Genomic DNA, 68,714 nt, shown 5'->3' on the forward strand with positions numbered 1-68,714 from the left:
ATCACGTTTCCCTGGATACCAGAAAAAAAACATTCAAGCTCTTTGCTGAAGCTGTATTTAGGGCCAGTCTTGTTAAAGCGTGGACTTTACTAGGTGCTCAAAGCCTTGTTTAAGGCCCTTCTCCACTGCAGGCCCTTGGGGCACCGTGATGTCCCTTGGCCACTGGTGGCACCTCAGGGTCACTTGAGAGGTCTCCTTCCTCCCAAGAGCAATCTGAACCTCTCCTAACCGCCTTTCCTTCTACAGTCCTTCATCTAGAATTTTATAGGAACAATTTTTGAGCAAACAAATAAATCCTCTTGGATCTCGTCAAACCACAGTAAATCACAACATTCCACCTTTGGGGTAGCTGCTATGTAGATTTATAACCAGGGTATATTTTTAGAACTAGAAAGAACCTTAGGGCTTTTCTGGTTTTGTTTGTTTGCTTAAAAGAATAATACTTATGATGTTTGCTTAAAAGAAACCTTACTTAGAAATCCAGCACATAAAACAAGGGAGAGTAGAGCTGTGCTAGATGGGGGTGTAATGGGTCCCCACATGTTCTAGCTTCTCCCTCTCCACAGTCCCAGAGCCCCCAGAGACACGGCAGAAACACTCTCCCACAGAGACCTCTGAAAACCGCCTGATTTGCTAGATGAAGATTGCCCAAGAGCTTCGTTTTGTGTACTTCCTCCTGTCTTTTGGAGGTCTGATCTCTGCTCTCATAAACTTGAAGCTGTTATTTACTTGCTCCCAACCTGCCTGGAGGGAGAGGTGCTGGCCCCCTGGTATCACAGTCTTAACACTTCACTGTGGTGAATGTCACGAGGCTAGTTTTGGTGGATAAGAGTCATGGAAACTATTCCAAGAGCCAGCATACAAGGGCTAAGTTTTCTTTTATTATAGCATTACACTCTTAAAAATATTGAAACAAAAATAGAGACTTGTGAAAATGTTCTCCTTTCCAGTGACTGCGGTGAGAAAGCATTCAAGTCTGCAAAGACACAAAACAATTCTCATTCTCCCTTCAGCTTTTGACGGGCAAAATCCAGTTGAATTGCCCTTTGTATCAATAGTCTGTGTCCCCAGAGAAATCTAAGCCCATTTCCATTACTTTAATGAAAGTGGAGGGAGGCTTGGTACCAGGCTGATAGCAGTGATCATGTTTTGGAAAAGTCCATGTTTGAGAACACATAGTTTTCTTTACTGGCCCACAGGACAATTTAGGACAGATAGAAGATAATCAGGAAGCTTGATGTAGGCAACTTAATTTAGTTTAGGCTTCTGATTTAAAAATAAAACCCCATGTTTAATGGTGAGGGAAGTGGAGGGGAGTAAATAGAAGGCTCCTTTGTGTTTTATTCATGGTAATTAAATTTTGCCATCACAATAGACCACACCCTTCTGCAGAGGCAATGGAATATAGAGGAAAATATGGGAGCTTTCAAGTCTTTCATTTTTTTTTGTCATTAATCTATACTTTTCCCCCATTCCCTCCCTCCTCTCCTTCTCTTCTTCCCTCCCTTCCTCCCTTCCTCCCTTCCTTAGTAGTTTTTGTCTCCCTAAAATGTGTTTGGTGTTGCTAGCTGCTGGGGTCACAACGCTAAATTACACAATATGGTGCTTTGGGAGCATTCCTATTCCATCTTTGCCATTTACTGACTAAATGACCTTTGCCAAATCACTTAATATAGCTGAGCCTCAGTTTCCTCTTTTATAAAGTGGGAGAAATAGTAGCTCCACACAGAGTAGCAACAATTAAATAATTAAATGAGTTACCCCCACAGAGTGCCTGGCACAGAGCAGGGGCTTAAAAAATGGGAACCTGTTATAGATTCCCATCCTTATAGTCATTATAATCTGATTCAGGTTCGTCTTTCCACATTTTATGAGGACTTCTCTGAGGGTTTTGGCATCTGGCTCTTAATTTCATTCTGCCTCAGTCAGCAATTCATAGGCCAGCAACAGCTCCATCCCAGAGATTCTGAATTCTCAAAACCCCTTCCATGCTCCAGCTTCTGCCCTTCAAACTCTCTCTCCAAGTTCACTCTCTAAATGGGATTTTCAATTCTTTTGACATCCCTGGTTTTTGGATCTCATCTCAGCTTCCCAGACTGTCAACTTTCCACACTCCATCCCGTCCCTTCTGCCCGCAGCTTCATTTCCTTCCACATTCTTTCTGCACACCACAGCCAAGCTCATTGCTGCAGGCTCACCAGGAGATTACTTATTGCATTGCTTGGTAATCTATCACTTAATCAGCCCAATTACAGATTTTTTTTCCTTCTCATACCTTTGGTTTACCTGTTGCTGCTGTAGAAAAGCATTCACCCATGCCAACACTCATCTCCTTTGGTTTACATTTCCAATCTCACTGTCCTCTCAATACTGCCCAGGGATTCTTTTACAAACCGGCTCTACAGAACTGCCCTAGCATAAAACCTTTATTGTTCTCCTTAAGCCCTCATCTCAGTGCTGTTGTCCTGAAATCACCACCCCCACCACTATCTAAAAGTTGTTTGTATATCCTTTCTTAACTGCCCAGGTGTCCGAGAAGAACATGTACTCTTATTCTTCTTGAAGACTCAACCTGGGCTCTTGATCCTTTCCCCTCCCAACTAGCCTGTCTGAACCAATCATTTCTTTTCTCATCTGTCTCTCTCTCTTCATTGGCTCTTCATTAACCTTCAGACATGTTCAAGTCAAGTCTTAGGAAGTCTCCCCTGCCCCACTCTCTCCTCTGGACACCACTGTCTTTCTCTCTCTTCTTCTTCAGTGCCAGATGTCTCAGTAGTGTTGTTTATCTTCATTACTTTTACTTTCTAACCCACCACTTAAACTATCACTAAAATTGGGTTTGGCCTCCACCACTGTGCTCTCTTGGGGTCACCAGGGTTCTTCTAAATAGTGAAGCCAATGGTTTCTTTAAGTTCTCATCCTTCTTGGCCTCTCTGGATCTTGACATCGTTGACATAGTCCCTCTTGACATGTTCTCTGACTTTGGTCAATCTTATAATCATTTCTTTAGTTTTCCTCCAAAATCTCTGAAGATTCTGTTTCTGCTAATGGTTCCTTTTCTGCCCATTCTTTAAATGTTGGTGATGTTCTACAAGTTTTCATATTCAGCTCTTTTCCTCTTCTTTTTCTTTATTTTCTCTGTGGATGATCTCACCCAGACACATGACTTTAACTGTGATATATAAGTTGATTTTTAAATCTGTAACTCAATTTCCAAATCCTTCTCCTAAACTCTACTCTCTATGGTAATATTAATAGCTAACTGGATAGGTTGTACACCCTTCGAATTCAGTGGAGCTTACCTGACCCTCCATAATTTGATCACCCAATCCCTGCCACTTTTCAGCTCATTGTTAGATGCTTTCAGTAATTTCCATGGTGCAAAAATCAGGATCTTTATAGAATTCTCTTTCTTTCCCTCTCTTCTCCATTACAAGTAACTAGTAATTTTCAAAAATCGCTAGCTAATATTACAAGCAATTTCTTACCCCTTGACGTTTCAAAAGTTCAAATTGAACTCAGAGTTTAAATTATAAAGGTGAGAAAAGTCTTAATCTCCAGGTTCACTCTGAGTTGAAGAGACAAAACAAAGAAATAGCCTGAAGATGTGAGAAACCTGGCACCTAGTCAGAATTTGCCTTATGTTTCATCATATGGAACAGGAAAGGAAATTTCTAGTGTATTTTAAATAAATTTAAATATCCTTGGAATACAGTTTTGCAGGTAAGTCTAAAGCTATTTATTAACAATGTCTAATTGCCCTATTTTTTTGTTTGTTTATTTGTTTTAAAGCAAAAAACAAAACAAAACTGACCTGGGCTTCTTGGTCAGCAGGGGGAGCACTGCCACTTTGCTCTGGGAATCTTTTCACCAGGGTAACTGCTATCTTTAATATGGACCACATCCTAGCAACGAGGAGGAAATAAACAATGATACGATCGATACATTTGCTCCCTTGTGGTTGCAATTTTTAAAAATAGCTTTTTTTTTTTTGCTTTTAGAATTCAATGGTGTTTGCTTAGGAAGGTGTCGTCTTTTGTCTTTTCATCTTCTCTGTCCTGCCTTTCAGTCACTTTCTAATTAGAGAGGTGTTTATTAAGGGGACAGGGTCGAAAATGGGTCATGGAGGCAAGTGTTAACAGCACTGAGTCAGTATTTAGGCTATGTCTGTGTGACACAGAAACAGACACCCTGGTTTGCTCATTTTATTTAAATTGGCCAACACGGTGAAATAAATCAGTCAAACCAGTTTTCTGTCGAAAATGACCTTTTGCTTAAGTGAACTGATTCAAGGATATCAGTGGGACATTGTGTCCTTCTCAGACTGAGCTGGAGGGAAGCCTATCAAGCAAGGGTGGCAGCATTGTGAAAAGAGTCAGGAGACCAGGCTCTCATCTGGATTCTGCTCTGTGACTGTGGACAAAACATTTAACTTAACTCTTTGTACCTCGATTTCTTCTTTTATTAACTTCACACACTATTATGAAGGGGAAATGATGTGATAGGTTTGAACATACCTTGAAAGACCAGGAAATATCTGTATAATAATTTACACAAAGATCTAGTTTGACACATATGTATCTGCATGTAGGTTATAGATGCATACATAGTGCATATATACCCTATGTGCACATATATATGTATGTGTGTATGTATATATAGATAGATATATATAGATACAGGTAGATGTGTCTGTATAAGATACACATGTATATATATGAATGTATATAGATTTGTACATGTATGTATATATGTAAGTATGAAGTCTATACACATACAAGAGATAAGGAGGTAAGGACAGTTCTTTCTGAAAATATTCTACTGTTTGTAGTAATTATTCCACTCACTGAGAACAATAATAGCTTACAGGCTGAATAAAGAATCTAGGTCTTTACTGATAATCATTTACTTACTAAAATTCTTACTTGGTGATGAGAAATTTGTATCTCTTATTTCCCATGCACATTTTATAAGGAAAAAATTACAGATGATGCTTTAACTAAAGCTGATAATATACATTTATTCTTATTTAATAATATACCTGATGTGTGCTTAGTCATTCAGTTGTGTCCGATTCTTTGTGACCCCATGGACTGTAGCCCACTAGGCCCCTCTGTCCATGGGGATTCTCCAGGCAAGAATACTGGAGTGGGTTGCCATGGCCTCAAAATAAACCTAATAAGACTTAATAAAACACTTTGCCACTTTTGTTCACTTCCCCCTTGTCTTATTTGTACCCTGAATGGAAGCACAGAATCAAAATATTTTTGTAGGCATTTTGAGAGAAATAATGATTAAAAAATATACATGATTCCTAATAAAGAGAAATCTAGTTCAGTATGATGAAAAGTGTGCATTTTATCCACTTAGCTTCTAAAATGGCTGATTTTTTTCAGTAAATCTTTCTTTTTTTCCAAATGACAACAAATAATTTAACAAGTAACATTAGGATTGTTAAATAGTGAATTTTAAGAAAGCAAATGAATAGCTTTCAGTTTTAGCAATATATTCCTCTGTTTTAAATGCAATTGGAACTAATTTGATCTGTGGCTAGTTAACTCAGTGATTCAAACTGAAGTGCTAATGAAGTCAAAGAATAAATTTAATTCCTATGAGGTTAGATTTATGTATTACTATTACATAAACAGACACACACACATCCTTAATCCTAACTAGTCATTTGTCCTACAAATAGTTATTACTGTCCAGAACTGAGACCAGACAATGAAATATCATCTACATAACTCAAAACTATCGTTATCAATAAGAGGAAAGTGACTAAATTCCCTTACCCTACTTCTAAATGTTTTTGGTATAATCTTGGGACAGTTCATTCACAATTATATTTTGTGTTTATGTAGTGTTAGGAAGGGCTTCTCTGGTAGCTTAGCTGGTAAAGAATCCTCCTGCAGTGCAGGGGACCCTGGTTCAATTCCTGGGTCAGGAAGATCCCCTTGGAGAAGGGATAGGCTACCCACTCCATTATTCTTCGTGGCTCAGACAGTAAAGAATCTGCCTACAATGCAGGAGACCTGGGTTAAATCCCTGGATTTTGAAGATCCCCTGGAGGAGGGCATGGCAACCCACTCCAGTATTCTTGCCTGGGGAATCCCTATGGACAGAGGAGCATGGCATGCTAGTCCATGGGGTTGCAAAGAGTCGGACACGACCAAGTGATTAAGCACAGCATAGTGCTTAGGAAAGGTTATAGATTGAAGAATTTCAGGTATTTTAATTGAACCTTGTAGGAAAACTGATATCATCTCAGATAAAAAGCTGAAATGCAATGAAAAATTTCCTGGACTGGGAACCAGACATACTGTATTTGAATCCCACCTCTTCCACTGAGCACTAAGACAAGTCATTTAACATTTTCTAGCCTCAATTTTCTCATGTAAGAAGGGAGAGAACTATATTCCAACTTTATTGCAGGGATTAAATAAGATAATGTATGTAAAATACTTAGCATAACACTAGGCACAGAATAAGTACTCAGTAAATAGTAGCCATTTTTATCCTACCAATCATTATTATAACTCCTACTGAAGAGGTATTATAAGAATTAAATGAATTATTTCCTGAATTGAAAATATTTTATATATCATTAAGCATTCAATTTATGTAAAATATTATATCTCACTAGGAGAAAATGATGCTAAGAAAACTGAGATGATTTCTTTGTTCATGAGTTAAAAATTCATGGCACATTACTGTGTATTATTCACAAAATATTGAGATAGGGATCACACAGTCTCATATGAGATTTTCTCTTCTGGGTAAGATATAGTACACCATGGCAAGCCAACGCTCCTCCGAGTACAACAACTAGGTTAACCTGGATAAATGACAAAAATTGTATTTTAAAGGCAACTAGTTGCTATGGAAGCAGTAAGGATTAGATAAACTAAAATTTCAGAGAGTAGAGTACTTTCCCAAGTGAGTTGACACTGTCTGTTATTCATTCCCAAAGACACTTGCTGATTCTGAGTGTGGTCAAGGGATTTGTTTAGGCAGAAAACCTCTGCTGGGGCAAAGAAAAACCAATGAAGTTCTTAGCAAGGATAATGCAATGATGAAAAATAGGAAAAAGAAGACTCAAACATATGGCAGAGTTCCCCCATAACGTGGTTGCTGAATTCAGGTACTGCACAGCAGGCGACAAAGCCAGGGGAAAAAATTTCAAAAGACAAAGTGAAACCTACCTCCTTTAGTCTTGAAATGCTTAGGAAACAAAAGCCCTCTGAGGAAGACTTTGCCTCCAGTATATCCTCAAGATATTTACTTACAGTGCTGTGGGACAGGAGGCTGAAGAGCTGGGCTAGAATTTCTGAAGGGCAGACCTAGATCTCTTGTAGTCTTCCAGGGCTAAGGAGCTGAAGACGCTTAGGCTCACAATCACAAGCCCAGGAGAGCCATATGCTCAAAACAGGGTCAGATACAAGGTAGAGCAAGTCTTTGTAAAACTACAGTCAGGCCCAATGCACATCATATTCTCATGTAATAAAAGTGACCAACTCCTTATCCTCTTAGCCTAACAGAGGAAAGGGTGAGCTCTGTTTGGTAGAAGGGAACATTTGGAATCTTTATGACATCTTTATGCTTAATGTTTGGCATATAATATAAAAATTAAAAAAATGGACATTCAATGAGGCAATAAAATGTGGCTAATAATCATGAGAAAAGGCAGATCATAGAAGTGGACCCACTGACGATCTAGATATTGAAATCAGCAGTCAAGAACATAAAATAATTCAGAGCATAACGGGGGGCCAACAAAGGCACCATCAATGCAGAATGACAATCATGTATGACTGATCTATGGTTTATGGGGGAGTATCCTCAATCAAGAACATTTATCCTGTTTCTCTCCACCTTATGAAGGTGGTGGTGAGATAAAAGGAAGAATGATATTTGGACTGTGTAACCAGACAGGGGCCTCATGTCCTGGATTGTGAGCGAGAAGAAACCTAAATTAGCAAATACAAAATCCAAAAGAAGAGTCAAAGGTTACCAGCAAAAAGTTCAGGAAACAATAACTGAAGTATTAAGGTGAGAACTGAGGACTTACCTTGATCCAACATGCAACTGAAGCAGCACACAGGAGCCAGGCTGGAGGCTGGCTTTGAGAGATACTAAAGAAGCAGAATCAAGAGGAGATGGTGGTTGTTTGGATGAGTGAATGAAAGAAAGGGAAGAATCTATAGTGTCTCCAAATTTGGGTTATTGATGAGTGGTTCTTAGACAGGGAAAACCCAGGGAAGAGGAGGTCCAAAGAGCAAGACTTGAATATGGGACATTTTAAGTGCCATCCAGGTGGAGATGGTCACTCACTTTGGTTTACACAGTCACATGCATATAATGGACACAAGTAAGAGCTTTGCAGAAATATAGATGAAGGTGTCATCAAAGAAAGAGTGGGAGAGATTGCCCAGAGAGGATGTTTCCAGTGAGACGATATCCAGAGATAGAACCCTAAGAAATACTGACATTGAGGATTCAGATGGGAAAGGTAAAGTTGAAAGGGGACCTGGTAGGACAGAGGTAGGAAGAAAATATAGTAAAAGAGTATCACAGGGGCCTGGAGAAAAGCTTGGCTTAAGAAGTGGGGTGCAGTCAACTGTGCAAATGCAAGTATGTAGAAGATAAGATTGAAACTTAATAAAAATAAAGCATTGGAAAATGGCAAAGAATGTCTTAGAGAAGTGGCCACAAGATTCAGAACTATTCTTAAAAGCTTGATTATGAAGGAAAGGAAAGGCATAGTTCAGTGCTCGGAGAGGTTGGGGTACAGTTAAGACCTAGGCAGGCTTTCTTATTTTGTTTTGTTTAGGAGAGACTTGAACATGCTTATATGTTGGAGAGAAAGATCTAGTAGAGATCAAGGAGCTGGAAGTAATTAATGGCATCAGTTCCTGGAAGAAATGGCAAGATTTTATTTGATTTAAAAATAGGTGTCTAATGTCTGTATATATATTTATATATCAGTAAGACTACATAGATAAAAGTCAATTCTCTGGGTGGGATTTTAGCATAGTAATATTGAATATACCTAATATCCATTTAAAGTTTTTTTATTGGTGTATATTTGATTTACAATGTTGTGTTACCTTCAAGCGTACAGCAAAATGAATCAGTTATACACATACATATATCTACTCTTTTCTTTTTAGATTCTTTCCTCATAGAGGCCATTACAGAGTATTGAGTAGAGTTCCCTATGATATACAGTAGATTCTTAAGTGTCTATTTTATCTATAGTAGTATGTATATGTCTCAATTCCCTAGTTTATCCCTCTCCCCCCACCCCTTATCCCCTGGGAGTGTAAGTTTGTTTTCTAATACAGCTGTGACTCTACTTCTGTTTTGTAAATAAGTTCATTTTTTTTTAAATTGCCAATTTAAAAAAATTCCACATATAAGCTATATCATGTGATATTTGTCTGTGTCTGACATTTCACTCAGTATGACAGTCTCTAGGTCCATGTACGTTGCTGTAAATGGCATTATTTTGTTCTTTTTTTGGCTGAGTAATTTTCCATTGTATATATGTACCACATCTTTATCCATTCCTCATTGATGGACATTTAGGTTGCTTCCATGTCCTGGCTTTTATACTAGTGCTGCAATGAACATTGGGGTACTTGTGTCTTTTAAATTATGGTTTTCTCTGGGTATATGCCTAGGAATGGAATTGCTGGGTCATATGGTAGTTCTACTTTTAGTTTTTTAAGGAAACTTCATACTGTTCTCCATAGTAGCTGTACCAATTTACATTCCCACCAACAGTGTAGGAGAGTTCCCTTTTCTCCAAACCCTCTCCAGCATTTATTGTTCATAGATTTTTTTATGATGGCCATTCTGACCATGTGAAGTGATACCTCGTAGTAGCTTTTATTTGTATTTCTCTAATAATTAAGTGATAAGCATCTTTTCATGTGCTTTTTGGCCATCTGTATGTCTTCTTTGGAAAAAAGTCTATTTTTTGATTGTGTTATTTTTTTAAATGTATATATTGAGCTGCATAAGCTGTTTGTATATTGTAGAGATTAATCCCTTGTTGATTGCTTTGTTTGCAGTATTTTCTCCCATTCTGAGGGTTATCTTTTTGTTTCATTTATGGTTTTCTTTGCTGTGTAAAAGCTTTTAAGCTTAATTAGATCCCATTTGCTTATTTTTGTTTTTATTTTCATTACTCTAGGAGGTGGATCAAAAATTCTTGGGGCAATTTATGTCAAAGAATGTTTTGCCTATGTTTTCCTCTAAGAGTTTTATAGTGTCCAGCCTTATATTTAGGTCTTTAATCCATTTTGAATTTATTTTTGTGTGTGGTGTTAGGGAGTGTTCTCATTTCATTCTTTTATATGTAGCTGTCCTGTTTTCCCAGCATCATTTATTGAAGAGACTGTCTTTTCTCCATTGTATATTCTTGCCTCCTTTTTCACAGATTAGATGACCATAGGTACATGGGTTTATCTCTGGACTCTCTATCCTGTTCCATTGGTCTATATTTCTGTTTTTTTCCCCTGTACCTACTGTTTTGATTACTGTAGCTTTGTAGTATAGTCTGAAGTCAGGGTGCCTTATTCCTCCAGCTCTGTTTTTCTTTCTTAAGATTGCTTTGGCTATTTGAGGCCTTTTGTGTTTGCATACAAATTATAAATTTATTCTAATTCTGTGAAAAGTTCTTTAATAATTTGATAGGGATTACACTGAAATTTGTAGATTGCCTCAAATCTGTAGTCATTTCCCCAATATCAATTCTTCCAATCCAAGAATATGGTATACCTCTCCGTCTGTTTGTGTCATCTTTGATTTCTTTCATCAGTATCTTACAGTTTTCTGAGTACAGGTCTTTTGCCTCCTTAGGTAGGTTTATTTCTAAGTATTTTATTCTTTTTTTGGGGATTATACTTAATATTTTAAGTGGAAGTGCTTAACAGCCAACATGGTATAACATGAACTTAAATGCCAACTTTAAAACTTCATTTTGGAAAGTGATTTTTCCCAAATGCTCTACTTTGCCTTCTTAAACAAAATGTTCTGAATATAATTTGACCTTATCTTGATGACTTGCTTTGAACATCAATCATTGTCCAATGCTACAATGCTGCCATGACCTCAGGAATATTTGAGGTCCTCAGGGCTCTTAGCCCAATGCTAAATGGCTCCAGACAGCTGTGAATTTGCAGTTCTTCTGTCCTCCACCCTGTCATTAGTCAATTCTCTGCTGTTTTCAGTGCGTCCTGACTCCCTGATTCTCATATATTGCCCTCACTTTGTACATACTTGCTGAGTGAGGGCCCAAGAGCAGCTCCAGCCATACAGCGTGCAGACACAGATGTGGCAAACAGCTTGTTCAGCCACTCAGGTGCCCTTATGCAGAGCCCTGGCCCAAAGGGATTCAGGCTTTCCTGTCTTCAGGTCTCTTCCCTGGGTTCGGGTGAGAGCTGAGGGTGCAGAAGTCTGACTTATTGGATATAGAGATACAACTGGCAAGCCTCCAGCTTGGCTTAGCCTCTCCTTGGTCACTAGGCACTCTTCCATCTTGAAGGTGTGTACACCTGAGTCATCAGGAAGCCCTGATTAAACCCTCATTTGCATATGGTACTGCTCTAAATGAGTCATGAAATCTCACTAGTGTTATGTTCTTGTTTTTCTGTCAATGAGGCCAGATTATTTTGTCTCTGATAAAAGTGGCTGGAGTTTAACAGTTTCCTTTTCTGTTCTTTAGGAACCATGTATCCCAGAGACAGATTACCTCATAGTTAGAATCTTTGTTTAATATTCCTGGTAGGAGGTATACTTCTCTCTCTTGGACTGAGTAGCCCACCTACACACACAGATATCCACAGATGCAGAGGCAGAAGCTAGGTAGTAATTGCTGCTGCTTTCTCTGCAACTGGATCTGTACACTGACATCTATGTTAACTGCTGGGATGATTTTGATTTTAATTCTTCCAGCACTTTTTCTATTCCCAAATTCTCACATAGATAAGAGAGTTGGTTCTTAGGGGTTCAGAATTATAAAGGAAACCAGAATATTACTCCAAAATATGCCACTGTTGCAGAAGGATTATTTTAAGCTAAAGGCACTTGAAAAACAGCAAGTGTAAGAAGGGTGCTGTGATCTCCCCTTTTCTTCCTAAAAGCAGGAGATACAACTTCCATGTGAAAGATGTCCTCTCTGTACCAAGAGGAAAGAAACATTCTGATCACCTGAAGTGAGGAGTTGAAGCTAAGAGAATTCTGTACAAACAGACCTGGTTAAAATGATTCCTTTCTTTCATTAGCCTCCCTGTTTATTTTAGTTACTTTTCTACAATTGCCTCTAGTTGTTTAACCCAGTGTAAAAGCATTTAGGTTTTGCCACTTCTTTGGGTCTTCATTTCCTTGTGAAGGCCCCTGTAAACTTAGAAATTTTCTTATGTAAAACTTATATTACATAAAACTTGTATTATTTTTCCCCTGTTAACTCTCTTGTATCAGTTTAATTCTTAGTCCTGGCTGGAAACTCTAAGGGGGTAGAGGTAAAGTTTTGCCTGCCTTACAATTAGCTCTGGAAAATGATAGCTTTGCCTCTGGAAGAAGTGGTCAGCGTTTTCTGTTGTCCTCTCTTTTAAACTGTCTAGTAAATCTCTAGAAGTAGAGGGTTGTATGGGTGTACACCAGGCATAAACCTACAGGTGGACTCACATTTTCACAGGCAGATGTGATGTAGTCAGGGGCATTGGCAGGAGCTGACAGTGGGCATCTTAGCATTCAGTTACCATGACATTACTAATGGCAGGTGTTGCCATCCAGCTTTTATGCAGTGCCTATTAGGTGTACAGTGATTGCTGAATCATCAATAATGAGATCCTGGAGGCTGTAAAAGTCAGGATAGCTTCCCCTGTTTCCCTTTTTCCAAAGCAATTTTTTCACTTCAGTGTTACGTAATGTGCTTTGTGGTTATGGTGGTAAAATCTACTTCCAAGAAAGAGAATAAAAAATTGAAATTGATAGAAAGCTGTTACATTTGATAAAAATGATACCTTTTTTGTATAAACAAACATGTATATTCATAGATACATAGAAAAATCATTTGAAAAAATGTACATAAGGGTATTAACAATAGTTTTGTATGGGTAATGACAGAAGTACTTTGAAAAGCATGAATTGGCTTTATAGAGGTAAATTTGCATACAATAAATCACATCCAGGTTGAGTATACAGTTTGATGAATTTTGACAGTATATAAGAATTCGTAACCATCACCACCACAAAAAGTTTCTCTATGTCCCCTTTAATCAATTCTATCTCCCCAACCCTCCAGGCCCAGGCAAACACTGATCTGCTTTTTTTCAAATGACTTTGAATTATTTTTCTTTTGCTTGTCTGTATAATACTTTTCGGTGAACATGTATCTTTTTTTAATAAAAAAAGCTATTTTAAAATTTAAAAATTATGTTAAAAACAGGAAAGGAATACAAAAAATTAGTCTATGAAATAGTTATTTCAAATTGATTCATATATTTCTCTCCCATAAAATATGCACCAAAGAGTAGGATTTTCATTTTCCTGTTTTGCCCCTGACTCTGAAGGACCTCCCCATCCATCTCCCAACCCACAATCCAGTCATGTAGCTGACCCAGAGTCACTCAGCCCAAACCTGCCCAAAGTTGGGAGCTCCCCACCCCTTTCAGATTCAATAGTATCTAGGGCTTATCACAATCTTCTCACCCAAAATGGAAAAAAGAGAGATAGCCCCCTTTTCCGAAGTTTGTAGATACATGACATTGATATAATTTATTGTACAGGACAACCATTCAAATTATTCTTCTTCCTTCAATTCTCTTTGAAATACCTTCTGACCACAGTGATAATTAAATATAGTGGAAGCTTAACACAGTCCAAACATGTTAAAAAGATTGCCTTCCATGGATAGCACTTCTGCCAAACCACTGGAAACATTCTGAGACTAAAGGACATGAAGAAATTGTGGTGAATGAAATAGACAGGATCTTGGGATTAGGTAAGGATGCTGCAGACCTTGAAAGCTGGTAGCTTCTCTACCTAAAAAGGTTATGAAGCAGATCTGAGATTAGCTGTTGGGGTATGCAAACTAATTCCATTAAAGGCAAAACAAATCTTCAAATATTTGTTGAAGACCTGCCTGCCTAATATCCAGATACAAAATCCTCTTTGTACCATGTACACTTTGAGTGATGTAGCCCAGTAGCACTGATCAAAACAATTTTATTTAGTTCACATTGCCCTAGAGGAGTAAGGATACAATAAACACTGATGCTTATCTTGTAGAAGAACTTTACATATATTATTTTTCTTAATTGTCTCCATTTCACAGATGAGAAAGTCAAGGCTTTGAAGACTTAAGTAGATTGGCTGAGGCTGCATGGAAAGCAGCAGAATTGGAAGTTAAACCTTCAAAGCCCTGATCTCGTGAAGGGCCTCATGCCTGTTTGCTCTGCAAATATGGCTCCAGCGTCCTTTAGTCTACTTATTAATCTTGTATTGAAAGCACTTGCAAAACATTCTCATGGATATTTGCAAGGCCCATGCCTGCACCTTTCTCTTCTCTGAGAATATTTCTTATATTCATTTCCTCTTGACTCTTCAAATGTGAGATAAAGTAAAAAATTACTGGCTTATATTTATTCATCTGTTTGTTACTGAGAAAACATTATCACCATGGAGAAAGAGAACAATTCAAATAAATGGCATTCTCAGTTCTTTTACTGTATTTACACCTGTGTCTGTTAGACCAATTTCTTCATGGGATTAAGTAGTTGTTAAGAGTGTGGTATAGACAGAGCAGTTGATTTTCCCTCAATCTCTGAATTATTAAGATTAATTAATGTAGTTAACCTTTATTGTTGTTCTGATAGTCTTAAAAGGAAGGTGGGGAAATTTTTTATGTGCTAAGAACTAAGTATTTTACAAAGATTATCTTATTCCTTTTATTAACATTCTTGTTTTTCAGTTTAAGAAGGTAGCTTAGAAAGGTTAAATAATTTGTAGAAGGTCATACAACTGATAGTTGCTCAAGTTCAACAGAGCCAGCTTTCAAACCCAGGCTGTGTGATTCCAGAGCTGTTACCCTGTGTTGTCATTCAGTCAATAAGTCATGTCTGACTTTGCACGCCCATGGATGGCAGCACGCCAAGTTCCTCTGTCCTCTACTATCTCCTGGAGTCTGTTACACTGTGCTACACCTCTTCCCAAATTGAACTGGGCTGTTTTAGGGTGGCATACTGAATTCATTCACATAACAAATACATTTGACATTTCTTTGGCAAAAAAATGTGGGGGAAAGACAGCAACAAAAATCAAGCAATATTAGAAATAAATGAATCAAATGGAGAGAGAAGAAGAAGAAAGGCCAGTTAACAAGGGAAAAGAAGTGAAAGGGGGTGGGGGTCAATTGGGATCTTGGTCTCTAACCAGCGCTGCCTGAAGTAGGGAGCTGTGTTGATGCTTTTAAGGAGATCTGGCAGAGAGTTACATGGCATGAACCAATTCCTATAGAGTGATGAGTTATTTTAATTGTTTGGCTGCTGTGTGGCTTCTAAAAGTCTTTAGTAAAGAGAAGTGTCAGGAAGACTGGGATGAATGAGATGAAAGGGATGGGCTTTTAAAGTGATTAATTGGAAAGCAGTGTATTCATTGTATAAGTGCTGGCAAGATGGATAAGAAATAATTCTGATTCCTTAATGGTGCTGCCTCACAGAGGCCCAGTCACATGAGGTTGTAACAACTGTTCTGAATGGAGCATGGTTCTAATAAGGTCACAGTCATATAAGTCATAGGGACAGTTTACAATAGAGGACATCGTTTTCACCTGACCAGGCTCACCCAGCCACCTGCAGGATACTGGTGACAATGGATTCTGAGTGAGAGAATATGTGCAAATTCATTGCCATTGTTACACAAAGGATTCTAGATATCTTGCCAGTGTTCAGTAATAGAATCTTTATATAGTACATAAGCAAATATTTATTGAGCACCTACTATATTTTGGGTTCCACTATGGAAATAACTATAGTTATTATTAATTTAGGCATGAAATCCTGATAGCTTTTTTTCCCATTTATTTTTATTAGTTGGAGGCTAATTATTTTACAATATTGTAGTGGTTTTTGCCGTACATTGACATGAATCAGCCATGGATTTACATGTGTTCCCCATCCTGATCTCCCCTCCCGCCTCCCTCTCCATCCCATCCCTCTGGGTCTTCCCAGTGCACCAGCCCTGAGCACGTGTCTCATGCATCCAACCTGGGCTGGTGGTCTGTTTCACCCTTGATAGTATACTTGTTTCAATGCTGTTCTCTCAAAACATCCCACCCTCGCCTTCTCCCACAGAGTCTAAAAGTCTGTTCTGTACATCTGTGTCTCTTTTTCTGTTTTGCATATAGGGTTATCATTACCATCTTTTTAAATTCCATATATATGTGTTAGTATACTGTATTGGTCTTTATCTTTCTGGCTTACTTCACTCTGTATAATGGGCTCCAGTTTCATCCATCTCATTAGAACTGATTCAATGAATTCTTTTAATGGCTGAGTAATATTCCATGGTGTATATGTACCACGGCTTCCTTATCCATTTGTCTGCTGATGGGCATCTAGGTTGCTTCCATGTCATGGCTATTATAAACAGTGCTGCGATGAACACTGGGGTACACGTGTCTCTTTCAGATCTGGTTTCCTCCATGTGTATGCCCAGGAATGGGATTGTTGGGTCATATGGCAGTTCTATTTCCAGTTTTTTAAGAAATCTCCACACTGTTCTCCATAGTGGCTGTACTAGTTTGCATTCCCACCAATAGTGTAAGAGGATTCCCTTTTCTCCACACCCTCTCCAGCATTTATTGCTTGTAGACTTTTGGATAGCAGCCATCCTGACTGGCATATAATGGTACCTCATTGTGGTTCTGATTTGCATTTCTCTGATAATGAGTGATGTTGAGCATCTTTTCATGTGTTTGTTAGCCATCTGTATGTCTTCTTTGGAGAAATGTCTGTTTAGTTCTTTGGCCCATTTTTTGATTGGGTCATTTATTTTTCTGGAATTGAGCTGCAGGAGTTGCTGCTTGTATATTTTTGAGATTAATCCTTTGTCTGTTTCTTCATTTGCTATTATTTTCTCCCATTCTGAGGGCTATCTTTTCACCTTGCTTATAGTTTCCTTTGTAGTGCAAAAGCTTTTAAGTTTCATTAGGTCCCATTTGTTTATTTTTGCTTTTATTTCCAATATTCTAGGAGGTGGGTCATAGAGGATCTTGCTGTGATTTATGTCAGAGAGTGTTTTGCTTATGTTCTCCTCTAGGAGTTTTATAGTTTCTGGTCTTACATTTAGATCTTTAATCCATTTTGAGTTTATTTTTGTGTATGGTGTTAGAAAGTGTTCTAGTTTCATTCTTTTACAAGTGGTTGACCAGTTTTCCCAGCACCATTTGTTAAAGAGGTTGTCTTTTTTCCATTGTATATTCTTGCCTCCTTTGTCAAAGATAAGGTGTCTGTAGGTATGTGGATTTATCTCTAGGCTTTCTATTTTGTTCCATTGATCTATATTTCTGTCTTTGGGCCAGTACCATACTGTCTTGATGACTGTGGCTTTGTAGTAGAGCCTGAAGTCAGGCAGGTTGATTCCTCCAGTTCCATTCTTGTTTCTCAAGATTGCTTTGGCTATTCGAGGTTTTGTATTTCCATACAAGTTGTGAAATTATTTGTTCTAGTTCTGTGAAGAATACCATTGGTAGCTTGATAGGGATTGCATTGAATCTATAGATTACTTTGGGTAGTATACCCATTTTCACAGTATTGATTCTTCTAATCCATGAACACGGTATATTTCTCCATGTATTTGTGTCCTCTTTTCTTTCATCAGTGTTTTATAGTTTTCTATGTATAGGTCTTTTGTTTCTTTAGGTAGATATACTCTTAAGTATTTTATTCTTTTTATTGCAATGGTGAATGGTATTGTTTCCTTAATTTCTCTTTCTGTTTTCTCATTGTTAGTGTATAGGAATGCAAGGGATTTCTGTGTGTTAATTTTATATCCTGCAACTTTACTACATTCATTGATTAGCTCTAGTAATTTTCTGGTAGGGTCTTTAGGGTTTTCTATGTAGAGGATCATGTCATCTGCAAACAGTGAGAGTTTCACTTCTTCTTTTCCTATCTGGATTCCTTTTATTTCTTTTTCTGCTCTGATTGCTGTGGCCAAAACTTCCAAAACTATGTTGAATAGTAGTGGTGAGAGTGGGCACCCTTGTCTTGTTCCTGATTTAGGGGAAATGCTTTCAGTTTTTCACCTTTGAGGATAATGCTTGCTGTGGGTTTGTCATATATAGCTTTTATTATGTTGAGGTATGTTCCTTCTATTCCTGCTCTCTGGGGAGTTTTTATCATAAATGGATGTTGAATTTTGTCAAAGGCTTTTTCTGCATCTATTGAGATAATCATATAGTTTTTATCTTTCAATTTGTTAATGTGGTGTATTACATTGATTGATTTGCAGATATTAAAGAATCCTTGCATTGCTGGGATAAAACCCACTTTGTCATGATGTATGATCTTTTTAGTACATTGCTGGATTCTATTTGATAGAATTTTGTTAAGGATTTTTGCATATATTCATCAGTGATATTGGCCTGTAGTTTTCTTTTTTGGGGGGGGCATCTTTGTCTGGTTTTGGAATTAGGGTGATGGTGGCCTCATAGAATGAGTTTGGAAGTTTACCTTCTTCTGCAATTTTCTGGAAGAGTTTGAGTAAGATAGGTGTTAGCTCTTCTCTAAATTTTTGGTAGAATTCAGCTGTGAAGCCATCTGGTCCTGGGCTTTTGTTTGGAAGATTTCTGATTACAGTTTCAATTTCCGTGCTTGTGATGGGTCTGTTAAGATCTTCTGTTTCTTCCTGGTTCAGTTTTGGAAAGATACTTTTCTAGGAATTTGTCCATTTCTTCCAAGTTGTCCATTTTATTGGCATAGAGCTGCTGGTAGTAATCTCTTATGATCCTTTGTATTTCAGTGTTGTCTGTTGTGATCTCTCCATTTTCATTTTTAATTTTGTTGATTTGATTCTTCTCCCTTTGTTTCTTAATGAGTCTTTTTAATGGTTTGTCAATTTTGTTTATCTTTGCAAAAAACCAGCTTTTAGCTTTGCTGATTTTTGCTATGGTCTCTTTAGTTTCTTTTGCATTTATTTCTGCCCTAATTTGTAAGGTTTCTTTCCTTCTACTAACCCTGGGGTTTTTCATTTCTTCCTTCTCTAGTTGCTTTAAGTGTAGAGCTAGGTTATTTATTTGACTTTTTTCTTGTTTCTTGAGGTAAGGCTGTAATGCTATGAACCTTCCCCGTAGCACTGCTTTTATAGTGTCCCAGAGGTTTTAGGTTGTTGTATTTTCATTTTCATTCATTTCTATGCATATTTTTATTTCTTTTTTGATTTCTTCTGTGATTTGTTGGTTATTCAGAAGCATGTTATTTAGCCTCCATATGTTTGAATTTTTAATAGTTTTTTTTCCTGTAATTGAGATCTAGTCTTACTGCATTGTGGTCAGAATGACTGGAATGATTTAATTTTTTTTGAATTTACCAAGGCTGGATTTATGGCCCAGGATGTGATTTATTCTGGAGAAGGTTCCGTGTGCACTTGAGAAAAAGGTGAAATTGATTGTTTTGGGGTGAAAGGTCCTATAGATATCAATTAGGTCTAGCTTGTCCATTGTGTCATTTAAAGTTTGTGTTTCCTTGTTAATTTTCTGTTTAGGTGATCTATCCATAGGTGTGAGTGGGGTATTAAAGTCTCCCACTATTATTGTGTTATTGTTAATTTCCCCTTTCATACTCATTAGCATTTGCCTTACATATTGTGGTGCTCCTATGTTGGGTGCACATATATTTATAATTGTTATATCTTCTTCTTGGATTGATCCTTTGATCATTATGTAGTGTCCTTCTTGGTCTCTTTTCACAGCCTTTATTTTAAAGTCTATTTTATCTGATATGAGTATTGCGACTCCTGCTTTCTTTTGGTCTCCATTTGCATGAAATATTTTTTTCCAGCCCTTCACTTTCAGTCTGTATGTGTCCCTTATTTTGAGGTGGGTCTCTTATAGACAGCATATATAGGGGTCTTGTTTTTGTATCCATTCAGCCAGTCTTTGTCTTTTGGTTGGGGCATTCAACCCATTTACATTTAAGGTAATTATTGCTAGGTATGGTCCCATTGCCATTTACTTTGTTGTTTTGGGTTCGTGTTTATACAACCTTTCTGTGTTTCCTGTCTAGGGAAGATCCTTTAGCATTTGTTGAAGAGCTGGTTTGGTGGTGCTGAATTCTCTCAGCTTTCGCTTGTCTGTAAAGCTTTTGAATTCTCCTTCATATCTGAATGAGATCCTTGCTGGGTACAGCAATCTGGGTTGTAGGTTACTCTCTTTCATTACTTTAAGTATGTCCTGCCATTCCCTTCTGGCCTGAAGAGTTTCTATTGAAAGATAAGCTGTTATCCTTATGGGAATCCCCTTGTGCGTTATTTGTTGTTTCTCTCTTGCTGCTTTTAATATTTGTTCTTTGTGTTTGATCTTTGCTAATTTGATTAATATGTGTCTTGGGGTGTTTCTCCTTGGGTTTATCCTGTTTGGGACTCTCTGGGTTTCTTGGACTTGTGTGACTATTTCCTTCCCCATTTTAGGGAAGTTTTCAGCTATTATCTCCTCGAGTATTTTCTCATGGCCTTTCTTTTTGTCTTCTTCTTCTGGGACTCCTATGATTCTAATGTTGGGGCATTTCACATTGTCCCAGAGGTCCCTGAGGTTGTCCTCATTTCTTTTGATTCTTTTTTCTTTCTTCCTCTCTGCTTCATTTATTTCCACCATTTTATCTTCTACCTCACTTATCCTATCTTCTGCCTCCGTTATTCTACTGTTGGTTCCCTCCAGAGTGTTTTTGATCTCATTTATTGCATTATTCATTTTTAATTGACTCTTTTTTATTTCTTCTAGGTCCTTGTTAAACATTTCTTGCATCTTCTCAATCCTTGTCTCCAGGCTATTTATCTGTAACTCCATGTTGTTTTCAAGATTTTGGATCATTTTTATTATCATTATTCTAAATTCTTTTTCAGGTAGATTCCCTATCTCCTCTTCTTTTGTTTGGCTTGGTGGGCATTTTCATGTTCCTTTACCTGTTGGGTATTTCTCTGCCTTTTCATCTTGTTTAGATTGCTGTGTTTGGAGTGGCCTTTCTGTATTCTGGTGTTCTGTGGTTCCTTTTTATTGTGGATGTTTCTCCCAGTGGGTGAGGTTGGACGATTGTCTTGTCAAGGTTTCTTGGTTAGGGAAGTTTGTGTCGGTGTTCTTGTGCATGGAACTGGATTTCTTCTCTCTCCTTTCAAAGACAATGTGCTGCTTTTCTGGGCGCCTGATGTCCTCTGCTAGCGATCAGAAGTTGTTTTGTGCAGTTTGCTCAGTGTTCAGATGATCTTTCGATGAATTTGTAGGGGAGAAAGTGGTCTCCCTGTCCTATTCCTCCACCATCTTAGCTCCTCCCTCCTGATAGCTTTTTAAAAAAATCTCTCACATTAATCTTTTTATTTCACTTGTTACTATCTTAGGTCAGGGCCTCATATCTTACATCAGGATTATTGTTAAAGCCTCCTAAAATGGAATAGATTAGAAAATAATAAATTGTTTTATAGTTGAAGGGATATCATTTAGTTCAAATCAATTACAAGGCTCGGATTCTACCAGGGATCAACATCTCTTAAATCATTGCCTTTATCATGGTGTTCACCTATCTTCTCAAGGATACTCAGGATTTTCCCACAGAGTTTAATTCATAGTTTGGCTTTAAGGTCCCACTTTGTATTGTGGCCGTATTCTGTCTAGTCTCATTTTTCTCAAGTTCCCAAAGCACATCCTCTCCTTTAGATGACCCTAATGCTTTTGAACTGTGGTGTTGGAGAAGACTCTTGAGAGTCCCTTGGACTACAAGGAGATCCAACCAGTCCATCCTAAAGGAGATCAGTCCTGGGTGTTCATTGGAAGGACTGATGTTGAAGCTGAAACTCCAATACTTTGGCCACCTCATGCGAAGAGTTGACTCATTGGAAAAGACCCTGATGCTGGGAGGGATTGGGGGCAGGAGGAGAAGGGGACAACAGAGGATGAGATGGCTGGATGGCATCACCGACTCGATGGGCATGAGTTTGAGTAAACTCCGGGAGTTGGTGATGGACAGGGAGGCCTGGTGTGCTGCAATTCATGGGGTCACAAAGAATCAGACACAACTGAGCGACTGAACTGAACTGAACTGAACTTCTTACAGTTTTCTCTCACTCATATGGTACTTTGGTCTGCCTCTGAGACTTTGTTCATGATATTTCTTTCTCCTAAAACATCTTTCCTCCCATTCCTACTGTCTAAATTCCACCATGAACATGAGTTTGAGCAAACACTGGGAGGACAGGGAAGACTGTCATGCTGCAGTCCATGGGGTCAAAGAGTCAGACACAGCTTAGGAACTGAACAACAGTAACTACATCTTTGATGAAGCCTTCTTGACTGTTCCAGTCTCCATTTATCATCTCTCTCAAACCACTAGTGATACTATAATGCATTCCATAAATTAGGGAATAATTGTAGAACTTCAGGATTGAAAAGGTCTTTTAGATCACCCAGTTATATGTTTTAATCTGTGTGCTAATCTCCCCTACTATAGCCTTCCCAATGAGTTTTTGCTCTTCACTCAAATATATATTCTGGCAGATCTCACCAACTTTACATTCATTCATACATTCAACCAATGTTCACTGAGCACCCAATGTTCCAGGCATTGTACAAGGGGCTAGGAATTTGACAGTGGATAGAAAGCAAAAGTCCATGTACCACCATGAAGATAATATCATATAGGGATGAATGCTAAAATAAAATAGTGTTGCACTGCAAAGTGACTGGAGATTATAACTTAGATAGGGTGACCAGAAAAGCCTTCTCATCAGAATTTACCTTAATGCTAAGGGCCTTAATGATAAAAGGCCAACCATGTACACATCTGGGGAAAAAGCTTTTCAGACAGCAGGACTATCAAGTACATAATGCCAAGGTCGGGTTGGTGAGTTTGAGGAATAGGAGGAATGACAGTAGGTGACCTGTAATGAGTGGGTGGGAGAGCAGTGGGACAGGGGCTAGGGAGAAGCCTAGTACGGTAGATCCCATAGAGCTCATTGGCCATGGGTAAATGTTTAGACAACATGGTTTGTACTTCATTTGAGCTGGATGTGATTCATTCTATTTTTCACTGCTTTATCCTACCTCAGCCTCTAGATGTCATACAGAACAAGCATAGACCCTCCTCCACAGAAAAGTCTTTTATATATTTGAAGATTTGTATCCTGTTCCCAGTGACCCTTTTTGGGAATAGACATTTCTGTTTCTTTCTTTTTTGTTTGTTTCTTTGTACTGTTTCCTCTTCTGTCACAGAGGCCATCTTTATTCTGGCCCATTTCTTCTACACATCCTTCACTATTTGTGTATTTGTCATAAAGATGATACCTGGGCCACCGCCTATTTACTATTTACTCTTTCTAATATATGTTCAATGCATACATCTCAGTATTATAGTATCTTATTTTTTTTTTTTTCCAGCCAGTCACACTGCATAGTCATATTGTGTTTTCTGCCAAAGGCCATGAATCATTTTCTGTCATCTGCTGTTAAATTATATGTTCCTTCAGCCTGTTACCTCTATGATGGTCATTGTGGGGTTTTGTTGTTGTTAATTTTGGATTCAAGGGAAGAGACTTATATTTATCTTTATTATATTCAGTATTATTTAATTTAATCTATTACACCAGCCTTTCAAGTTTCCTTGGGAATAAATTTCATCATCTGTAGGATCTACTATTTTTTTTTTTACCTGCTTGTCATATGAAAATGTAATTAATGAGTTTTCTGGATACTCACCAAAGTCATCTAAAAATATTTATGGAACAGACCTAAGGGCAGACTCAAATTTAAGATCCTTAAGGGCAGAAACTGTCTGTCTTGTTCCTTGTTGTTCCTTTTTCTCATCACAGTGTTTAGTACAGATTATGTTTGATGGATTAAATTGGAAAAAAAGTGCTCAGGTTCTTTGGTATGACACCAAGGACCTCCTTTTAAATGGACATAAATTCACCTTGACTACCCTTTGAATAATGTATAAATTCATCCATCAGTCTGTATTCACATTCACCCAGTGTTATCATCTTGACCACAGGATATTGAGAGATATCTATTTTGTTGCTATTCAAGGATTTCCCACCTACTACAATTTTGCTGTTGCTGCTGTTTAGGTCACTAAGTCATGTCCTACTCTTTGTGACCCCATGGATTGTAACTGGCCAGGCCCCTCTGTCCATGGGATTTCCCAGGCAAGACTACTTGGAGTAGGTTGCCATTTCCTTCTCCAGTGGTCTTCCCCATGCAGAGATCGAACTCATATCTCCTTCATTGGTAGGTAGATTCTTTACCACTGATCCATCTGTAACTCTTGTCCAAATGGAAATGAGGTAGTCAGAGATGCTGACTCTTAGAGGGCTTGGTTCTTTCTCAAACTTGCAGATTGTCTAACTGATCATTTTCTAAGGGCTTAAAATCTGGCCCTTTAAAGATTCACTGTAGGATCATTCTGGTGATTAAATTTCAGACCATACCTTCCATCCCTTTTTGGAAATTAAGATGATATTTGCCTGCCCTCCATGTTTCTGCAAAGATCTCTGGTCTTTCAGTAGTTTTCAGCTGTAATTTATTGGGCCTGAAAACATGAACTCAAGGTAGGGTAACTTTCTTAAAATATGCTTTCTTTAAAATTACTTTGCAGAAGTCTTGATTTAGTCATCCCTGTCCATTTTTTCCATACCCTCTCAGTTTGAATGCCATTCACCTTTACTGAAAAGACAGAAATAAAAGAGACAAAGTTTTTTTTTTTTTGGTATTCACAAACTACTATTTGTTCCAGTGTATCCTGATCAAATATAAGCATAAAATTTTTTTGTTAACCTTAGCATTTTTTTGCACAAATAGCCTTTTTTCTTTCATGTAATTCTGTATATAGATTGATGCCATTCTTTTATTCTTTTTTCATTGGCCTTTTTCTCTTATGGTTTGTATGCAACTGTTACATATAACCTCATGAGAAAACTGTATAATTATATTGCTTTTCCATTTCTTTCTCATAGAGAAACCGCATAGTCAGAATTTCATTTTTGGTAACTTCATAACCCCTTAAACTATATCCCCTTAAAGAATCTTCTGCCGTGGAATCATATTTTCTTCTGTACCTCAATCTCAGGCTTTCTAATCTTAGGCTATATTCAACTTCTGTTTTCCTGATGATCATCCAGAAAAGTTTTCTCCTGGGACACCATTACTTTCCTTTCACCAACAAACTCCTCCTTTCTGGCAAGTTTTGGCTCAGAGTTGAAATTCCTCTAGATACTTTATCTGCTCTTTGGGAGATGAAATTGTCTGTGTATTAAACTAAAAGTTAATCAAGAATTAACTTTAGCTGGATGAGACCCTTAGTAAATGTCTGAATATTTGAAACTATGTCATAACTCTTTCTTATTCTATCCCATCAATGCTTCCTGTGAAAGCATATTTACCATGCCATGCTACAATATCAAATGTATCTTCTTTATAACACATATTCTATGTTAGTATGTAAAACACCTGATGTTATGAGACTGTGAGACTTGTTTAGGACACAATTCTCTATTATTTTTATTGAAATTATTTGCAACACACTCATAGTCATGCTTTTTTCTACATAATTTAGATAAGAATTGTTTGCTTGCAATAATTAGGTACCTCCTCAAAATAAACTAAACTAAATATGGGGGCCTTAATGACAGAATATAGGAGTATGTTATAGAATATGTGACCATAGAGGATAGCTGAGCTCCACAAGGAACTCAACTGACATCTGACACTTAGGAATTGCTATCTCTCTGTGCTTCTTTGATTTTGAGGTTCGTCTGTACCATTCCCCAGCTTCTGCATCCTAGCATTTGTTGGTTATGCTTGCACAAGGGAAAAAATGGTGATGCTATCTGCAATGGACGTGATCAAGTGTCCAATCCCCAAACTCAGTCTTGGTACCCCTACTGTATCTCCCATATCTAATTGCCTTGAAACGGCCCATAACTTATGTTCTTTGGTGTTACAAGCTCACTTGCTCCAGCCATTTGGATCTAGAGAAGAAAGATCTTTTCTTGACACCAACAAACTGGGGAAAATAGCTTTTCTAAGAAGAGGGCACAGCAGAAAAATGTCTTGGAGGTTCCATGTTAGAACTACCATCTTTTACTCTAATTATTATTGCTATAGGTTTATTTCTAACTTTTCCTCATAATTACATTAAGTAGTTTATAGACAAACAGTCTTACCCTTCTTGGAAAGATACAGTCCCATCTTAGACATGGCTCTTTAATTTCATTGTTTTAAGTCATGGTTTAGAAAATTTCATTCACTAATATCGCCCATATTTTCCTCTTTCTCCCAAAGGGAATCAATTTAAAATACCTCATGTTCTCAAATATTTGTTTCCTTCCAATAATGTTATTACCCTAAAGATATATCCCAATTGTCTCTATGGGAATCAGCTTGACTAGGTAACAATCCTGGGCACATGCTTGAAAAAAATAGCAATACTGGCTCTCGTTTGGTTTATTATAGCTGCCTCGAAGTTCCACCATAGGGAGCTACCAACACCAACATATATTCCTTCATCCCAGGGTTAGTATTTGATAGCCTTGAACTACCAGGACTATTTAGTTCTGGCATTTTTTTCCTTCCTCAAGGAAGGTCCAGTCACATCCCATCTCTACTTCAATGAGAAACACATCTTTTCTTTGCATTCCCAATGAACCAGCATCTTCTATTTCTTCTCTCTCTCACATTCCTATACTTTTATTCTGTGATTTCTGATTTTGACTCTCTTCTCCAATAGATTGTTCTGTTGAAATTGGTATGAAACCACTTTTCTAGTAAATTGGTAGGAAACCACTTTACTTTTGAGAGTAAATCTCAAACTTATTGTGCATGTTTATTTTGTTCATTTGAATTTCTTGACATTTGCTATCTCTTTTTCCTTTTATTCATTACTCTTAATTCACTACTCATTTTATTCATTCATACTGTTGGATCAAGTTTTTCTTACCAAGTTCAAGCTCTCTCTGCTCACCACATGACAGGCCAATAAATTGGGAGACAAGTTGTTGGGGCAAAGAATAGTGACTTTAATTGGAAAGCTAGCAGACTGAGATGATGGCAGATTAGCATCTCAAATAAATAAATAAATAAAAGAGCCCCATCTTTTCTCAGCCCACATTCCAGGATCCCTTTATACAGAGTAGGGGGAGGGGCCCACTGTGGGGCTGAGAGGGGCTGCTATAGGTAGCGCCTGTCCCACCCCTATTACAATTCCCCCCTGTCAATGTTCATTCCACAGTCTTGTTGGAAAATGGGTAATTATCTTTCTGGTTACTTCCCATTGAACAGAGGTGATAAGGGTGTGATCATGAAATGGAAGTGATTGGCTTGGAGTCTGGAATATTCCTAAAATTTTTAGTAAGCAATACACTTCTCTGTCCTTATTTGCAACTATTTGAATCTAATGAAATTCCTTCTGTGATGAAATTTTAATCTCATCAACATCATCTCTGTGATGAAATTTTACTCTTTTTGAAGAGCAATCTTAACCCTTCTAAGAATTCACAAATCTATTAGAACTGGACATGGAACAACAGACTGGTTCCAAATAGGAAAAGGAGTACATCAAGGCTGTATATTGTCACTCTGCTTATTTAATTTATATGCAGAGTACATCATGAGAAACTCTGGGCTGGAAGAAGCACAAGCTGGTATCAAGATTGCCGGGAGAAATATCAATAACCTCAGATATGCAAATAACACCACCCTTATGGCAGAAAGTTAAGACAACTAAAAAGCCTCTTGATGAAGTGAAAGAGGAGAGTGAAAAAGCAGGCTTAAAGCTTAACATTCAGAAAACTAAGATCATGGCATCTGGTCCCATCACCTCATGGGAAATAGACGGGGAGACAGTGGAAACAGTGTCAGACTTTATTCTTTTGGGCTCCAAAATCACCCCGGATGGTGACTGCAGCCATGAAATTAAAAGACGCTTACTCCTTGGAAGGAAAGTTATGACCAACATAGATAGCATATTAAAAAGCAGAGACATTACTTTGCCAACAAAGGTCTGTCTGGTCAAGGCTATGGTTTTTCCAGTGGTCATGTATGGATGTGAGAGTTAGACTGTGAAGAAAGCTGAGTGCCGAAAAATTGATGCTTTTGAACTATGGTGTTGGAGAAGACTCTTGAGAGTCCCTTGGACTGCAAGGAGATCCAACCAGTCCATCCTGAAGGAGATAAATCCTGGGTGTTCATTGGAAGGACTGATGCTGAAGCTGAAACTCCAATACTTTGGTCACCTCATGTGAAGAGTTGACTCGTTGGAAAAGACCCTGATGCTGGGAGGGATTGGGGGCAGGAGGAGAAGGAGGTGACAGAGATGAGATGGCTGGATGGCATCACCGACTCGATGGGCATGAGTTTGAGTAAACTCTGGGAGTTTGTGATGGACAGGGAGGCCTGGCGTGCTGCAGTTCATGGGGTCGCAAAGAGTTGGACATGACTGAGCGACTGAACTGAACTGAACTGATATGCAGTCCCTGGGACAGCAATGAGATCAAACCAGTCAATCTAAAGGAAATCAACCCTGAATATTCATTGGAAGGACTAATGCTGAAGCTAAACCTACAGTACTTTGGCCACCTGATGTGAAGAGCTGACTCATTGGAAAAGACCCTGATGCTGGGAAAGATTGAGGGAAGGAGAAGGAGGGGATGAAAGAGGACAAGATGGCTGGATGGCATCAATGACTCAATGAACATGAGTTTGAGCAAGCTCTGGTACATAGTGAAGGACAGGGAAGCCTAGCATGCTGCAGTCCATGGGGTTGCAAAGAGTCAGACATGACTGAGTGGCTGAATAAGAAAAACACAATGCTCAACAAGTGCTAGTTTTAGTTATTCTTATGATTACTTTTGTTAGATTGTAAGCTTCTTGAAATTAGGAACCATGCTCCAAATGTTATTAAACAGGGAATACCTAATACAAATATATTATAATATATATATTATATATATTATTATATATACCTAATACAAATATATTATTTATTATTCATTTATATAACAGTTATATTTAGTGATAAGAATTCCAGAAAATGAAACACACTGGAATTAAGATTACTAGATTTGATTCTAGTTTATGTTCTACTTCTTTATTTCCCCCAAGTTGGTGGGTTGTTTTATTCCTTCCTCTTAATCTGACAATTTCTTCTTTTTGAAAAATAGTAATCATCTGCTAAACTTCCTTTTGTCTTTTCTCACTGCAGGGTGATTCACATTCAAATTCCACCTAATTTTTAAGTGTCAGCTGCGCCAGGCTCTGTGCTAGGTACTTGAGCATACTTAGATATTATCTCCATTTCATAGGGAAGAAAACCAAGGCTTAGAGAGTTCAACTGAATGGCCCAAGATCATACAATTAATGGGCTTCCCTGGTGGCTCAGATGGTATAGAATCTGCCTGTAATGCAGGAGACCTGGGTTCAATCCCTGGGTTGAGAAGATCCCCTAGAGAAGAGAATGGCAACCTACTCTGGTATTCTTGCCTGGAGAATTCCATGGACTGAGGAGACTGGAAGGCTACAGTCCATGGGGTCACAAAGAGTTGGACATGACTGAGCAACTGACACATACTAGCTCAAGAATGACCAATTAGACTTAACCATAAACCACTGAAAAGAACTTTAGGAGGAAAATGACTAAGTAGTTTGATGTACAGAGAGATAGAAATGTCTCTTCTTCAAAAAGAGGTGAGGAGGAGAGTCAGGGAATTCTTTGTGAAGATGAAATTACTCTAGGAGGTGGCCAGTCACTCCATGGACAATTGAGAGCTGACTAATCTGGAACAAAACTTTTCCCTTTCACTCCTTTCATTTTACATATATATTTAAACATATAAAAAATAAATACATATTATATATATGTGTGTATATATATGCATGTTTATGGTATATAAATGAAAGTAGATAAATTGTCATTATTTGGAAGATAACATGGTAGGCATGGGAGAAAAGCATTTTATTTGATGATATGTGGACCATAAGTACTGGAGAAGGAAATGGCAACCCCTTCCAGTATTCTTGCCTGTAAAATCCCATGGACAGATGAGCCTGGTGGGCTATAGTCCATGGGGTCTCAAAGAGCTGGACATGACTGAGTGACTAAAATGATGATGGACAGTAAGTAAATTCACAGGTTTTTAATATATAAAGAATGAATCTAGTAGAAGAAGGCCCCTTATCAGTGTTGAAAATGATAGCACATATGTCCTTTCACCAAGTTTAGCTACAGTTCTCATAATATAAAACTAATCCTTGAAATGCTTGGTAAATGTGCTGATTCTGGGTACAGATGAATCCACCACTTCTGAAGGCTTGGTATGGACTCCGATTTAGGTCTCCAATACATGTCCAGTGATTTTTGGTGCCCTTGTGGGAAATACACCATTTGGCATGATCCTGATAAGAGCTGAAATAAGAGTGTCTAGATATCTTAATTGCTTTGATATTGTAGACATGGTGAGGAAGGGAGCAGTTTGAAGGAAGCTCTTGTCTCTTTCGCTGCCAGGTTTCTGTTAGCAAGTGTGTCTTCAACTGTTGAGCCATCCAGGCTGCAAAGATGTCTAGAGTTTATAAAGAGAAAGATAGTGAGGTTAATATTTATTCTTAGATAAATCCTAAAAATATCCTCAGGAAGAGAATCATCACTCATGCCTGATATGTGGATGTCACAAGCATAATAAATACAACATAATTGAGAGAGTGAATGGGAGAACATTTTGTAAATGCTAAAGTGATATGAAAATAAAAGTTATTATCATTATTACTAAGATGATATTGGTGCTGAAAATGTCTTCTGTTCTGCACAAACAAGGGAGCAATATATGGTTTGGTTTTGTCCTGAAAAGACCTTTGGAAAGACTAAGGCTGGAGAAGTAATCAGAGGCCAGCATCTAGAAATCTTTATAAGCCATGCCAGAGTGTATGAATTTTCCTGAAATCAATGGGAAATTTTTTAATACTGTATTTTATTTATGTATTCTAAATTAGTTAATTTTATTTATTTATTTCTGTTGCTCTGGATCTTCATTGCTGCATGCGGGCTTTCTCTAACTGTGGAGAACAGGGGTTACTCGCTAGTCGCAGTGCACAGGGCTTCTCATTGCAGTGGCTTTTGTTGCGGAGCACAGGCTCTAGGCTCATGGGCTCAGTAGTTGCAGCTTGCTGGCTCCTGGGCAGGCAGGCTTCAGCAGCTGTGGCTCATGGGCTCTAGAGTGAGGGCTCAGTAGTTGTGGTGCAGGGGCTTAGTTGCTCTGAGGCAGGTAGAATCTTCCTAGTTCAGGGACTGAACCCATGTCCCTTGCATTGGTAGGCAGATTCTTATCCACTGTACCACCAGGGAAGTCCTCAACAGAGAATTGTTTAAGGAATGTTAGTGGAGGAATTAATAGAAACTGATTTATGATCATAAATATCAACTGAGAAACCATGTGCAGGATGAATTGAGAAGACTACATTAGATTGGAGAGAGGAAAAACACGAGGTTGTCATAATAACTGTGATAACAAGCACAAGTGCAGACTATGGCCATGACAGAGAGATAAATGTGAGAGTTATTAAGGACCTGGAACTGATTGTATTTGATGATTTGATATGGGGGGGGGGGACAGTGAGAAAAAAGAGGGACTGAGAGTTTCCAGGTGACTATGCAACAAAAGTCCATCTGGTCAAGGCTATGGTTTTTCCAGTGGTCATGTATGGATGTAAGAGTTAGACTGTGAAGAAAGCTGAGTGCTGAAAAATTGATGCTTTTGAACTATGGTGTTGGGGAAGACTCTTGAGAGTCCCTTAGACTGCAAGGAGATCCAACCAGTCCATCCTAGAGGAGATCAGTCCTGGGTGTTTATTGGAAGGACTGATGCTGAAGCTGAAACTCCAGTTTCAGCTGGAGGCCAAACTTCACATGGCCACCTCATGCAAAGAGCTGACTCATTGGAAAAGACCCTGATGCTGGGATGGATTGGGGGCAGGAGGAGAAGTGGGTGACAGAGGATGAGATGGTTGGATGGTGTCACTGACTTGATGGACACTGGTTTGAGTAAACTCCAGGAGTTGGTGATGGACAGGGAGGCCTGGTGTGCTGTGATTCATGGGGTTGCAAAGAGTTGGACATGACTGAGCGACTGAACTGAACTGAACTGATGCAGAATGAGAAAGGGGGTAAGATATGTGAGGGATAGTGATGAGATGAGTTTGACATGTTGAATTTTATGTGGCTCTGCCACTCACTGTTGAATACATCTGTCAGAACACAGGCCTTGGATGAAGATCTAGATTTGGGAATCTCTCAAGGGCTAGCTCAGAGAAGACAACGGCAACCCACTCCAGTACTCTTGCCTGGAGAATCCCATGGATGGAGGAGCCTGGTAGGCTACAGTCCATGGGGTCGCTAAGAGTGGAACACGACTGAGTGACTTCACTTTCAATTTTCATTTTCATGCATTGGAGAAGGAAATGGCAACCCACTCCAGTGTTCTTGCCTGGAGAATCCCAGGGACAGAGGGGCCTGTTGGACTGCCGTCTATGGGGTCACACAGAGTTGGACACGACTGACGCGACTTAGCAGCAGCAGCAGCAGCAGCAAGGGCTGGCTGGAATTGCCTCAAATGCATTGTAGATGAGATAAGGATCAGTAGAGGACTACAGGGCAACCTAATCACATAAGGATTGTGCAGAGGAAGAGGGCATGGCAGAAGAGACTTAAAATCAGGAGGAAGACCAAAAGCCTGTATACTGCCAAGATTCAGGGAGGGAAAAGTTCCAGAAAGGAAACAGTTCCAACTGTGCCAAATTCTGCAGAAGCCATTTCTGTCCTGTTAATTTGGGATATCTAATGCCTACCACAGGACTTGACAAGTAGTAGGCATTCAATAAAGTTTATTCACTATTAAAGGAAGGAAGCAAGGAAGGAAGACTGAGGTCAATTAAGGCTATCATGGGTGACTGGGGATAGATACAGAGAAGCAAGACTGCAGTCAAGGAGCAGTAAGCAAGTAAAGATCCTGAAGAGTTTCTTCAAAATAAATTTAGAAGAAAAGAAAAAAAAACCAAAAAAACAGATATAGGGAATCTAGAATTGAGGGAGGATTTTTTAGGAATGTTCGGGGCTCATAGAGTAGATAGGCTAAAGTACAAGAGGGAGAACAGATTGAATGTAAGAATCCATGTATTAGTTTCTAGGGCACAGAGGGGCACTGCTTCTGTTGGGAAGGGAGGAATCTGGTAAAAAGGAATGAAAGTAGAAATGATTGTTGAGGGTGGAGTGTGCGCTTAAAGTGGTTTCTCCCTCTATTTGCTCTGTGAAGGAAAAAGTGAAGATGAGTGAAGAGACAGGGAAAGGTAAAGGATTTGAGAGTAAGGAAGGCTTAAAATAATTGCTTAGGGAGTGAAAGAAAAGGAAGACAGCTTGGTTCTGTGCCCAACTGAGGCTGGAGACTGAGTTTTTACTGGCCTCTAGTTAGATGGTTGTGAGATACTTTTTTTGGATGGATCAGCAATCCTTCTATTCAAGTGGCTATTGTTTGAATTGATCCTTGATGTCCCTTTTCCCTTTCCTTTTTTGTCTTCCCTCCTTTTCTACTTCTAGACTTCTAAATAATCAGTATATGTGCTCTTTGCATTCCAAAGTGAGTCCAACAGCACGGTTACAACATATTGTTTTGATGATGGTCTTTCTTACCGTCAACAAAAGAATCAGACTTCGCAAAATGGAGGAATTTTTGTCCCTGGGCTGACTGAAGTGTGGTCAGGTGCCAGCCTGGGATCTCTGAGGAGCTGGATCCAGCACACAGCTGGGGCATGTGGATGAGTTTCATGTGAAAGGTTACAGGGATGCAGCAGCTGTAAATATTTGGGTTGTAGACCAAGAGCTGAGAGTCTGAACCACAAACAGTAAAGAAAAGTTGAGAATTAAGCTACAAACGGAAATGCTTGTTGGTACTTTAGATCTTGTTGTGAATTAAAAAACTGAACAGAACAAAAAAACAAAAGTGAAAGTATTTCCTTCTTTAAGCCAATAGCCTTCAAACTTTTAATTAAAATAGTTGACACCTGTTGAGCACTCCCTACTTTTTACTACATTGGTTTACTGATTTAATCATAAGAATATTACCTTTATTATTGGTAAGTTATTTTATCACAATCCTCATTTTATAGATAAATTAATGGAGAATTTATGCCCAAAGCTATAAAACTTGTAAATGAAGGAGTTGATATTCAAACCCAGGCAGGCTGGCCTTGGAGACCATGTGTTTTTTCCCCTATGTGTAAACATACAAAAGTAGAAAACACCCATATACTGATCATCCAGCTCCAAGAATGACCAATTCATCACCGTGCACACCCAGTCTCTATGCTATTAAACTCTCTAATCTTTGCAGGAGCTCAGCTAGCTAGACTAGGGCTTAATTTGGGTAAGAGGCTCAGTGATCCTTTCCATCAGATGGAAATTTGATTAAAAAAAAACATATTTGAAACCTCCTATATTAGAACAAATCACTGTTTACTATTTAGCAGCTCCCTCAGTAAAAAGTGATTGGTAAAATACCATTACTACTTCTCCTCCTCATTTGTACTTTGGATTTTTCAAGTCCAAGTATTTTTGGCCACTTGAGCTTGAGATCTTAAGGGAAAATCATCTGGTTTAGGCTCAGAAGTGTCACATTGGTGGCCTGTAAGCAACATGAGGTCTGCACAATTTAAATAATAAGATGGAGACCATATCAGAAAATCAGAAGATCTCTTTCTCTCTCAATTTCTCTTTCTCTCTCTCTTTTCTGCTTTATATCTTCCCCTAGATTTCTGCTTCCTCTGAAAAATATGGAGATGTAGGTCTTCATTCTCATGGAGCCACAACATAATGGAGTTGCAGCTTTCTAGGAAAGCTAGTGGAGAGTCAACACCCCATTTTGTCAAATTCCCCACTGCCCATGCAATGTCCACTGGTGTCACCCAGTTTTGTCACCTGCCTGGCCCCTGTAGACATTTGAAACTACCACTTCTGATCAAGTTCAAAGACTTCCTTGGACTAGGAAACCAAGGTTCAAAAGTGAGCCTGCCCAAGATCTCATCATGGCAAAACCAATATTGGAATCTAGGTATCAGGGTTTATGAATAGAGAAGCAAATAAAGTAATACATTTATTCATAATTTCCAAATCCCTTCTTAAATATTATGTCTTTTTAAAAACACTCTAATGTTACCTATTGCTTCATACTGGTTGTACTTGAAAGTTATGCAGATGCCAGCTTGTCCATTTCGTCTCCCTGTGGGTGGATAATCATAGCCTTCTTCAGGAACTGGAGGAAAATGGGGAATGGAATGAATCAACCAGAACCCCTGGAGTCTGTTCCACAGAAGTACACCTACCAAAGATATAGTAAATACAGATAAATTAGAAAAACAAGCCTCCTTTAAAAAAAAAAACAGAGTTCAAAGCTACAACATTTAAGCCCTTTAAACTTCAGGCTAATGTTTCCTTAGGCTAATAATGACAAGGATCATGTTCTTTTTCAAAGATTTCAAAACCAGTTAAGGTATACATCACATTGCCCCATTACTGTTGTTAACCCAACACAAAAGGGAGCTAGCGCAGACACCCTGTGAAGAGTTAAGAGGCATTTCATGTTGAAACTACAAGGAAAATTTGTTTTGGCAGAATGCAAATTTGCTAAATTGGAGTTTGACCTCGATAGACTATATAGTCACCTGGCAAGCTTCAGATAATGTCTTTACTGCTAAGCAGCTAAGCTATTTTCAAAACCCAGCTGAAAAACATAGTTGAAAGAGAAAATATCAAATGAAAAAATGTATTTGCAGTAATTTGTTGTGAGAAACTGATGCTCATTTATGTGCAGAAGTCACCCAATTTTATAAGTTTGAAAAAAAAGAAGCAGAAAAGGGGTGGGGGTGGGGATGAAGGAAGCCATGTTCTAAAGCATCCTAGTTACTTGTATTTTGTAAAATCTCTGGAGCAGACAGTATGAAAGCCAGAAAGGAAGAAAGCTGAAAGATTTTCATCATCTTGTGACATGGCACAAAGAACCCTGTCCAACAGGCACCTATGACTATTTCTGTGTTTGTAAATATATCAGGATAATTTGGGTATGCTAACTTGGCTTTCTAGTTTGCACATGACCATGCAGACATAAAAGTCATACTTGCCTTAGTGTTAGAGTAGAAACCAAATGCCTGCCAGTTATTTCTTTTTCAAAGAACACACTTTAAGAAATCACACTGTTGCTGTCTCAGTGACTGTGGAATCAATACCTGCGTTGAGATGGAAAATGTTCAAAGTTCAGTTGCCTCACAGAGCTGCATGACCTCAGGGTCTCTCTTCTGCCCAGATAAGTATGCTGTTTGTCTGAAATCCTAACTTCCTGGTACAAGTGCCACAGTATATTGGAACACCTGTTGGCAGGGAACTCTCCCATATGACATCAGGTTCCACTCCATTTCCAATCTTCTTTCTGAGCCCTTGTATTAACTAACAGAGTGGAGTGATAATGGTGGTGGGAGGTTGGTAAAGAAGAGTTTGCAGAATGTGGCAGGATGTGGCAAATACGACCATCAGGAGGGCAACTTAGCTAAATCAAAAGCTAAGTTGCTTATGGCATTTGACAGCCATTACAAATTAAATTCTTAATCAGAGTTTGCAAACTGGCAGCCCCAGGCCAAGTCTAACCTGCAGATACATTTTATTATGCTTGCAGATTATTTTTAAAACTTTGAATTCATTGCCAGCACTTAAAAACTCGGATTTTCCACAAACTCCTCATTTTCTCTGGAAAAAAATCACATTTCCATAAGGCAAGCTGAGTGGTAACTGCTTCTTTAGACCATGTGTATACTCTCCAGCTCTCCAGTTACCTGCCGGTTCAGCCCCCTTGGCGTGCTGACATCATTTGCCTGACCCTGAAGGCATTTGATTTGGGAACCTTCTGAAAAATACTTATTGCTGTGGGAAGTTGTTCATGGTATATTAAGTTGAAAAGAGTTTGAAGTAGTCACTACAAAAGTTTTATAAAAAATGTTCAAAATATATATTATAGAAAAAATAGAAAATATTAGCCGCAACTGGGGGCTTCCCAGGTGGCTCAGTGGTAAAGAATCTGCCTGCAATAGGAGAAGCAGGTTTGATCCATGGGTCAGGAAGATCACCTGGAGGAGGAAATGGCAACACACTCCAGGATTCTTGCCTGGAAAATTCCATTTTCCAGGAGCCTGGTAGGATACAGTCCATAGAGTCACAAAAGAGTTAAACATGACTTAGTGACTAAACAACAAGATTAGGTATAATTAGCTAATGAATATTAGGATTACAAATTTCTTGTTTACTATCATTTTGACTTATTCAACAACACACATACTTATATACATAGTTTACGAATAGAAAAATATAAAAAATCCCTATAATAAAAATCATTATAATATATAATTGTTAACAAACTTACTATAATATGAAAATTATTTTAAAATACCTTTTCAAAAATGTTTACTGTATTTTAAATGGAACTAAGAAGGGTGAATTTTACTCTGTGTAAATTATACTTCTATAAGCTTAACTAAAGTGTGTGTACACACACACACACACACACACACACACACGAGGCTGGCTAGTATTTCCAGTAGTCAAATGCTTGTATTTTTGCCTTAAAGTATATTTTAAAAATATTGAGAAATAAAATGGTATTTAGGCAAAGGATATTTCAAAGTCAAACTATATTATTATAAACTGTGATGCAGGAATCACTCATCTTGATAACTCAGACCATTAAAAAGAAAAGCTATCTTTTTAGTGTGGAATATAAACCTACTAAAGATAGGATGTTTAAGAAAATGCTGACTTCCAGTAGGAAAGAGAAATAAGAGCCTTTGTCATACCTTTGCTGTGTCCATACTTTCTGCTGTAATTCACGGATTTAGGGACTCCATCATTGTATATTAGATAGGCTGTGCTGTTATTCTGCAGGAATATTTTAAGGTTATAATGGCATAAGTCCTTCACTCATAAGCATTTTTCGCTCACAACATTTCTACTAGCTACCCAGCCTACAATACAGAACTTTCATTAATACACATGAGAAATCATCCATTCCCCTAACAGGCAGATTTCCCATCAATTTGAATTCTGTGCCATGCAAGGCAGGAGACAAGAAGTCCGTCCTCAACTTCGCTGCTTGTGTGACAGGAACCCTCTGCTCTGTGATGTGTGTGTGAGGGCAATACTCCTATTTCTCCCAGTTGTTTTGGACTCATGTTTCTGATGAAGCAACTAGTGTATAATAAAGGAGTCCTTAAATATTTGTTCAGGAAATGAAGTAAGAACAACCAGCCAAGGATTACATCTGGGCTCTTTCCATTGATATTATAGGCACAGCGCAGAGCTGGCTGCCAGGGTTTGATTTCCTCTGCCTGCTTTGTGCTTTACCACTTGGTCATAGCTTCCTGTTTAATCAGAATTCCTCATTCTCTGCTTCTACTGCCCCTTTGTTAGTGGAGGATTTTTCTTCAATCTATTTCTCTGTGTCACTGCACCTTTCCAATTGACATTCCCCTGCTTAAAAAAAGTGGTGTAATTGAATGTGTGATACTGGATTTCCTCTGGGAAGGCAAAATGCTAGTAAATTCTCCAAACAGTTTGCCAAATCTCTGAGTCAAAGTGAAGCTATTACTTTGATAGTGTCTTTTTGTCATGTTTTGGAAACTTGCTTATATTTGTTCAGTGTCATTCCATTTCAATTGTATCATGATGCAGTGACTTTTAATGAAGCCAATAATGTCAATAGTAAAAAGTCCCAGCTATATATTAATAATTAAAAGCAGGAAAGGACAAACCATCTCTGTAAAAAAGGTCTTTGTTTTTCTCTGAGAAAAAAATAAGAGTCTCCTACAGTTGCTTCATTATTTGATTTCATCTAAAACCATTTTTTTTAAGGCATAAGATAGTCTGTATAGCATTTTTGGCTACTATATTCAGGAATATTTGGGGAAATAAGCTGTTTTCTTACCTGAATTTTCCATAATTGACCATAGCTAGTGTTGGCATTCATATTCTCCACTGGAGAACTCTGACAGTTATTCTATGAGCCTGTGTTGAATGTGGTAACAAGGCCATTGTGTGCCTTTAGGGTACAATGTGGAGGGCCTCTGGGAAGATTCAGTGAGGAACATAATTCTCCTAATAGATGAAGTTTATCATTCTAACTAGGAGTATAACAATCAACTAAGATTAAATGGGATGTAACTCTAGTGAAGAGAGGCCCTCTCACAAAGAGGAAAAATCATGAACTAACAATAGGGCCTGGAGATAATCATACTAAGTGAAGTCAGACAGACAGACAAATATCATATGATATCATTTATATGCAGAATCTTAAAAAATGATGCAAATGAACATTTTACAAAACAGACTCACAGACTTAGGGAATAAATTTATGATACAGGCATCGGGGGGAAAGGTGGGGAGGAGGGATAGATTGGGAGCTTGGGATTGACATGTACACACTGCTATATTTAAAATACATAACCAACAAAGACCTGCTGTATAACACAGGGAATTCTGCTCGGTATTCTGTAATAAACTAAATGGGGAAATAATTTGAAAAAGAATAGATACATGTGTATATATAACTGAATCACTTTACTGTGCCCCTGAAACTAGCACAAAATTGCTAATCAACTGTGCTCCAGTATAAAATAAAAATAATAATAAAAGAAGAATAGCAGACCTAGTCCTGTGCCTTTGAACATCTTTATTTCTTTAACTCTTAGTTGGATTTGACTTATTTGACTACTGGATGTTGAACAAGAAGGTTATGGTCCCCAGTCTAGCTGGGAATATAATCAGGCAAATATAGGCAACTGTGAGATGGTCTAAGTGTTATTGTCAAGGTATATGCAAGGTTCTCATTTATTGACACAAAAGCAGAAGAAGGAAAGTATTTCCCAGCATAACCCCAGATATTATCTTAACTTGACATTTGAGATTTAAAACCAGTTAGTCTGATCTTGCTTTCTGCTCTCTGTTAGAAGTTCAATTCTGGGTCGGAAGACAGAAAAGTTGTATTTTCATGGTCACTTCTGGCACGTATGTTCAACTTCCAAAGAACATTCAATCTTATCTGGATATCACCCCCTATTGTCGTTATTCTTCTTTTGGCTCTATGCCAATCAAACATGGCAATCAGCCCCTCTACTGTCATTTTCTTCCAGAATCCACCAGTCATGGCATCGTGTGTGAGCAGGGTATACTGAAGCTAGGAAACACTGAATGGTTTTACATTACCCAGCTGACCTGCTTCAGCCTCCCTCCATGTTTTATATACTTTTTAATTCCTAGCTTCCATCTGCATTTTTTTTTTTTTTTTTTAAGCAGAGCAGTTTAGTTCTCCAGCCCTCCTAGGCTCTGGGACTACTTTTGCACTTCCAAAGATCATTGTTATAGTTCGTCAAACTAAGATCCATCCTTCCCAACCAAGATAAACGACAGAGGCTTTGCAGTGTCACCCTTTCCTTTCTCTTCTCGGGCAGTGTGCAATGGGAAAGGGAAGAATATGTTTATTTTTTCGTTGATGGGTTATACTCCAGGTTTTTCCATCGCCAACCTTGGAAAGCAGAAGCAGCTGCAAGTAATTTTGATTTTACATAATAATTTATTAATTCAAAACAGGCTTGTTGCTGAGACTGAAGAATTTCTAAAAGCCCCTAGGACAGTGTTTGGAACATCACATGTATTCAAATAGCCTACAAGTAAGTTTTGACTTGGTAACTTGGCTCTGAAGGCTGGTGTTAATGACAGGTGAACACAGTGAGTATTTGCACACATAGAGACAGTTCTCCGCACATTTCAAGTAAATGCTCAAATAGACCTGTGCACTATGGTGTCTCGCTGCAAAAAAAGCAAAATGGTTGTCTGAGGAGTCTTTACAAATAGCTGTGAAAAGAAGGGAAGTGAAAAGCAAAGAAGAAAAGGAAAGATATATCCATTTGATGGATATATCATGGCATCCGGCCCCATCACTTCATGGCAAATAGATGGGGAAACAGTGGAAACAGTGGCAGACATTTTTTTTTTCTGGGCTCCAAAATCACTGCAGATGGTGACTGCAGTCATGAAATTAAAAGACACTTACTCCTTGGAAGGAAAGTTACGACCAACCTAGACAGCATATTAAAAAGCAGAGACATTACTTTGCCAACAAAGGTCTGTCTAGTCAAGGCTATGGTTTTTCCAGTGGTCATGTATGGATGTGAGAGTTGAACTATAAACAAAGCTGAGCGCCAAAGAATTGATGCTTTTGAACTGTGGTGTTGGAGCAGACTCTTGAGAGTCCCTTGGACTGCAAGGAGATCCAACCAGTCCATCCTAAAGGAGATCAGTCCTGGGTGATTCATTGGAAGGACTGATGTTGAAGCTGAAACTCCAATACTTTGGCCACCTGATGCGAAGAGTTGACTCATTGGAAAAGACACTGATGCTGGGAAAGATTGAGGGCAGGAGGAGAATGGGACGACAGAGGATGAGATGGTTGGACGGCATCACTGACTCAATGGACATGGGTTTGGGGGGACTCTGGGAGTTGGTGATAGACAGGGATGCCTGGCGTGCTGTGGTTAATGGGATCGCAAAGAGTCAGACACGACTGAGCGACTGAACTGATGGTGTCTCAGATGGTAAAGAATCTGCCTGCAGTGCAGGAGACTTGGGTTCGATCGCCTTGTGAAGGGAATGGTAACCCACTCTTGTGTGCTTGCCTGGATAATCCCATGGACAGAGGAGACTGGTGGGCTACAGTCCATGGGTTCGCAAAGAGTAGGACATGACTGCGCGACTAACACTTTCAGTAGTGCTACAGTCTAACTCAGAATTGTTGTGGGAATTAAATTAGTTGACATATGTAAAGGCCCAGCACATTGTTAAGTGTTGAGTTATTTTACATTTATACTTCTCAATAAGTTGTTCGGGAATGCATAGATGAGTATGAAGTGAAGTGAAGTGAAAGTCACTCAGCCATGTGTGACTCTTTTCTACCCCATGAACTATACAGTCCGTGAAATTCTCTAGGCCAGAATACTGGAGTGGGTAGCCTTTCCCTTCTCCAGGGGATCTTCCCAAACTAGGGATTGAACCCAGGTCTCCGGCATTGCAGGCAAATTCTTAACCAGCTGAGCCGCAAGGGAAGCCCATAGATGAGTGTAACTAGATGTTAATTATTGTTTGATTTACTTGTCATCTCTGGTGGAAAAACAGTATCTTTCACTGGATAGCAGATGTTGCCTGGATGTTGCGAGACTGCTCACGTTGAGGCACTAGGCCTATTTACCCATGTCTCTTTGGCTGGTTAGTTCATTGCCTGATGAGGTCCAGTGTGTGTGCTCAGTCACTCAGTCATGTCTTATTCTCTGTGATACTTAGGACTGTAGCCTGCCAGACTCCTCTGTCCATGGAATTTTTCAGGCAAGCATACTGGCGTGGGTTGCCATTTCCTCCTCCAGGGGATGTTCCCAATCCAGGGTTCAAACCCACGTCTCCTGCATCTCCTGCATTCGCAGGCTGATTCTTTACCGCTGAGCCATCAGGAAAGCCCGATGAAGTCCAGATAGCAGATTTAATCTCCGTTCAGGCAAATGAGTTCCAGGGCCTTGAACTATTTCTTAACCTAGTAACCTAGGTATAGATACTGTAACCCAGTCCTAGTTCTTAACCTACTATTTTGAAAAGGATTAATTAAAAGGAAGACCAAATGGAACCCTTTACTTTTCCCATCAAACTCATCACACCATGGCATGAACAACCCATAACTCATGGCACATTGACCACAGATCTATACTACATTGTAATAGGAAAGAACTCTTCTCTCTAGTTCCTTTTAAAGGGCTAAGATAGCCAGTACTGAGAAAATTGGCAGAGTTTGGCAGCCAAAAGATTTCAATATGTCATTAGTTCAGTGATGCCATTGGACATAGTGCTAAATGTATAAACAATTTGGCATTGCTATGGAGTCTATTGACATATCCCCTAAGGTCTTAGTTAGATTGATTCAGATTCTGAGCTAACTTACTTCCAGTTGCTAGGATTGGGGGTTGGATATGTGAGCAGTTATAACTTTTTGGAAGCTTTGGAGTCTGTATTATGCATTTTATGTGATTCAAATGAATGATTAACCATAACATACCTTGGAGGCAGATGCTTCATACAGTTGTTGTAATGTCCTTCCCAAAACACTCTTGGTGGCATTCATGAGTTGCTTACTCCGACTCCAGCTTCTGGTTGTAGAGTCGAGGTACAGGTACTCTAACCCAGTCTCTCTGCTTTCCTCATCTTGCCTTTTGGGCAACTTATAAAAGGTAAACCTAACAAAGGAAATAATTATGAATTACTAACATTTACTGCGTGTTACCTTTTTTTTAAGTTTTTATTTTTCTTTTAAATCTAGTTTTTAATTGGAAGAAAATTGCTTTACAATGTTGCATTGATTTCTGCCATACAACAATGTGAATCAGGCACGAGTGTGTATATATATACACACATTCATCACACCTTCCTCTTGAGCTTCCCTCCCCTTCTGCCATCCCATCCCTCTAGGTCATCACAGAATGCCAGAACGGGCTCCCTGTGTTGTGTAGCTGTTTCCTATAGCTATCTATTTTACACATGATAGTGTATATATGTCAAGGCTACTTTCTCAATTTATCCCACCCTCTCCTTCCCCTGCTGTGTCCACAAGTCTGTTCTCTATGTCTGTGCCTCCATTCCTTCCCTGCAAATAGATTCATCAGTATCATTCTTCTAGATTCCACATATGTGCATTGATATATTATATTTGTTTTTCTCTTTCTGACTTACTTTGCTCTGTATAACAGGCTGTAGGTTCATCCACCTCACTACAAACGACTCAAGTTTGTTCCTTTTTATGATTGAGAAATATTCCATTGCATATACGTACCACATCTTCTTTATCCATTCATCTGGCAATGGACATCTATTGCTTCCATGTCCTGGCTGTTGTGAACAGTGCTGCAGTGAACACTGGGGTAAATGTGTCTTTTTGAAATGTGGTTTTCTCAGGGTATGCACAGTAGTGGGATTGTGGGATCATATGGTAGATTTATTCCTAGCTTTTTAAGGAATCTCCATATTGTTCTCCCTAATGACTGCATCAGCTTACATTCCCACCAATAGTGCAGGAGGGTTCCTTTTTTTCCATAGCCTCTTCAGAATTTATTGTTTGTAGAATTTTTTATGATGGCCATTCTGATTGGTGTAAGGTGATGTCTCATAGTTTTGATTTGCACTTCTCTAATAATGAGTGATGTTGAGCATCTTTTCATATGGTTATGTCTTATTTGGAGAAATGTCTAAGTATTCTGCCCATTTTTTGATTGGGTTATTTGTTTTTCTGATATTGAGCTGTATGAGCTGCTTATATATTTTAGAGATTAATTTGTCAGTTGCTTTGTTTGCAGTTATTTTCTCCTATTCTGAGGGCTGTACTGACTATTTTCTTGATGGTAGCCACTGTCAAGCATTTAACTATATCATTTCACCTATATCTCACAAAAGGTCTCGAAGTTAAGGAGAGGGATTTGCTCAAGCTTTCTGCCTCTTACATTCCACCCTTACTGTTGCTCCTTCCCAGTGAAGGAAATACAAATCTGACTGTGCGTGTTCTAAAAACATTTACTGGCCTGGTGTGTGAGATCCCTGTGGTGAAAGCCCACATACATTGAAAATGGCTCTTCTATTCTTTCCACAGTTGGTAAGAATGCCAAGGCCCAGGCCTGGACTAGAGAAGTCTTAGATGTGTCTCTGCTGCCTGAAGGGCTTGGCGTGCTCATCTCTTTGCAGCTGGCTGGCTGAATCTGAGATTTGGATTTGGGCATCAGAGTCAGTGGAGGCTGTTTTGAGCCTCTGGCCTGAGCCACATTCTTCAGCTCAGCTTATCGGCACACTCTGCATTGAGGATTCAGGGCCAAGCCCAACCCCAACCAATTAAGTGCGTGCCTTGCTTGCTTTCCTGTTGTCTCCTGTTCGTGTGTTTCCTTTGGTTGCCTCACAGGATGCAGAGGTGGCTGGACCTGCGTGGTATTCAGACGTTCTTGAATCATCTGGCCCAGGTTTCTCAGTGTGCTATATTCACATTTTGGGGCTCATTGTTCTTCGTTCTGGGGGGCTGCCCTGTGAACCGTAGTATCCTTTGCTTCTCCCTGTCAGTAGTACATATTCCCCCAGTCGTGCCAATCAAAAATGTCTGCAGACATTGTCGAAAGTACCTGGAAGGTGAAATTGACTTTGCCTAGCCAAATACCCTTTAATAGCATGAACCCACATTTAACACTCAAATACACTGAAGCAAACATTGTAATTCATTCACTATTACCACGTAACAGCATTTCACTTTACCCAGAAATTCTTCACTTTTCATTGGGTTCTCACCAGTCTTATGCTTCTATTTATGTTCTTTCCTGCCCTGTCCAGGCTTTCTGACTCTCAGGGCCAGGTCCTCACATGTGGCAGGAAACATGAAATTATTCTTTGATGCTGACCTCATGTTCCTCTGGCCTTTAACTCTCACAGTAAGTTTTAGACTCAAGACTGTGCCTCCCTGTGTGCTCAATTCAGCATTCTCTCTGACAGAGACTGCTAAATAATATGTCCATTCATTTGTGGCAAAAATAAATTTTTTGTGCTGATCACAATTTGATGGCCCACCAATGAAAGGTTTGTGAACTATCATGGCACACCAGTTAAGGACTAGTGCTTTTATAAACAATTTTCCTGGGTGACCATATCCAGTTACAATCTGAAGATTCTTGAATCTATTTCTAGCCTCTGTGCTGAGGTCTAGATAAACCCAAATGCAAAGATGGTTCAGAGACCAACTCCATGTTTTTGAAACCAAGTTCATGATACTGTGCAACAAATCTATTCATGCCCTACTCTTAGGGGACACATTCACACAGTCACAGAAGCTAGCAACCTGCAAGTCTTTCTTAACATCTTCCTCTCTCCTACTACCCTCTGCCCATCCATTATCAAGTCTTCTTAGCTGCTCTTCTGCTTTACTTCTACTTCTTTAACTCGAGTATCCAGACATTGTCTGGATACTTTTCTCACCTATTATGCTGCAGAAGTCTCGTTGGTCTCCATGACTCTGCACTGGTTCCTGGCCAATTGGCCTTCACAGTACTGCCAGTGGGCTTTCTAAAACGCAAATCTGACTTATTCAAGTCCCTGCTTGACGTCCCTCAGTAGTTCCCTTTCAAGGTCAAATTCAGTCTCAGCAATTTAACCCATAAAGCCCTTCATGACCTGGCCCTCGCTTATCTCTCTAAGCTCCCCTCTTGCCATTTCCCCATGTTCTCCTGAAGCACAAACATTATTCAACTGCTTCCAGACTTTCCCCACTGTTTGTTGCCTCTGGACCTCCTCAGTGCTTCTCCATTGGCCTGAAATGCCCTGACATCTCCCTTGTCTTTCTAACTAACTTAAAATTATTATCCAAACTTCTCCCAGAGAAGTCTTTTGGGCTCCATCCTCTCTAATGCCCCATCTATACCCTTACCACACAGCTATGAACTCCTTAAGGGTAAGAACTATGCTTTATTCATATTTATATTTTCAAAACTCAGCACAGGACTGGTGTGTGCTCAGTAACTGTTTGGTGAGAGAGTGACTGAGTGTATCTGTGTCCTCCAGCCTCAACTTTACACAAAGCTTGATGCCAACCATAAAAGCAAACCTAAATACACAGCTATGAACTCCTTAAGGGTAAGAACTATGCTTTATTCATATTTATATTTTCAAAACTTAGCACAGGACTGGTGTGTGCTCAGTAACTGTTTGGTGAGAGAGTGATTGAGTGTATCTGTGTCCTCCAGCCTCAACTTTACACAAAGCTTGATGCCAACCATAAAAGCAAACCTAAATATCCTAATTAAAGAGTGAAAAAGTGATCAGAGCTTTTGGAGAATCCATGACTGTAATGCAAAGCTGTGTTTCACCCCTTTGACACTTCAGGAGATCAGTGGCCTCCCACCCACTCTAACAGCTGCCTGTCCTACCCAACAAACAAGGTCAGCCGAACAGTGCTATGTACCATCAAGCCCTCTTTCTCCTTCACATAAGCATACACTCCACTATCAGGAAAAAGTCATCCATCTTCTCTCCTTTGTCAACTTAAAAGGATGCTGGGAGTGTTCTGTTACGAAAACCACAAAACAATTGAAGGAACTTGCCAAATGAGAGAAGCTGTCAGCTCTCCCACACCTCTGTGGCCACCAGCTTTGCCCTGCTAAGAGCGTGAATCAGGCCCACAAGGCACTGCTCAGCTCCTTCTCAAGGGAAAGGTCCCTCATTCAGATCCTACCCCTACCTGGATACACTTTCACTTCCTTTCCTTTTATGGGGAGAGGTGGAGCAGAGGTCTCCTTCAGAACACACAGTGAACCAGGTAACCACAAGTAGTTTGGCTTTCCACTGGCAGGCACCAAGCCTTACATTTCATTTACTTACCAATCCACAGCGTCACCGTCTTCATTTCTGCACGATATTTTTGTTGCCTCCAGGATCCCAAAGAGACCAAGGAACAGCACAGTCAGCAGTGTTCCTAGAAGTCTTGCTGTCATTTTCTGTCACCTTTAGTCCATGGCACAGCAGGAAACCTTCCCCTTGGATGGTGAAGTCTGTTTCAAATCTCCCTCAAACTGTGCTGGCTCTGATGTTTGATTCCATTTACCTCTGCCATTTGCTGTCTGGGCATTTTCAGAATGGGATGCATCCTATGTAATTGTGTGATTCAGTCACAACATGCCAGCGTGATTCCTCATGCCTTTGTGCTGAATTGTTGACTGGTTTGCAAAGTCATCAGAAAGTCCTGGAGAGAAAAAAGGGATGTACGGGTAAATGGAGTGAACATCGTGTGATAGGAAGTTCAGTGGACAGGAGAACTCTGTATTGATAAACAGATGTTGAATTAAATCTATTTCATGTGTTTTCCCCTTATGATTGTTTCTCTATGAAAAGAAAAGAAAGTAATGTAAAGTCACTCATTCATGTCTGACTCTTTGCGACCCCATGGGCTGTAGCCTACCAGGCTCCTCCGTCCATGGGATTTTCCAGGCAAGAATACTGGAGTGGGTTGCCATTGCCTTCTCCAGGAGATCCTCCTGACCCAGGGATTGGACACAGGTCTCCCACACTGTAGGCAGATGCTTTACCCTCTGAGCCACTGGTAAGTCCTCTACGAGTTTCTCTATGAGTGAGGGTAAATGTTTGTGGTTCACCCATTAAACAGAAATGACAAAATCTTATGTCTTAATAATAATTAGGATCTATCACTTGTGATACTCTCTATCTTAAGGAAACATTTCCTAAAGAGTGCTTCAAAGGCTTGCTTCAAAGAAAGGGCAAATTCAGAATTGCTTTTAGCAAAGATGTTTACATATCCTCTCCACCTCCTAGTTTCAGCCACTCAGCATGGTGCTTTACTTCAAAGAGGCTTTGCTGTCCAATAGGTTACAATGCAATCAGATAAACATACTGACCACTCTTGCATCAGATCAAATGAAAAATGTTGCAAGCATCAGTTTTGCCCAAATTATTCTTTCTCACTCTTGAAACTGAATCTGAAGTTGAAAACAAAGGGAAAATGGCTCATTACCGTAATGACTATCAAAAGGTGAGCCCATTCTCTTTTTGGAGGAGGGAAGAGGTAGATGGGCATATGAAAAAATTTCTTTAAGTGCCTGCTGATTTTTAATCAATTATTAAAGATGCTGTCATAATAAATAGCAGTTTACTTTATACCTGAAAATATTTATGGCTCTGATCTATCTCTTTGATTATGGATCCAGATTGGATTTACTTAAGAATTCAGACTAAACTGGACCCTTGCAAACTGGATCACTTCTATGGTTGAACTGGAGTTATTCAGGATTCTTGGGGGTTCATAGGAAAGAGAGGGCTAGTTCTCTTATAACAGAATTTTGTGTGAAATGTTCTGGACCACCCGTCCATATTTTCCTGAGGTGCCTTGCAAGTACAGAATTGTGGGCCTTGATCCAAACCTGATAAATAAAAATCCTTCCAGTTGGGTCAGGAATCTACCTTAATTACCAGATTTTTGGTGATCTGCTGTACTTTAAACTTTGAGAATCGCTGGCCTGAGATCAAGGCTGTGCTGTATCTGGTTACCAAATTGGTAAACTGAGAAGCCTTTTTCTGACTATTCCTCCATGGGTATCATATTATTTAATGTATATTTTTACTGCACTCAGATTAAAATGATCTCAGCAAACCCAAGCTTTTCATCAATTTTTTAAAAATTTCATAGCATGAAGTTTACTTTTCTAAGTTAAAGTGAAATAAATTTAATTTTATTCATATTTATCTTGTGATACCTTTTCATATTATGATAATAGATAAATACACTAGACTCAAGATTCATTAATTCATAGAAAATATAAGGAACTTGTTTTAAGTTATGTAAGCTAAAGAACTTTTGTTGAATAAGATATAAAGTAATTCACATTTTCTCCTCATTACACATTTAGCACATGCATGCATACGTGGTCACTCAGTCGTGTCTGATTCTTTGCAATCCGATGGACTGTAATCCCCCAGGCTCCTCTGTCCTTGGCATTTTTCAAGCAAGAATACTGGAGTGGGTTGCCATTTCCTCCTCCAGGGAATCTTCCTGACCCAGGGATCAAACCAGCATCTCTTGCATTATCCTGCATTATCAGGTGGATTCTTTACCAACTGTTCTATGCATGAATCCCACACACTTAGCACAGTGCATGGAAAATAGTAAATGATCTGTAAATGATAGCTAAGATTATTTTTACTTCAACCTGAGCCTTTCCTGTGACTGGGCTTTAGGATATCTGCATTAGGATGGTTTTGCTAAAGCTAATTTTATTTCAAGGTCTGGAAAAACAGGTAGGTTCTTTTCTTGGAGATGTCATTTTCAATAAGCTTTCTTATGTCTTGTTTCTGACCTGATCATGCTGGTTGTCAGTCAACAGCCTTCATTATGCAATCACTAAGTGTCAAACAGTGCACCCCAGACACTGAAGGGATCCAGGGATTTCAACATTACCCTAAAGCCTAAATTCCAGTGTGTCCTGGTTTTTTACTAAAAACAGCAAAGTAATGGCATGGAAAGAAGCACAATGAATTTAATAGATAGACAAAACAAACTGGGCAGAATGTTTTTCACATTACCCACTTTCGAAGCCCAAGTAATACAATTTTATGAAAATACCATGTCTCTGTCATAATGATTAAATCTTTATAGAAGAAATCGTAGAAAATCCCTTCATTGTAACTTAGCCAAGTATAGTGAACAAAGATGAGTTCTTCACTTGGCATTGGGCTTCTTATTTTACGGTTGAAAGTTTGCATTCATTCATCCAGTAATTCTAGAAAATCTGTGTTTTTTCATTGAAGTGTAGTTGATTTACAATGTTAACTATTGCCATGCAGTAAAGTGATTGTTATACATACATATTCTTTTTTAAATACTCTTTTCCATTATGGTCTATCATAGGATATTGAATATAATTCTCTGTGCTATACAGTAGGGTCTAGTTGTTTATCTGTTCTATGTATAAAACTTACATCTGCTAACCCCAACCTCCTATTCCATCCCTCCGCCAACCCTCGCCCCACCACAAGTCTGTTCTCTATGTCGTTGATTCTGTTTCATAGACAGGTTCATTTGTGTTGTATTTTAGATTCCTCATATAAGTGATATCATATGATATTTGTCTTTCTCTTTCTGACTTACTTCACTTAGTAAGATAATCTCTAGTTGTGAAAAGCTCAGTCTTAATTTCTCGAAATTTGCCTCTTTCACATTATCTCTATCATATCTTTCTAGTACATTTTTATACTATTCTTTTTCTAAAAAAATTATTTTTTCATTGAAGTATAGTTGATTTACAATGTTTTGTTAGTTTCAGGTGTACAACAAAGTGAATAAGATACAAAATATTGAGTATAGAGTTCTCTGTGCTATACAGTAGGTCCTTGTTAATTATCTATTTTATATATAGTAGTGTGTATATGTTACTCATAAATTCCTAATTTATCCCTTCCTCCAACCTTTCCCTTTTGGTAACAATAAGTTTGTTTTCTATGTTTGTGAGTCTGTTTCTGTTTTGTAAATACATTTTATGTTTCTTTCGTATATTCTATCTCCTGTGTATCTGCTTTAATCTCTGATTCTTTATTTGGGTCAGTGCCCCAGATCAATCTCTTTGACAAGATTAAATTGTTACTTAATCTGTCTCTTACAAATAACTAATTCTTTCTGTTTCGGTCTTTTTCTGAATCCACTTATTAGTGCATTTCTAGAAGCTCTGTTGGATTCTTTTTCAAATTTTCTTCGTCTTTTTTATGGTTTTTTAATTTCTCGTTCAAGAGAAACTTCTTAATTTTCTCTTTTATTTCTGTAAAGATATTAAATATATGATTTTACATTTTGTGTCTGGTAATTCCAGTATCTGAACTCTTTGCAGCTCAGACTTTTCTACCTGTTATTTCTGTGACTCTCTCTCAAGATACCTTGTTACTATGTATGCTTTTGATTTTTCATTATGAGTTCATGTCCCTTAAAGCTTTATATGTGAGAATGTGAGGACGAGATACACTTGGGTTTTTCCAGACCATGGTCTATGCTGGCTTCAGCACAGTGCGTTCATCTTGCAAGGACTCCTGGGTATTAGACTGCTGGCTTTGTTTCTTTAGCCTCAATAACTCTTTGAGGCATGGCTTTCCTGGTGGCTCAGACGGTAAAGAATCTGCCCACAATGTGGGAGAACTGGGTTCGATCCCTGGGTGGATAAGATCCTCTGGAGAAGGGCATGGCAACCCACTCCAGTACTCTTGACTGGAGAATTCCATGGACAAAGGAGTGTGATAGGCTACAGTCCATAGGGTCGCAAAGAGTTGGACATGACTGTGCGACTTTCACTTATATACTACAACATTTTTATGTTTAAGTCCAACTTTAATTTTGTTCAAACTGTTAAAAAAAAAACCTATTAATATACAGAGTAAAATCTAGAATGTGACAAGCTGAAAAAAAAAGTTGATATGCTTGTTGCATTGTTATTTTTATGAAATGGGCTGAGACAAGCAAAATGGCCCAGGTATTTGTAGCATAAAGAATTGTTGATGAAAATGTGGTTAAAAGAAAAGATAAGGAGAACAATCAGAAGAGGACCAGACAATCTGCCTGTCAGCTATGTGACTTTGAGAAACTTGTTAACATCACTGATGTAGCTTATTTTAAAATAAGTGTTCTTTCCACCAAATCACAGGGTTTTTGTGAGGAATAGATTAGATAATGTAGGTCTTTAATGGATGGAAAATTTTTAAATGTATAGAAGGGCAAATTTCTGCAGTAGCATGTCCACTTCCCTCTTTCTGTTGGGATCAGAGTACTTCCCTTCTTTCCCTAATGAGTGTAGGGACTTTGATGTAGTAAGATAGAACATATCATTTTAGGGCAAATGGGCTGGGTTTTCCTTCTGCCTCTGTCACCCAATAACTGTGTGACCTTGACAAGTACTTAACCTTAAAGTCTTCCTTTGTGAAACTTGAATAAGGATATCTGCTTCACAGTATTCTGGTAAAGGGTTAGAGGAAATCATACATGCAAATTTCCCAACATGTATCAAACCCTCACTAAATGGTTGCTACTCTTATTTTTACTTGTAAGTCTTACACATTAGGAAAGAGAAATCTTTCAGTGTATGCATTTCAGTAGAATTTCCTTCCAACTGCATGTTTGGAAGTCTCCATCAATTCTTTTTATTTTTTATTTTTACAAAGTTTTAAAGAAATATTTATTTATTTATTTATTTACTTATACGACTGTGTTGGGTCATAGCTGTGGCAAGAGGGATCTTTAGTTGCAGCATGTAGGATCTAGTTCCCTGACCAGGGAATGAACCCAGGCCCCTTGCATTGGGAGAACAGAATCTTAACAAGTGGACCACCAGGGAAGTCCCTCCATCAATTCTTTGTTGTGAGATTTCTTGCCCCTAATTCTAGAGGCTCCGGAGGCCTGTTCCAGCTAAGACTATTGCTACCTCGGAGAGGCTGGCAAGAAGAAAATTAGCATTTCCCTTCGCATTTAGCAATGAGTTGCTCTTCCTTTGTAACAGGCAGAAGTATGAAAATAACTGAGCACCTATAAATGGAGTCTTCATTAGGTGACAGGTCGCCTTTTCTACAATAATTATGCTTATGAATTTTTACATTGTTCTTGAAACCTCTGCTTGACAAATCCCTTAATGTTAGTTAAAACACTTTGAACATAACTCAAGGCGTATCCCCCCTTGATATTAAAAATGAGCCACTCTGCAACCTAAAGCAACATGACATTTTCTACAAGATATCAATATTTTTCTATCTGACATTTAGTAGATCCTAAGCAGCCAAAAAAAAAAAAAAAACCAGTTGCCTCTAAGGTTATTATTCATCATTATTGTTTTTATCATTATATATTATTAAGATCCACCAAAATGATATTAAGATGGTTCATATGAATGTTTTTTTTTTCTCATATTAGTTCAGCACTTTTCTCGGAAGTCTTCTTGTTCACAAATGCCCAAGAAAATACGCAGGCAGAGGAAGAACCTAGGCAGAGTATTGGAAGGACTTCTCTAACACATTCCAAAGACAAGGAGGGAGACATGTCTCCTGGCTGAGTTCTCCCATCTATCACCGCGCACTGCAACTGAATTGGTATTTATACATGAGTGATGGGTCCAAAATAGCTCGCACTTCTGTATTTCCCTCTATTATGGTGGGTAGAGATATGCTTACAAGAACTCCTCTAATACTTGAGAGAAAATTCTAGTCATTCTAAAACTTAAATTTATAAAAGTTTTCCCTTGTCTGTCCTAATATTTTCTACCTCAGATCCATCCACTGAACCTTATAGACCTTAACAGACTCCAGGCTAATAAGTCCTAGACCTGTAGTGACAACCTACATCACTTTCAGTGTGGCCTGGGAAAAACAGAACACTCAGTATTCTCACTGCAGAAGTGAAAATGCACGAGTCACTTAAAAAAATCTCTGAGAGTTCTCTCCAACATTACTTAGAGGCAATCAATGATTCTCTATTCCTTTATATTTCAAGACTTGTCTAAGAAAAGGGGACTTTTCTCATGCAGTGCCAAGTATAGATATCCTACTGATATCTTTGTCTGATATTTTGTTGAGAGTACTGCTCTAGGAAATTAAGTTTTCTTTTATAACTTTGTTCCCCCAAGCCACATAAGCCTGAGGAAGGACAACCAAAGTATGAAGGAAGAAGTAGGCTGGATCATAGCCGCAGTCTTTGAGTTTAGCCACCCTAGTTCTGGATTGACGTGTAGTCTGAGTATTTCTCTCTAACGGTAACTGGAAGAACCCTTTGATGCAAAATATGACATACAATTATTGTTTATTAATAACTAATGTTTGTTGAACATTTATTATTTGCCAAGTACTTTTCTAAGTGTTTTATGTTTTTTTTTTTTTTTTTCATGTAATCCTCACAGCAATCCTGATAGATTGGCCCTAGTATCATGGATTTTACAAATGAAGAAATTTCCTCCATTCAGAGAGTTAATAGGTGGCAGAACAGAAACTCACACTTGGCCCCTCTGATTCCATCCTTTCTGCTCCCCACCCACCCTCCAGATGAGAGAAGCCTTGGTATTTTCCTATCTGGTTATCTTGGATGTGGATCTCTGCCCCGCACTGTGCAGTGTACACAATAGGATTCTGGCACCTACTCCTGGTTCTCAGACTACAGAGCTGGGGAGGCTTCATTGAGGAGAACAGCCTCAGTCTGGCCTGGGCCGTTATCTGTTCTGTCAGGCCCTGCTGAGGGAACTCTTGAGTGTCCCACACTGTTCTTGTTCCGTCTTGCTCCATCCTCAGATGGTTACATCCTCTTCATTCTGACTCATTTGCTCAGTAAACATCATTACTCAGCCTTCGCTGGAGCACCAAGGCCTCGGCAGGGGCTTTCTAAGGTTGCTGACCTGTCCCGCCTGTGTCACCCGTGAACCCCGGGTGGCTGTGTGGCGCTGGAACGTTCTGTCTTGTTAGCATTGCGAACACTTTGTGCTGTGTCACTGACTCTGTCTGCCCTCAACTCTGCCCTTCCTGACCTTGTTCTCCGGCCAACTGTTCCTGTGATCTCCGTGCTGCGTTGATCAGAGAGCACAAGTTGCCTTCCCCTCTTTCCTAGGAAGAGGAACTTCCTGACGGGGTTCTGAGCTGAAGCAGCTCTTCCTGTATTGAAATCTCAGGGGCATTTTCATGAACGAGTCCGTGTCACTGCACAAGAGGTGCAGGTGATGAGGCAGCCGTCAGTCACTCATGATACATTTATTAGGCACCTATTTATGTTCCAAGCACTCTGCTGAGCACGGGGGTTGCTATGGTGACCAAGATGGAAATTGTTTCTGCTTTCATGGCTTACGGTTTTTGAACAAATCACACACATGAAGAGGCAGTTATAGTTCTACTTGATAAAGTCTCTGATAAGGCAATAACAGAGCATTTTGAGATCACACAGAAAGGGCACCTACTTCAGACTTGAAGGGCTAGGGCAGATTACCTAGTGGAAGTGACATCTGAGATTTAAAGAAGCTGAGTCAGAAGTTAGTCAGGTGAAGAGATTGGTAGTCAGATAACGAGGAAGAGAAGAATGTTTGAGAAAGAAGTAATAGTAAATTCAAAGGGCTACTGGCAGAGCAGAAAGCATGCAGAGCCAGGGTGACCACATCTAGCTCAGGATAGCCAAAGTGCAGTGAGGTAGAATGTGGTAGAATACAAAGTTGGATTGGTGAGCAGGAGTGGGGATATGAAGGGTAGCTACCATTCCATCTTTCTTGGTACCTCATGGTAACTAGTTGCTTTAACAGACTAACCAGCATGGGTACTTAGTGGCAGGGAATGGGACTGAGGAGTAATATTTGTTGAGTCTTCCTGTGTGCTGAAGGTGCTAGAAGGTCTCAGAGACCTCTGGTCCTGGACCCCAGCCCATATTACCCAGGGACTCCAAGCCAGCCAAGCCCTCCCTCCTCCGGGTAGAATTCCCAGTGGTTCAAGACACACCAGAGTCTTCCTTCTGCTATTACCAGCAGGGCTCCCCACTCCAGAAACTAGTGCCCCTGCTCAGGGTTCCTTCTGCTGTCTCTGCTGCCGCCGCATCCACAGCCAGAGCTGACATGGCCTCTCTTGCCACAGGGGGACCTCAGTGCATCAGTGGGTACCAGGGATGGAGCCCAGCCCTTCACATTCACCAGCACTTGTTGAGGTAGTTATCTCCATTTTTACAAAGCAGGGGGAAACTCGGGCTTACAGACATCAAATTATTTGTTACAAGCCACAAAGCTATAACTGGCAGGGCAGAATTGGGACCTGGTCTGATTTCAAAGCCACTACAATCACACAACTGTGCCTCTTTCCCGGTCAGCATTAGAGTTCTCATTAGGATCCTTTAAGTCTCCTCTTCAGATTTTCTTACTGATGTTTTTCTTGAAGATGAGTCCCCGAAAGATTGGGTCAGAGGCTTCTGAGGAGACTCTCCAAGAGTGGCCCTTCCGTGTGTCACTCCTACAGGGGAGAGTGCTGAATGTAAACGCCTCAGACCCTCAGGGTATGAGCAGCAACAGCAGCAGCAAGCCCTACCAGGCTCTATCCCCAAGATTTAAGACAGCCTCCCCTACCTCAGTTTGATAAAGGATATGACAATCATTTCTAATTTTAGTATTTTAAAATTCCTCCTAGGGGGTGTGGTGATTTTTTTTAAATGCAGGTAGGTGTTTAGGCAGTTCCTGACCTGTCTGAGCATATCATATATGTGTGATAAGCAGGTGAGGTTTCTTCTTTGTGACCTCCCCAGATTCTCACTGCATGCTGTTTTTGATTTACTGTTATTTTTGTCACCTTTTCTTATTACCATTTATATGATAATTTTCTTTTTTTTTCATGTATTTTTATTAGTTGGAGGCTAATTACTTTATAATATTGTAGTGGTTTTTGTCATACATTGACATGAATCAGCCATGGATTTACACGTATTCCCCATCCCGATCCCCACTCCCAACTCCCTCTCCACCCGATTCCTCTGGGTCTTTCCAGTGCACCAGGCCCGAGCACTTGTCTCATGTCTATGACAATTTTCATGCTAAATAAAATAAGTTTTCCTGTCCTTCTGTTCCCTCCTGCCTCTTTTCTCAAACACCAGGAAAGCCCAGGCACAAGTCTTAAAGGGCCTAGCAGTGGAGATGGGCGTAATCGCCAGTGAGGGCTCCAGCTTCAGACAGGAATACTAATGAATCAATCACTGGCTTTTATTAAGGGTCTCTTCTCTAAAAGCATAGCTCTCCCTACAGCCAGATGGCCCTGGCTCTGTGCTGCTGAAGGTCATCAAGACCCTGTCACTAATTGCTCTTCTTCCTGGTAGCAAGTAGAAGAAGCAAATTTTCAAATGTTTTTATTGATCATAGGGCTGTTTCTCCAGAATACTACTCTCTATAAAAAGAGGGATATAATTATTTCCAGTTAACATTGTCAAAACACTTTTATAGAGGAAGGCAGTTTATACAGTGGTTAGAAGTACACAATTTGGAGTCAACAGCCGTGAGGGTGAATTCTTGGCTCTATCCTTTACTAAATAGTGCAAGTCACTTAAATTCTTTGAACCTCAGTTTTTCTCTCTGTAAAATGGAAATAATATTACTTCATGGAGCTGATACAAGGATTAAGTTAGTAGAGATTAATGAAGACTGAGTAAATAGTTAGCCTCAGAAGGTACTGTTTTTATTATTATTTCTTAGTATTATCAAGAAAGTCATCTACCTGTCTCTTTTAAGGCCAACCTGATATATTTTAGTCTATTTCTTGCAATTCTCTTTTCTCCATACAAGTTCTCATTCTTCAAAGGTAAGGCATGATCTTGGTTTCATGAATAATTTGACTCTCACCATTCACAATTATATGATAAAATTAAGGCTAAAAGAAATTGCATTCAAGAGTTCAGTTCAGTTCAGTCGCTCAGTCGTGTCCGACTCTTTGTGCCTCATGAACTGCAGCACGCCAGGCCTCCCCGTCCATCACCAACTCCCGGAGTCCACCCAAATCCATGTCCATTGAGTCGGTGATGCCATCCAACCATCTCATCCTCTGTCATCCTCTTCTCCTCCTTCCCTCAATCTTTCCCAGCATCAGGGTCTTTTCAAATGAGTCAGCTCTCCACATCAGATGGCCAAATTATTGGAGTTTCAGCTTCAACATCAGTCCCTCCAATGGACACCCAGGACTGATCTCCTTTAGGATGGACTGGTTACATCTCCTTGCAGTCCAAGGGACTCTCAAGAGTCTTCTCCAACACCACAGTTCAAAAGCATCAATTCTTTGGGGCTCAGCTTTCTTTATAGTCCAACTCTCACATCCATACATGACTACTGGAAAAACTATAGCCTTGACTAGACGGACCTTTGTTGGCAAAGTAATGTCTCAGCTTTTTAATGTGCTGTCTAGGTTGGTCATAACTTTCCTTCCAAGGAGCAAGCATCTTTTAATTTCATGGCTGCAATCACTATCTGCAGTGATTTTGGAGCCCCCCAAAATAAAGTCAGCCACTGTTTCCACTGTTTCCCCATCTATTTACCCTGAACTGATGGGACCAGATGCCATGATCTTAGTTTTCTGAATGTTGAGCTTTAAGCCAACTTTTCCACTCTCCTCTTTCACTTTCATCAAGAGGCTCTTTAGTTTTTCTTCACTTTCTGCCATAAGGGTGGTGTCATCTGCATATCTGAGGTTATTGATATTTCTCCCAGAAATCCTGATTCTAGCTTGTGCTTCTTCCAGCCCAGCGTTTCTCATGATGTACTCTGCATGTAAGTTAAATAAGCAGGGTGACAATATACAGCCTTGACATACTCCTTTTCCTATTTGGAACCAGTCTGTTGTTCATATTTTTACCTATAGCTGATTCATGTTGATGTATGGCAGAGACCAACACAATATTGTAAAGCAATTATCCTCCAATTAAAAATAAAAATAAAAGAAATTGCAGTTGACTTCTGGTTTTCATCTAGCCTTCCTCAATAAGATGACTATTTTCATTGCAGAATGATGAAGTGGAGTTTGTCCAAACTGGTTACGGTAAGGATATGGTAAAAGTTCTTCATATTCAGCGAGATGGAAAATATCATAGTATTAAGGAAGTGGCAACTTCAGTGCAACTTACTCTGAGCTCCAAAAGAGAGTACCTGCATGGAGACAATTCAGACATCATCCCGACAGACACCATCAAGAATACAGTTCACGTCCTGGCCAAGTTCAAAGGCGTATGTGTCATTCTTCTTCTTAGATGCTGCCTATCTGGATGGGTAATTCACTGTACTATAGTGTGAGAATAGTACTTGCTTATTTCAAGTTCCCTATATGTTTTAAGTTTATTTTTACATTTAAGCCATTGAAAGAAGATTCCTTTTCTATTCTAAAATTCTCAGCTTTACAGAAAATTTTGCATTTTAAAAACTCACCACTTTATATGCTTTTCTTTTTTTGTTCCCTCTTTGTTCTGTTTCCTTGGTTTCCAACTCAGCACATCTTTTAGAAGGTAGAGAATCCTATTTGACAAATTTACATGTTATCACTTATCTAGGATCATTGGCAAATCAAGGCCCTGAGACAATTTCAGATTAGAATTTTACCCACTATTGCCATGCATTTATTTGAGTCCTATTGTTTGGTTTTCTTTCTTTTTTTTCTTTAAGAATGGTGTGTATTTATAGAAGAAAATGCCATTTCTCTTCTTGGTATTACTAAAGAAGAAAATTCAGTATAAGATACAGTTTGAAATATATTTGTCCAACTTTTAATGCCTTCCTAATTTTCTCAACTCTATGACCACTTAATGTCCACATTTGATGGTAACTGTACTTTTCAAAAGGGTCTTGGAACTAATAGAATCTGATTTTTTTTTAGCACTTTACCTCAGATTTCTCTAAAAAGTGTGAGTGAAATTTGCTGGGTGACCACCAGATTTCTGGGCAATTCAGGATGATTTTTTATTTACTAAGACATTTAAAAAGACAAGAAATGTAGACTAGAAAGTTTCTTTTTCCATGATTTTGCATGAAATCCACACATATAATGCATGAAATGAACAAACTAATTGAAAAATTATTTCTGCAAGGCCTGTCTCCACTCTGAACCTTTCTCTTGCTAATCAGAATGGCCCAGCAAGCATAGACAGGGCTCTGGAAAAAGGCATTGCTTTCTTTAAAAAAAATTGAAAATAAGCTTCTAGTACTGTGTTTAAAAAAATGGTTGGGTACCACAAATTCTTATACTTCCTGTACTATGTGAGAGATACAAAAAAGTGAAGGGGTGGACCTGGATGTTAAGAAAAAAATTTAAATTCATTCATTATAGCGACCATAATTTCTTATCCAAACCAAGATACTTTTGAGAATGCAATAGGATGCTTATAAACCTCAGATATAAAACAAAACTATCCTGGAAACCTGTATAGTCTACCTTAATTACAGGCAAAACCATAAATAATCTGTAGACTGAACTAGTGCCATAAAATAGAGATTAATATGAAGAATTTGGGTGGAAATAGGGAGCTGTTTTATGGGGGTGGAGAGTTGGAGATGGTCTATAGAAGGCATGTTTGCAAGGAAAGAAAGCTGAGTGACCCTTCCTTAACATTTTTCCTGGGGAAGCTGGGAGGTCTGTTTGCCAGCCTCATAAAGAGAGCAGAGTGTTTTGGAGTATCCTGCAATACTTTTGCTGGCATGGGTGATGACTGAGCTCATTTTGAGGAGAATCTGAATATTCAGTTCCTTTTTGCTCATCCATTGATGGACAGACACACCCTCTCCAGCACACAGTTTTCTTTTAAAAACCGGGTAGTCTCACCTGGTGATGGTGATCCATTAACTACACTGAGGGGCCCATGTGAAAAATTGGGATAAAAAGATAAATTCATCTCTAAGATTCTTTCTTTGTTTCTCTGATTCTAAAAAACACTTGATCAGGGGAGGAGCCAAGATGGTGGAGGAGTAGGACGGGGAGACCACTTTCTCTCCTACAAATTCATCAAAAGAATAACTGAATGCAGAGCAAACCTCACAAAACAACTTCTGATCGCTAGCTGAGGTCATCAGGCGCCCAGAAAAGCAGACCATTGTCTTCGAAAGGAGGTAGGACAAAATATAAAAGATAAAAAGTGAGACAAAAGAGCTAAGGACGGAGACCCGTCCCGGGAAGGGAGTCTTAGGCGGCCTTGCTTGGGCTAGGGTCCGGGCCTGAGTGCCCTGAGGACAATCGGAGGGAGCTTCTGTGAGGTGCCAACTTAAACTGTGGGAGACCAAAAGAGAGAAAATTAACCGGCCGGAACACACTGCCGGCCGTTCGCAGAACAAAGGGACGGAGAAAGTCCCAAGAAGAGGTCGCAGGCTGCGGACCCGCCCAGCCCCGCCGGAGGCAGGAGGCAGGGGGGAGGGGAAGGTCGCGGCGAGACACAGGGCGCAGGCACCCGACCGGCGCGGGCGGGGACTGGGGCTGGGGACGCAGAGGGCGGAAGGCGTGCGCACCCGACTGGCGTCAGCGGAAACTGAGACTGGGTCCGCGGAAGGGAGTGAGTGTGCCACACCTGGGGATAGTGCGCCCATCAAGGCCCTCGCTGCCTGGACCGCTCTGACGGGGAAGGCACAGAGAGCAGGCGCAGCTTTTCCTTCCGCGCTTTTGTGTAACACCCGAGGGCTGGAACCTAGCGCAGCGCGGCCGCGCTCCATATAGAACAGCCGGGAGCCTGAGCAGCGCAAACAGAGAAAGCAGCGTCAGCCCCTCCCGGCAGCGCCAGCCCGCCCCCGCAGGGCCAGCCCCTCCCCGCAGCGTCAGCCCCGCCCCGCAGCGCCAGCCCATCCCCGCAGCGCCAGCCCATCCCCGCAGCGTCAGCCCCTCCCAGCAGCGCAACGGAACTAGCTAACTGAATAAGAGTCCACCTCCGCCCGCCTGTGTCAGGGCGGAAATGAGGCTCTGAAGAGACCGGCAAACAGAAGCCCAATAAACAAAGGGAACCGCTTCAGAAGGGACTGGTGCAACAGATTAAAATCCCTGTAGAAAACACCGACTTCACGGAAGGGCCCTGTAGATATCGAGAAGTGTAAGCTGGAACGAGGAGCTATCTGAAACTGAGCCGAACCCACACTGACCGCAACAGCTCCAGAGAAATTCCTAGACATATTTTTACTTTTTTTTTTTATTTTTCTGTTTTTTCTAAGTAAGGAAAAAAAAAAAATTTTTTTTTCTTTTTATATTTTTCTTTTTTATTTTTTCTCTTTTATTTTCCTTTAAAATTCCCTATTACTCCCCCATTACTCCTTAACTTTCATTTACATAGATTTTTATGATTTTTTTAATTAGGGGAAAAAAAAAATTTTTTTTTTCTTTCTTTTTTGTTTTGTTTTTTTTTCTTTTTTTTCTTTTTCTTTTTTTTCCTTTCCGTTTTCTCTTTTATTTTCTATTTTTCTTTTTCTCTTATTTCTTTTAAAGTCCTCTAGTACTCCTCTACTACTCTTCATTTTCATTTTCACTACACTATAACCTTACCCCCCCCCCCAAAAAAAAAGAGAAGCCCTATCTTTAAACCGAAGATTATTCTCTCCCAATCTTGACTCTCTGTTTTCTACCTCAGAACACCTCTATTTCCTCCTTTCCCCTTCTCTTCCCAATCCAATTCTGTGAATCCTTATAGGTGTCTGAGATACGGAGAACACTCTGGGAACAGACAGCTGCGTAGATCTGTCTCTCCCCTCTTGAGTCCCCCTTTTTCTCCTCCTGCTCATCTCTATCTCCCTCCTCCCTTTTCTCCTGTTCATGTAACTCTGTGAACCTCTCTGGGTGTCCCTAACAGGGGAGAATCTTTTCGCCATTAACCTAGAAGTTTTATTATCAGTGCTGTATAGTTGGAGAAGTCCTGAGACTACAGGAAGAATAAAACTGAAATCCAGAGGCAGGAAATTTAAGCCCAAAACCTGAGAACACCAGAAAACTCCTGACTACATGGAACTTTAAGCAATAAGTGACCGTCCAAAAGCCTCCATACCTACACTGAAACCAACCACCACCCAAGAGCCAGTAAGTATTAGAGCAAGACATACCACGCAAATTCTCCAGCAACACAGGAACATAGCCCCGAATGTCAACATACAGGCTGCCCAAGGTGACACCTAACACATAGACCCATCTCAAAACTCATTACTGGGCACTCCATTGCTCTCCAAAAAGAAGAAATCAAGTTCCACGCACCAGTACACTGACGCAAGCTTCCCTAACCGGGAAACCTTGACAAGCCAATCGTCTAACCCCACCCACTGGGTAAATCCTCCACAATAAAAAGGAACCACAGACCTCCAGAATACAAAAAGTCCACTCCAGACACAGCAATCTAAACAAGATGAAAAGGCAAAGAAATACCCAACAGGTAAAGGAACATGAAAAATGCCCACCAAGTCAAACAAAAGAGGAGGAGATAGGGAATCTACCTGAAAAAGAATTTAGAATAATGATAATAAAAATGATCCAAAATCTTGAAAACAAAATGGAGTTACAGATAAATAGCCTGGAGACAAAGATTGAAAAGATACAAGAATTGTTTAATAAAGACCTAGAAGAAATAAAAAAGAGTCAATTAAAAATGAACAATGCAATGAATGAGAACAAAAACACTTTGGAGGGAACCAAGAGTAGAATAACGGAGGCAGAAGATAGGATAAGTGAGGTAGAAGATAAAATGGTGGAAATAAATGAAGCAGAGAGGAAAAAGAAAAAAGGATCAAAAGAAATGAGGACAACCTCAGGGACCTCTGGGACACTGTGAAACGCCCCAACATTCGAATCATAGGAGTTCCAGAAGAAGAAGACAAAAAGAAAGGCCATGAGAAAATACTCGAGGAGATAATAGCTGAAAACTTCCTAAAATGGGGAAGGAAATAGCCACTCAAGTCCAAGAAACCCAGAGAGTCCAAAACAGGATAAACCCAGCGAAACAACCCAAGACACATATTAATCAAAACTAACAAAGATCAACAGCAAAGAACAAATATTAAAGCAGCAGGGAAAACACAATAACAACACCAAAGGGAATTCGCCATAAGGATAACAGCTGACCTAATCATTAGAAACCCTCCAGGCCAAAGGGAATGGCAGGACGTCCTGAAAGTAATGAAAAGAAATAACCTACCAACCTAGATTACTGTATCCAGCCAAGGATCTCATTCAGATACAAAGGGAGAACTCAAAAAGCTTACAGAATAAGCCAAAAGCTGAGAAAGAATTCAGCCCACCAAAACCAGCTCTTCAACAAAGCTAAAGGATCTTTCTCTAGACCAGGAAATGCAAGAAAAGGTTTATAACGTTGAACGCCAAACAAACAAGTAAATGGCAAACGGGACCACACTATCAATAATTACTTAAATGAAAATGGGTTGAATGCCCCAACCAAAAGACAAAGACTGGCTGAATGGATAAAAAAACAAGACCCCTATATATGCCGTCTACAAGAGACCCACCTCAAAACAAGAGACACATACAGACTAAAAGTGAAGGGCTGGAAAAAATATTTCATGCAAATGGAGACCAAAAGAAAGCAGGAGTCGCAATACTCATATCAGATAAAATAGACTTTCAAATAAAAGCTGTGAAAAGAGACAAAGAAGGACACTACATAATGATCAAGGATCAATCCAAGAAGAAGATATAACAATTATAAATATATATGCACCCAAATAGGAGCATCCGCATATGTACGGCAAAACACTAACGAGTAATGAAAAGAGGAAATTAATAGTAAACATTAATAGTGGGAGACTTTAATACCCCACTCACCAACTAGGGAATAGATCAAACTAACGAAAATTAACAAGGAAACACAAACTTTAAATGACACAATGACCTACTAGACCTAATTGATATCTATAGGACATTTCACCCCAAAACAATCAACTTCACCTTTTCTCAAGTGCACACGGAACCTTCTCCAGAATAGATCACATCCTGGGCCATAAATCTAGTCTTGGAAAATTCAAAAAAATTGAAATCATTCCAGTCATCTTTTCTGACCACAGTGCAGTAAGATTAGATCTCAATTACAGGAAAAAAAATGTTAAAAATTCAAACACCTGGAGGCTAAATAACAACGACGCTTCCTGATAACGCAAACAAATCATAGAAGAAATCAAAAAAGAAATCAAAATATGTATAGAAATGAATGAAAATGAAAACACAACAACCCAAAACCTATGGGACACTGGTAAAAGCAGTGCTAAGGGGAAGGTTTCATAGCATTACAGGCCTACATGCAAGAAACAAGAAAAAAGCAAATAATAACCTAACTTCTACACCTAAAGCAATTAGAGAAGGAAGAAATGAAGAACCCCAGGGTTAGCAGAAGGAAAGAAATCTTAAAAATCAGGGCAGAAATAAATGCAAAAGAAACTAAAGAGACCATAGCAAAAATCAACAAAGCTAAAAGCTGGTTTTTTGAAAAATAAACAAAATTGACAAACCATTAGCAAGACTCATTAAGAAACAAAGGGAGAAGAACCAAATTAACAAAATTAGAAATGAAAATGGAGAGATCACAACAGACAACACTGAAATACAAAGGATCATAAGAGACTACTACAGCAGCTCTATGCCAATAAAATGGACAACTTGGATGAAATGGACAAATTCTTAGAAAAGTATAACTTTCCAAAACTGAACCAGGAAGAAATAGAAGATCTTAACAAACCCATCACAAGCAAGGAAATTGAAACTGTAATCAGAAATCTTCCGGCAAACAAAAGCCCAGGACTAGACGACTTCACAGCTGAATTCTACCAAATATTTAGAGAAGAGCTAACACCTTCTTACTCAACTCTTCCAGAAAATTGCAGAAGAAGGTAAACTTCCAAACTCATTCTTATGAGCCACCATCAACCCTAATTCCAAACCAGAACAAAGATGCACAAAAAGAAACTACAGGCCAATATCACTGATGAACATAGATACAAAATCCTTAACAAAATTCTAGCAAACAGAATCCAACAACATATTAAAAAAATCATACACCATGACCAAGTGGGCTTTATCCCAGGAATGCAAGGATTCTTTAATATCCGCAAATCAATCAATGTAATACACCACATTAACAAATTGAAAGATAAAAACCATATGATTATCTCAATAGATGCAGAGAAAGCGTTTGACAAAATTCAACACCCATTTATGATTAAAACTCTCCAGAAAGCAGAAATAGAAGGAACATACCTCAACATAATAAAAGCTATATATGACAAACCCTCGGCAAACATTACCCTCAATGATGCAAAATTGAAAGCATTTCCCCTGAAATCAGGAACAAGACAAGGGTGCCCACTCTCACCACTACTATTCAACATAGTTTTGGAAGTTTTGGCCACAGCAATCAGAGCAGAAAATGAAGTAAAAGGAATCCAGATAGGAAAAGAAGTGAAACTCTCGCTGTTTGCAGATGACATGATCCTCTACACAGAAAACCCTAAAGACTCTACTAGAAAATTACTAGAACTAATCAACGAATATAGTAAAGTTGCAGGATATAAAATTAACACACAGAAATCCCTTGCATTCCTATACACTAACAATGAGAAAACAGAAAGAGAAATTAAGGAAACAGTACCATTCACCATTGCAACAAAAAGAATAAAATACTTAGGAGTATATCTACCTAAAGAAACAAAAGACCTATACATAGAAAACTATAAAACACTGGTGAAAGAAATCAAAGAGGACACAAATAGATGGAGGAACATACCGTGTTCATGGATTGGAAGAATCAATATTGTCAAAATGGCTATTCTACCCAAAGCAATCTATAGATTCAATGCAATCCCTATCAAGCTACCAACAGTATTTTTCACAGAACCAGAACAAATAATTTCACAATTTGTATGGAAATACAAAAAACCTCGAATAGCCAAAGTAATCTTGAGAAAGAAGAATGGAACTGGAGGAATCAACCTGCCTGACTTCAGACTCTACTACAAAGCCACAGTCATCAAGACAGTGTGGTACTGGCACAGAGACAGAAATATAAATCAATGGAACAAAATAGAAAGCCCAGAGATTAATCCACGTACCTATGGACACCTTATTTGACAAAGGAGGCAAGGATATACAATGGAAAAAAGACAACCTCTTTAACAGTTTTTGGTGCTGGGAAAACTGGTCACCACTTGTAAAGAATGGAAACCAGAACACTTTCTAACAACCACACACAAAATATAACCAAAATGGATTAAAGATTCTAAATGTAAGAACAGAAACTATAACTCCTAGAGGAGAACATAGGCCAAAACACTCTCTGACATGAATGACAGCAAGATCCTTCTAGGACCCACCCCAGAATATTGTTGGAAAATAAAAGCAAAAATAAACAAATGGGATCTAATGAAACTTAAAAGCTTTTGCACTACAAAAGAAACTATAAGTAAGGTGAAAAGACAGCCGTCAGATTGGGAGAAAATAATAGCAAATGAAGAAACAGACAAAGGATTAATCTCAAAATATACAAGCAACTCCTGCAGCTCAATTCCAGAAAAATTAATCACCCAATCAAAAAATGGGCCAAAGAACTAAACAGACATTTCTCCAAAGAAGACATACAGATGGCTAACAAACACATGAAAAGATGCTCAACATCACTCATTATCAGAGAAATGCAAATCAAAACCACAATGAGGTACCATTACACGCCAGTCAGGATGGCTGCTATCCAAAAGTCTACAAGCAATAAATGCTGGAGAGGGTGTGGAGAAAAGGGAACCTCTTACACTGTTGGTGGGAATGCAAACTAGTACAGCCGCTATGGAAAACAGTGTGGAGATTTCTTAAAAAACTGGAAATAGAACTGCCATATGACCCAGCAATCCCACTTCTGGGCATACACACTGAGGAAACCAGATCTGAAAGAGACACGTGCACCCCAATGTTCATCGCAGCACTGTTATAATAGCCAGGACATGGAAGCAACCTAGATGCCCATCAGCAGATGAATGGATAAGGAAGCTGTGGTACATATACACCATGGAATATTACTCAGCCATCAAAAAGAATTCATTTGAATCAGTTCTAATGAGATGGATGAAACTGGAGCCCATTATACAGAGTGAAGTAAGCCAGAAAGATAAGAACATTACAGCATACTAACACATATATATGGAATTTAGAAAGATGGTAATGATAACCCTATATGCAAAACAGAAAAAGAGACACAGAAGTACAGAACAGACTTTTGAACTCTGTGGGAGAAGGTGAGGGTGGGATGTTTCCAAAGAACAGCATGTATATTATCTATGGTGAACAGATCACCAGCCCAGGTGG

The 68,714-nt window shown here is 39.2% G+C and overlaps 2 protein-coding genes across 6 annotated transcripts; one reads left to right on the top strand and one right to left on the bottom strand.

The window, feature by feature from the left end:
• Nucleotides 1-30,202: 30,202 nt before the first annotated feature.
• DNASE2B (deoxyribonuclease 2 beta) lies at nucleotides 30,203-48,677 on the bottom strand. 5 transcript variants are annotated; one of them, XM_043460833.1, is made up of 7 exons: nucleotides 48,479-48,677; nucleotides 47,775-48,135; nucleotides 43,435-43,612; nucleotides 38,141-38,222; nucleotides 35,461-35,556; nucleotides 33,939-34,136; nucleotides 30,203-30,822 (listed from the first exon to the last, which is right to left on the bottom strand). In XM_043460833.1, exons 2-7 carry the CDS (start codon nucleotides 47,885-47,887, stop codon nucleotides 30,482-30,484), a joined length of 1,008 nt encoding a protein of 335 aa, XP_043316768.1. In that variant the 5' UTR covers nucleotides 47,888-48,135; nucleotides 48,479-48,677; the 3' UTR covers nucleotides 30,203-30,481. The 5 variants fall into 5 exon arrangements, with proteins under 5 accessions (XP_043316768.1, XP_043316766.1, XP_043316767.1 ...); XM_043460831.1 differs by having other exon boundaries at nucleotides 35,461-35,622; XM_043460832.1 differs by lacking the exon at nucleotides 48,479-48,677 and adding an exon at nucleotides 48,352-48,387 and having other exon boundaries at nucleotides 35,461-35,622.
• Nucleotides 48,678-48,809: 132 nt separating this feature from the next.
• LOC122428864 (uricase-like) lies at nucleotides 48,810-59,704 on the top strand. The gene is made up of 2 exons (XM_043449008.1): nucleotides 48,810-48,939; nucleotides 59,420-59,704. The coding sequence occupies exons 1-2, from the start codon at nucleotides 48,832-48,834 to the stop codon at nucleotides 59,702-59,704; spliced, it is 393 nt and encodes a 130-aa protein (XP_043304943.1). The 5' UTR covers nucleotides 48,810-48,831.
• Nucleotides 59,705-68,714: the final 9,010 nt, after the last annotated feature.

This window comes from Cervus canadensis, chromosome 2, assembly GCF_019320065.1.
Source record: "Cervus canadensis isolate Bull #8, Minnesota chromosome 2, ASM1932006v1, whole genome shotgun sequence".
NCBI classification, from domain to species: domain Eukaryota; kingdom Metazoa; phylum Chordata; class Mammalia; order Artiodactyla; family Cervidae; genus Cervus; species Cervus canadensis.

Bases quoted from the DNA above. Each gene is read 5' to 3' on its own strand.
- DNASE2B (XM_043460831.1), bottom strand. From the start codon at position 47,887: ATGACAGCAAGACTTCTAGGAACACTGCTGACTGTGCTGTTCCTTGGT. The intron at 35,623-38,140 runs GTATGACAAAGG...TATCTTTGGTAG, and splicing joins AAAGTATGGACACAGCAAAG to GTGTACTTCTGTGGAACAGA. The intron at 34,137-35,460 runs GTAACATTAGAG...TTTGTGGTTCAG, and splicing joins CAACCAGTATGAAGCAATAG to ACTCTCAGCTCTTGGTCTAC.
- LOC122428864 (XM_043449008.1), top strand. From the start codon at position 48,832: ATGTTGCAAGCATCAGTTTTGCCCAAATTATTCTTTCTCACTCTTGAA. The intron at 48,940-59,419 runs GTGAGCCCATTC...TTTTCATTGCAG, and splicing joins ACCGTAATGACTATCAAAAG to AATGATGAAGTGGAGTTTGT.